Source organism: Amblyomma americanum, chromosome 8 (assembly GCF_052857255.1).
Source record: "Amblyomma americanum isolate KBUSLIRL-KWMA chromosome 8, ASM5285725v1, whole genome shotgun sequence".
In the NCBI taxonomy this organism is placed as follows: Eukaryota; Metazoa; Arthropoda; class Arachnida; order Ixodida; family Ixodidae; genus Amblyomma; species Amblyomma americanum.
In genome coordinates this window covers 90,568,330-90,640,418 of record NC_135504.1, presented here as the reverse complement: position 1 = coordinate 90,640,418, position 72,089 = coordinate 90,568,330, and the positions used below count along the sequence as shown (strand labels likewise).

Genomic DNA, 72,089 nt, shown 5'->3' with positions numbered 1-72,089 from the left:
AAAAACCACCAGGAGAAACATTAGCACAACTTCTTTCCGCCGTTCGAGCACTTGACCTTTGGGCCTAATGAGTGCAATGAGAGCTTTATAGAGCTTCATCTTCAATGTCATGTTTCTTCCATGGTGAAATTCCGCGGTATTCTCGAGGGCTTCGCACAAAGGATTATTCAGCTGCTGAAAAGCACAATGCAACAAACACAAACACGAGGAAGGTTTCAGTGCATGCAAGAATGAGCCAACTCACCCAAAAAATTCACTGAAGCTTTTCACCTAGCCTTGGTGAATCGCTGCTCCTTCTAAGATCGAGCAGGCACACAGTGAACGAGCACTCGGCATCTCTAGAGCTTGGTTTTGCAGATTGCTAAATTATCGTACAGACAGCAGACTGCAAAGAGATTTACGCATTATCAATTCTCTTTGAAACCATTCCCATGGTAACAGCGATGCGTCAAGGCATAGTCAAATGACCTGTGGAAAGCATTAAAACCATGACATGAGCTTGAACGTACCTGTTTGGCTGTATGAAAAAAAAATCACTCGGAGTTCATTACAGTGACAGATCCAAAATGCATTATCATTAATCCATCCCACTACTTTCTACCATATCTTTCTTCTTTTTCTCCCAACTTTCTCTCTTCACTCACGGCACGGTTGAGGTGTCCACCGAGAAGTGAGACAGTTACCGCGACATCTCCTTTTCTCAAAGCCGCTAGTACTAATTCTTTGTACTCCCCCCACACAGCTCACAAGCGCTTTATAATACGCAAAAGACTCCACAATTCCTTTGTACACGCACCCACCACATGATTACCGATTAAAGGCTATCTGAATTCTCTTTCATCTATAGTTGAGAGAAAACTGATTCCAACCAATATTTTTAACTTTGCCCAATGTTTCGGGACGAAGTCAGTCCCTTTTTCAGGGGTGACTAAAGTGTGTCAGCACCAGCAGCGGGTTGCTGCCTTCGCTCTCCCTTTGTTAGCATGTGGCGCAGTCCACTAACTTGCCCCCTGTCCGAGCTTGACGGCGACCAACGCGTTGAATAAAGCCACGTATGTAGCCACGTGTGTAGACACGCGACTTTATTCAACGCGTTGGTCGCCGTCAAGCTCGGAGGACAGCGGGACCAGCCAACAATGATACAACGAAACGCACGCCCGTTGTGCCAGTCATATGTGAAGGCAACCAGCGAGACACTCGTGCACATTCTCAGTAAACATGGAATCCACGCGGCTCACAAACCTGTTTCGACAATAAGCCGCTTATTGCCACGACTGAAAGACCGCGTCCCCAGAGAAAAACAACCGGATGTCGTCTAGAAAATCCCATGCTCAAAGCGCCCCGCCTTCATATATCGCCGGAGCAAAAATCTTCACCAAAGAATAAGGCAACCCAAAAATCACACCCGGCTAATGAATTCAGAATCCAACTCCTCGCTGAACACTGCGAGCACGCCTACAACTGGATAGCTTCGAGGAGGTGAGCGTCTTGGTCGTGGAACAAAACCTGTTCAAGAGGCGGCATGTGGAGTCATGGCACATCCAGCTCACAAAAGAGGCTATGAATAGGACTCCAGGAACGCTCCCCTCCGCGCACGTTCGTGGACAGCGCCACGTGCTAACAAATGTAGAGCCAAGGCAGATACCCGCTGCTGCTGCTGGCACACTTTAGTCACCACTGAAGAAGGAATCTAGTTGGTCCCGAAAAGTTGGGTAAAGTTAACAATATTGGTTGGCATCACTTTTTTCTCAACTATCTCAAGAACCCAACCAGAAGGACTTCCATCGAAGATGTTTTCGCTCAAACTCTTTCATCTATCTCCTAAATTCTGTTTTAGAAGAGGTCTTGTATATATGACGTAAACGCTGTCGCCGCTGTAACTTCTGTCTCGGCTGCACGCCAGCGTCGCACAGCGTCGGTTACTTCAGATAGGCGTCCTTCCTTCACGCCACCCGTAGAAGGAGCCGCATATATCGTTTAACTTATCGCAGTACCATGAAATACATTGTCCAAACCTCTACGGAGAGTGCCAAATCTTTTGCGATACGTTCAAACTTTGGCTTGTCGCTACAGGTCTCCGCGTGTTGTTGCCTTTGAACGCTGTGGCACAAAGCCGCCCACTCGTTCGAGCTTGGGCTAGTCGCGCGCTCTTCAGTTTTCATTATGCTGCGCATGAATGAAAGTTATTAGGATGATTTCTAAAGCACAGCGCGAGAGGCTGGCCGAGAGAGAGCGAAATAACATTAATGACCAACGGGTTTGGGACACGTAGGCCACTGATTTCCCGCACAACCCCACTGCACTATACGTTCATGACTTCAAGGAGTTTCAGGCCTTGGGCAGCCCGGTCAGTAGCGATCCGCGCGCGGCGCGAGAGGTAGCGACGCTACGAACGCCTCGGATGCTAAGGACATGTAACTGAAGCGTCAGCACGAATCTCATTTCTTAAGTGCCTTCACCTTCGTGAGCTTAAAAGTATTTAAAATGACCTGCATGAGTTAGAAATAATTATTCTAGGTGCTCCTGTTGCTGACATAAACAATATTAAAGCACCATTGGGACAGTTTACCGGAAGAAAATAACAGGGGTACTAATTAGACCTCAGACGCGTATGTTCCTTGAACAACCATCTCGCCAGGATTTGAGTGAGAAAAGCCAGGTGTTCTAGGAAAAGCGGTATTAGCGATTCAGTACGGTGTAAATGCCTATACTGACAGGCGGGGTATTCTCAGGGCTTTCCATCACTATTATGTTCATCTCTTTGGACAAGTTCTAGATGCGAAGGCAAGATAACAGATGGTCGTTAAGGATAACGCACTGGATGCCAAGAAAAGGTCAGCGTAGCAGGAGACAGCAGCGATTAAGTTCGGGGGATGAGATCAAGAAGTTTGCGGGGATTCAGATTGCCGCAGCTGGCATAGCACAGGGTTAAGTGGAGAGATATCGTAGGATCACTTATCCTTCAGTGGCCGTAGCTAGGCTGATGATGATGACAGTGATGTAGCCAGACTTGTGGGCAAGACTTCAGTTGTTTATATAATGCATATCCTCGACTTGGCGTAGAGCAGCGCGCTCTAATCGAGGGCCCTGTCTCCTTGCACGAAGTCAAATCGGCAATTTGCGCTCTTTAACCGCCGCGGTGGCTCAGTGGTTAGGGCGCTCGACTACTGATCCGCAGATCGCGGGTTCGAACCCGACCGCGGCGGCTGCGTTTTTATGGAGGAAAAACGCTAAGGCGCCCGTGTGTTGTGTGATGTCAGTGCACGTTAAAGATCCCCAGGTGGTCGAAATTATTCCGGAGCCCTCCACTACGGCACCTCCTTCTTCCCTTCTTCTTTCACTCCCTCCCTTGTCCCTTCCCTTACGGCGCGGTTCAGGCGCCCAACGATATATGAGACAGATACTGCGCCATTTCCTTTCCCCAAAAACCAATTATTATTATTATTAGTATTATTTGCGCTCTAGAGGGCAACAAATCGCATGGCTACGATGACTTGAGTTGTGAGTTTTACTAACATTGTCGCCTCGCCTGGCGCCTGTCTTGTAAGTTTTCAGAACTGCTTACGATGTTGGCTTTTTACATCTCACATTTTATGCCGTATATACCATACTCATTCCGAGAAGCACAGATAAGAATCTGTTGAGGAGTTTGAGGCATACCGGACAATATCACTGTGTAACGTTGACTATGAAATATTAAATAAAATCTTTTCTTCGTGTTTGCAGATTGTGGCAATGGACTTAAAAGGCTTGCACCAAGCACGTAATATTCGAGTGCGAACTCATATACAGTTTGTCGCAGAAGTAAACATACACTCGGCAAAATTTCTGAAAAAAGGAAACGACTTTTTGGGGAAACGCCGTGTTTCCTTTTTTCAGAAATTCGGGTGAGTGTAAGTTTATTTCTGCAATTTCCGCTCATCGCCAGACGGTATTTCGTCAAACTCTGGACTACATGTATATTTTGAAAATTCAGATTGGGAGTCCGCAACAGATGAGGCCGGGCAGGTTGCTCGCATTCAGATTGATCTTGCGTAGACTTTTGATAAGGTGTGTCATCATTTTTTGGTCGTCTAAAAATGTGGAAACATTGCGGATATAAGGCATAAGACTATGCTATGTATATTACAAGAATATGCTTAAAGGTACAAAAATATGCTACAAACAGTCGTGTACAAGGTTGATTGTAGATCATGTAGTTATAAAGCTGATTTCATTAAAAACATCTGTCCGGCAGGGTTGCCTACTGTCGGCTTTGTTATTCCCTTTACATCTCAAACCCTTATGGCTTAGTATTATCAAATCCGCAGATATTCGATTATTCCACTAGATCACTTGAAAATTAAGATTGCTGCGTATGCAAATGACCCCTCCTTCTGTTCAAATAAAAACTGTGCGCTGGAAGGTTTGAATTTAACTGCACAGTTCTGTGAAGCACCTGGAGGCACCCTATATTATGATCAATCTCAGAAGTTCTGCTTTCTTTCGAAATATACATGGAAAAGTACGAACAGGCTGTTAGTGCGAAAGGGCGAGGATATGCCGCGATAATTGAACAAATGTCATTATGGGTGTACAAATATGAAGTATTGAGAACTATTTGGGAAGTAAGATTGGTGCCAGCGTTTACTTCGGGAATGCGATTTTGTGCCTAGAGCAGTTCAATCGGAACTACAATTAAATGAGAGAGTTGTTGGAAGATTAGCACTAAGGCGCCCATCGCAAAACCACAGACGAGGCAGTACAGGGGGATATGGGCTGGGCAGCGTTCGAAGCAGGGGAAGCTCAGAGTAAAATATTATGTGAAAAAAGTCCGATGAAAGTGGACCATAACCGGTGGGCATCTAAGATATTCAAATTCTTACACGGAAGGTGCGTTGACTCACAGTGACGGAAAACGACTAGAAGACTAACCAGTTAGTTGCAGAACTCGAAGTATATAGCGTTAAACAACAGGCAAAGGCCGCCGAAGGTAATACAAGAAGGTAATAAGTCAATGAAAAATAGGCAGGCAGTAAACTACAGAGAAATTGGAAAAGGCACATCAGGAAGGAATCTTTTCGTTTGAAACAGGTCAGCGCTAAAAAAGACAAACACGGCGAGAGAACGACGACACAAGGGATGAGGAAGGAATCGTTCTATGACAGCTGAAGTGGCAAGGCCCTAGTCTTTGAAGCTAGATCAGTGTATCTTAGAATGCGCTGTTATAAAAAGAAATTTAACGAAGATGACACATGTGCTCTGTGTGATAAATTTCAAGAAACATTTCAACATCTTATACTAGAATGTGGCGGTATGCAACCGAATGTCGATGCAGGCACAGTCACTCTCCCTGAAGCTCTAGTGTTTAGAGGTAACAATGATCATGTGAATGATACTGCGGTAGAAGTTAGCAAAAAGCAATTTGAAGGTTAGGGGCTCAAAAGGGCAGACGTGCCGCAAATTTAGAAGTGCAGGAATAAAAAGTATTTAAAGTAAATGGCGCATTTACAGACCGATTCATTACGTCTTTCATGTAAACAAAGAAACGACTATCTGGTTGGGTAATTAGGCGAAATCCAGATATGTGCGCCAGCATGATTTGTTTCAGTGCGCGCTGCTCTACCAGGTTAAGATGATTTTTACGCTGTGTGTAATTACATGTAAAAGTTAAAGGAGGACATGGCAACACCTGCCATAGTACCTGCTTTGTGTAACTGCCAGACTGCGCACCTGCCCACCAGCTACATCTTGGCACGTAAACTACCCGTTGGGCAGGTGAGCAGTGGCACAGTGGCACAAGGCAGGTGCTATGGCAGGTGTTGCCATCGGCGGGATATGGGTTCTTGGTTTGGGTTACTACCCCAGGTTGGTCTTCCCGTAATGGGCTTCCCGCCTGTCACGGTGGGCAGATAGCCCACCACCCGGTTTTCAGGTGAGCAGCCTGCTGCAAAACCGGCTTCAGACAAACAGGCAGACAGACAAATACAGAACGCCCAAATGCATGGAGTGGCCACTGTAAGTGCTAGCGCACTAATACAACCGAGCATGGCAGCAGCTGCCATCACCCGGTTTCAAACGGCACGTTTCCGTCTCGAATCTCTCCATCGAGCCTAGGTCTATGAATGCCCCCAGATTTACGAACCGCGTGCATGGGCTCCCTGCGTGTTTACCGAGGCGGTCTGCGCATGCACGCGCCGTTGAACAGGAGCGGAGAGCCTCAGCAGCGAGAGATTCTTCGGCGGGCGCTCGAAGCGAGCGGACGTGTTTTTTAGCTCTCTGCTCCTTCGGACGCTCGGCCTAAGGCTTCGCGGCGCTGCGGAGTCTCCCCATGGAGGCCACAGACACCGTGAACAAGCGAAGGCCTGTGTTCGGCGGTGACAGTGAGCAACGCAGGGCAGGCCGCTCACGCTCACGATCACGGAGACGAACGCCATCAAGAGCGACGTCGTCCAGCACCATTCGGCGAATGCAGGCCGAGATCGCTGATCTGCGGGGCACGGTGAGGTGCCTGACGGCGGCGCACATCACCACCTCGGAGAACCTCGAGTATGTCATCGGCACCTTGGACGTGTTGCGGGCGGACTCACGCGTTCTAGCCTTGAGGGACGCCATGGCGCTCGCTCACCAGACGCAGAACACCATGGCGGCATCTCCCCGCCTCTGGCCACACCTGCGCTTCCTGCCGCCATTGCTACACATGGGGAACCGGCTGTGATGCCCTCTCCCCCTGATGCTGCTGCTGCGGGCTCTCCGCGGACACCTGCAGCCGAGGAGAGCATGGTCACCCCAATGGACGAGTCTGCTCTCCGGAAACGGCGACGCTCAATGGGGTCCGAGGAGGAGAGGGACTCGGAAACCAAAAGGGACATCGCGGTGGCCAAGCGGGACGCTCGAAGGCCCCCCACCGACACTGTTCCCTCTCCCTCCACACTCGAAGGAGCCAGGCCTTCCCAGCACGAGCCCCATGGAGACCACCTCCAGCCTGCTGCTGATGCTGCTGCTGTTGCTGCTGGGGCGACGGCATCCGGAAGAAAACCGGGTGCGACCTCACCAAATCCCGCCGCACGAGACCAGGCTGCGGCTGGGGCTTCGTCTGCTGGCAGCGAGCGCGCCCAACTCGGCGGCGCTCCGTAGCAATGCGCCGCAGACCGCGGCGACGCTGATGCTGGGGCCAGCCTAGTCCAGTAGCGCATTATCACTACCAAGGCGCAGCGGCGTCGGAGAGCTGCCCTGGAGCGAGCCGCAGCTGCCGTGGAGGTCCCGTCCAGCCTGGTGGGGACGGTGCTGTTTCGGCCGGCGGACCGGGGAACCGCCTTCACCAGATAACAGGCCTGGGAGTTGGCCGAGGAGATCGGATCCCGCCCGGGCGTCCTCGCCGTCCGGGTAAACATGCGGCGGAATGTGGTGGCAGTGGACGCGGGGAGCAGCGATGCTCTCCAGGCCCTGCTAGCCACAGCCGTCATCCGCGGCGTGCCGGTCTGCGCCAAGGAGCCTCCTCCTCGGAACCAAAGATCCGGCCTGGTCTTCGGTGTGGACGGGCGCAGGACGGCGGAGGAGCTACTAGCGGCGGTGGAGTCAACGGTACCGATGGTGTCAGCGTCTTTGTCGGGCAGCACACTCGCTCTCCGTTTTGCGGCGCCGACAGCCCCGGCGTTCATCACCATTTTCAAGCCCAGGCTCGCGGTCCGCCCCTGCCGTCCCCGGCCGCTCCAGTGTTCCAAGTGTGCCAGCCAGGGGCATGCCACTGAGGTGTGTCGTGCTCCTGCCTGATGCACGCGCTGCGGCGGGCCACACGAGCCAGGTACCTGCGCGAGCAAGCCCCGCTGCATTAACTGCGGGGGGCGGCACGCAGCCTTTGACCCAGCGTGCCCGCACTGGCAGCGAGAGCGTCACGTGGCCACTTTAATGGCCACATCCATGGCCCCGATGTCCAGGCGGGTTGTCCGAGCCATCGTCCAGGCTGAGACAGCGGCCCCAGCCCAGCAACATCAGCAGACGCCGCGCGCGCTTTCTTATGTGCAGGCCGTCAGGGGAACACCCCAGCAGCAGCACTCACCGAAGCAACGGCAGCGCCAGCAGCGGCAGCGGCGATCCGGTTTCCCGGCGTCCCGTACAGCGCGGCCCGAGCCTGCGACCGCTTCTCATGGCCAGCCCCCTGACGCACGGGACGCCGAGATCGCGCGCCTAAAGCTGGCGTTGCGCGCCCTCGGCGCACAGCCAGCAACACGCAGCCTTCCTGGGCTCCACCACGGCGGAGTTGATGGGGATCCGGCTCGGGCTGGACCTGCTGCTCACCCTCGGCCCTCCGCCGCCCAGGAGTGCTCTGCTGTGTGACTCCCGCGCCGCCCTCAGCCGCCTGCAATCTAACGGCCGCGGTACCCCACTAGTGCGGGTAATTCGCTCGCGCATCGAGTGTCTCGCGAAGAGAGGTTGTGCCCTGCGTGCACAGTGGATGCCCGGTCACTGCGGCATCGCAGGCAACGAAGAAGCTGACGACCTCGCGACCGCTGCACACCAACTACCTACCAGCGATCTGCCCCTTGCACTGGAGGACGTGCGCGCGGCCATCCACGACCATCTCCAGAAAGCAGCACTCCAACCCACGCATCGCGGGAGGTGAGCGCATCGACAGTGTCACCGGCTGTCGCGCACTTACACGGTCACAACGTGCAATGATCCTTCGCGCGCGCATTGGCTGCGTGTGGCCCGGGGAACGAAGGGTGCGTCACGGAATCGCGACGAGTGATGTGTGTGACGGATGCGGTGCAGTGGAAACACTAGAACATCTGCTCCTTTACTGTACCGCGTTCTCCGATGCTCGTCGCGATATGCTCGCGGCCTATAGGGCGCAGGGCATCCTACCAGACTCCATCAAGACGCTATTGTGGCCGCACGGCAGTGTGCGCACTCGTGAGCGAACTTTGGTGAGCCTCTGTGCATTCCTCGAACACACGGGCTTGACGTCCCGTCTGTTCTGCGTCAGGTAGTTACACGCAGTGACCGAACGCTCCGCGAGTTCTACCTTGAACTATTAATAACTGGACGCCCCTCTCCAGTTGTAACTAACACAGTGCAGTGCGCGTGTGTGATTTAATTCCTCTAAAACGAACTAATCACGCGCACAACCTGGACACATTTCTTATTGTGTAAATAGTTTGTACTTATTACTTCTCCCCCTATCCTCTATCCTCTCTTCCTGTCCCCTCACCTCTTTCATTTCATTTCCACATTCTGCCTACTATCCTTTATTTCCGCTGCCCAAGCTCAGGTGCTTCAGTATCAATGGCAGATGCCGGGGCTAGCAAAAATCTTTTCCTTCCTTTTACTATTATTTTTAATAAAACCACTACCACTACCTACCACCAGCCTCAGCAGCGATATGATTGCGACATGAGTGCTCGCTATGTAGAGAATATTGACGCCAGCGCTCGGAAAGACGAGCGCGCCGATGAAGAAGAGAACGAAGTGTTGAGGAAGCGCTCTCGTCCAGGGCTACGCCGCTACTGACTCTCGGTCGCTTAACGCCGTTGCTGACTCTACGCCAACGCCAACGTGACATCTGGTGGAGGTGTTGGGTGCGTTGTTCATGTACCGTACGCCCCCTTCAAGCCGCAGTTCAATTCCCGGAAAAAGGTGGGTAATAGTAGCCACTGATTATCTCACACGTTATGCGGAGACAGCATCTCTTCAAAGTAGCACCGCCACCGAAGTAGCCCAGTAGCCCACTACTGACTCTCGGTGGCTTAACGCCGTTGCTGACTCTACGCCAACGCCAGCGTGACAATATGAGATAACGACGGTTCTAGGATTGTGAAGTGCGTACCGGCGAAGATACAGCTCCCAGACGCGACAAATAGGCAAACCACGAGAATATCACTAAGCCTTTTTTATCAAAAATAAGCTTTATTTCATAACCCAAGGAAAATTTGTACAAAATATTTGGACCGATAGCCTACATGGCTTGTGTCCGGTCCAATACAAAACAAGACATTTAGGCAACCGCATAAATATTTAAAGTAAAAAAAAACATAAATTAGACAGCAAAAGCATCCAGTGTCAGATCGGATGCAAAACAAGGCATTTGGTCAAAGGTATAAGGAAGCTGCACACCAACATTTCAGCAAACTATACGCGGGGAATCCAGACAAAATTCAAACACAGAAACACAAAAGAGAAATCACATCATTTCTTGATTATGCAAGAAATATAATTTCGTAGACAGTTTAAAATTTCGGGCAAGCTTTATTTCCAGTGGCAATGTATTCCAGACTTTCATCCCAATGAACTCAATTATTCTCTTACCGTATGTGTTGCGATGGATCGGAAGATTAAAATTACCGTTGGCAGCGTGTCTTGTGTTGCGAACAGACAAAGTGAATAAGCTCATCGGGAGTGGAGAGTTAGTTGTTAACATGCAATTTACTAGAAGGGAGATTTTGTAGTCGCGTAGAGCGGAAAATTTAAGTACTCGAATTTCTTCAAACGGATTGTTGCTTGGATAATGCAATGAAGAAAATGTTATAATCCTTAGTGCTCGTTTCTGTAAGCGTAGCAGAGGTGTGAGATAAGTTGAATATGATTCCCATGATATATATCCCCCATGATTCGCTGCAATTACCCAGGTGACAATGAACAAATGAAAAGTACAAGCTGCGTAATATGTTGCGTGGAAAGTATTGTCTAACCTTAATAAGGACGTAGCAGCCAAAGACAGCTTTATTACAAACGCTGCTCACTTGATTCTTCCAGCTAAGGTTGTTGTCAAATATAACACCAAGATATTTAAATGAAGGAACTTATTCAATTACACAACCGTTCAAAGAAATCTTAATCTGATTAAAGTCAATGTTTCTTCTTCTTGTATGGAAGACGACATATTTAGTTTTTGCAATGTTTAACGTTAATCTATTGTTACTGAACCAGTTGGAAACGGCAATTAAATCTTGCTTCATGTCGGTTTGCATCGCAGAAACCGAATTACCTGTGAATATTAGGGCCGTGTCGTCTGCATACATGAGAATCCGCGAAAGTGAGACTAGACATGGAAGATCATTTATATAAATGGAAAACAGTAGAGGCCCCAGGACAGATCCTTGGGGTACTCCGTATTTTAGATAGTTATATGTAGAGTTAAGGTTGTTAATTACCACTTTCTGTTGCCGATCTGATAAGTAAGTCTTGAAAAATTGCAGTGTGTCATTAACAGTCTCATAGGCGGCTAGTTTGTTCAGTAAAAATGGATGTGATACAGTGTTGAACGCCTTTCCAGGTCTAAAAATATACCAATTGCGATTTCGTTTTTATTAAGAGCTGAATTTATCAACTGGGAAAGCGTTAGAACGGCAGTAGAGGCTGACCTGTTTGGGGCGAAACCATGCTGCTGATGACAGATTACATTATACTGACTAAGGAATATTTCTAGTTGGATGGCAATTAGTTTCTCAAAAACAGTATTTAGAATGCTTAGTACAGATATTGGACGATAACTACTTGGATCGTTTTCGTCTCGAGGTCTGTAAATAGGAACAACTTTAGAGATTTTTAGAATTTGTGGATAGCAACTAGTCTCTATCGCATGGTTAAATATATGGCATAGTGGGCTAGACAGAATATCGATATTATGCTTTAAAACTGAAGTCTGAATACTGTCGTGCCCAACCGCTTTATTAACTGGCAATGTGCTACTACAGATGTTATTTCCTCGTCAGTGATTGCATTTAGATTAAAATCGGTGTGGACAACTCTGGGTAGGTTAGTAGAGCCGGACTGAAAGGAGAACTGATTTGCAAGGGATTCACCAATATTGGTGAAGTAGTTATTAAAGTCATTGACAACCTGTATGGAAAAGTCGTTAGGGGTAACGCGTTTCATCGGTCCAAGTCCTGTGACGTCCCTAACAATTTTCCAAACTTGTTTCGAGTCAAGGCCAGGTTTTGTAACTAGATTACTGTAATAAATTTTTTTCGCTCTCCTCATCATCGCAACAGACTTATTCCTATAAAGCTTGAATTGACCATGATAATAATTGTTTGTTTTGTTTTGCTTCCATTTGGGATAGAAGGAGTCTTTTTTCTTTATAACCGCAAGTATATTATCAGTTATCCATGGACACACAGCTTTTTCATAGTGCTGACGTGTGCATTCGCACGTGGATTTCATTACGGCATTTGATACGGAACGGATAAAGTTTTCGCACTCTATATTCACATTACTGTCGTACAATTTCACAGAATCAATGCTCTGCAAGACGTTTCGAAATCAGGCGTAATTTACTCGAGTTCTTATGTCTCTAGAATACGTATTGCAATACGGATATAAGTAAATGCGTGGTAAACACATGAAAGTCGGACAGTGATCAGCAATAGTCATATCACAAACGCTAGCGCGTACAGTCATTTCATTGTTGCAGAACATGTGATCAATAAGGGATGAAGATCTCTGTGTTATTCGAGTAGGTGAAAAAAATAACATTTTTAAGGTTAAATGACTGCATGAGAAGCAGGTAGTTGCACTCGGAACATTCATCTTTTAAAAGGTCGATATTGAAATCTCCGCATATAACAAGTGGAGTATTAGAAGTCATTAGCGGGGTGATGATAGTTTCCATATCCTAGAGAAAGTCATTACGCTCGCGTTGGGAGGCCGGTATACCACACCAATAATAAGACCACAACCGAGGTGCACAAAAAGAGATTCGACAGACTGCTTACTACTTGAACTATCCGTGACAACCTGGTAGTTAACATTGTCCTTCATGAAAAGCGATACACCCCCACCGCGTGATGTGCGGCACCTTGGTAAAGATACCATGGCATATCGGTGTATTTAAGCGGTTTCATTTTCCTTTAACCATGTTTTTGTAATTGCAATACCGTCATAATGGAAGGAGAATTGTGATACATAGGAAAGAAGATGGTCGAAGTTTTTATGTATGCTGCGTATATTGCAATGCAAAGCAGATATGTTTTCCCTTTCTATCCAGGTTTGCTCGATTTGCTTTATACTGACAGGCATTGTGTTAGAGAACTGGCTGCAGGTCTTCTACACTTGTCACATGAAGAACATGTGAACTTTCTACCTTGCGCATCAGGATTTTTCCTTCTGACACCCACGTGAACTTCCATTTTTTGTCTTTCTTTGCTTTCAGTGCCATTCCTAGCAATACTTTGTTAGCAGGACACAAGTGCTCATTCACATAAATCGGCGTGTCGCCCTCAAAACCCAACAGAGAAACATTCAGTCTTTGCCTCTTTGCAACTTTCAGAAATTTATCCCACACTGCATGCGAAAATAATTTGACAATTGTGTTTTGTTCATCTCTTTTTTTTGTGGGCACACGATGAATGACCTCAATGTCAGACTCGACAACTTCAGTGTTCAGGCATTCAGAAATTGTTTTTACAGTGGAGATGAGGTTCTCGTCCACAACTACAGGAGCTCCAGCTGAGATTCAACTCGTTCGGTTTGCATGTTTGGCCAGCGGTACAAAACAAATGGCATTGCCAGTACTAGTACAAGCAGTAATAAACGATTAAATTTGAAAGAATTCTTCATTAGACATGCCCCAGCGGGAGGAGCCCTTAGTCCCGGGCTCCTGTGGGCATCGCTGCCGAGCGGACCCGGTTGACCAGCTTTCGCTTGTCGTCCAGGCGAGAGAAATTAGCGGGAGCATTACTACGCTTCGACACTTCCCAACTTAAATTTCCATATCTCAGCACAGAACTGGGATTAAATGCTGAGTATCCTTCCCTCCTTCCTCTTCTGCCTTAAGCAGCAACATCCCAAGCACAGGAAGGATGAATACTGAGGTGGGGCTGAAATTTTCACCATAAAAACGCAGCCGCCGCAGTCGAGTTCGAACCCGGCGGATGCGTTTTTATGGAGGCAAAACGCTAAGGCGCTCGTGTGATGTGCGATGTCAGTGCACGTTAAAGATCTCCAGGTGGTCGAAATTATTCCGGAGCCCCCACTACGGCAGCTCTCTCTTCCTTTCTTCTTTCATTCCCTCCTTTATCCCTTCCTTTACGGCGTGGTTCAGGTGTCCAACGTTATATGAGACAGATACTGCGCCATTTCCTTTCCTCCAAAGCCAATTATTATTATCACCATTTTTCAAACTCGCATGGCAAGCTTCTTTCATGAGTTCACTTCTCGCGTAGTAGATGTTTTCCATATTTCCCGCTAATAGTCAGCTAACCTTCCGATTGTTTTGGTACTTCGAGCAAGGTCCACGTTGGACGCTCGCTGCTCAGACAAACGACGACGAAGTCTGCGAAGAGCGCGTGCAGGGAACGTGCGCTCAGCGTTCGAAAGAAGCACTGTTCTATTGCTGGGAAAAGACTCCGTGGTAGCCAAGCTGATTGCTTCGGCTCATCTCGTAGATGATGCAGAGGACTGCACAACCGCCGAGCCTCCTTCTACGGTCTTGTGTGTTGTTCCTGTCTCTTCGCAGACGCACGTCCGATCAGCGCGCAGTTCCTCCTGCTTCAGTTGCCGCTATCCGAACCACTGCGGTGATCCAGCTCTATGCCACTGTGCGGTTCGCTCGACATCGAGGGCCCCTCACCAGAGAGGTACGTACGGTCACACTTCATAGCAGTCTCTCGCGCTGAACTTCTGTTCATTACGTACGGTCGTACACTCAGCGTTGAAGCCAGCTGCAAGATCTCATCGATCCCAGGGATTTAAGAGAGCATATAGCTATCTGCCGCTTCTCGCTTCTGCTTAAAGGTGCAAGCTGTCCCTCTGCTCTTCAACCAGGTTAACTTCACTGTACGGTTACACGAAAGTGACGCAAAACTGCCACAGACTTGCGCTATCATATCCCATGAATACCGCAACCTGAATGGTGAACATGAACGCCCTTTCCTCTTTCGCGGAAAATGCCTCATACAGTCAGGGGCATAGCGGTTGTTTATGTTTAAGAGAAGTAACAGCAGCATCTATGAACAGATATTTCCAGGAGAATAGATATTTCCTTTTCAACGGTCGTTCAGGTATATGTCTCTTTAAAATGAGTCTGCCTTAGCACCAGTCACGAATTCGAGCGCCAAAACGCTATAGTGACGCGTGGAGTATAACCCGCCGCGGTGGCTCAGTGGTTAGAGCGCTCGGCTACTGAGCCGGTGTACCCGCGCTCAAACCCGACCGCGGCGGCCGCGTTTCGGTGGAGGCGAAAGGCAATAGGCGCCCGTGTGCTCTGCGATGTCAGTTCACGTTAAAGATCCCCAGGTGGTCTAAATTATTCCGGAGCCCTCCACTACGGCACCTCTTTCTTCCTTACTTCTTTCAGTCCATCCTTTATATTTCCTTATGGCGCGGTTCAGGTGTCCAACGATATATGAGACAGATACTGCGCCATTTACTTTCCCCAAAAAACCAATTATTAATATTATTTTCATTTTTATTGAGTGAAAAAATACTAAAACATCGATTCTACTTATTATACCAGGAATCGCCAATTTTAAGTAATGATCAACCTCGAAAACAGCTACGCTCGACATATAAATTGCTGTAAATCGGCTCTCCGCGTTTGAATTTTCCTAATCTCGTTTCATTTTCCTCAAGGATACAGAGATTTTCTCAGGAGCGGCAGCCGCTTCTTTCCATATGCTCGTTCAATCTAAGTCCACCGCGGCGGCTGCGTTTTTAAGGAGGAAAAACGCTAAGGCGCCCGTGTGCTGTGCGATGTCAGTGCACGTTAAAGATCCCCAGGTGGTCGAAATTATTCCGGAGCCCTCCACTACGGCACCTCTTCTTCCTTTCTTCTTTCACTCCATCCTTTATCCCTTCCCTTACGGCGCGGTTCAGGTGTCCAACGATATATGAGACAAATACTGCGCCATTTCCTTTCCCCAAAATCCAATTATTAAGTCCACTGCCGCGTATATGCCGAAGTACCTGCGTTCGCAAGTGCGCCAGTGAGCTCAGTCACCTGGAAAATCGGAAATTTTTTAGTGCCTTAGTCTCGATGGGGCGCTATGTGCAACTGCTATGTTGAGCAGCTGTTCTAGTGCTGCAGGACTTTGGGGAAAGAAGGTTTTGTGATGGAGGATTTCATAGATGAAATATGACTCGTACCAACCACACGTTTAAAAAGGAAGCAATACCAGCTTTGTGGGACGACTCGATCCCATTTTTAGAGCAGTCCGTGTTCGCTTAACGAAGGCCATTTAGCTGCCGGGAACCTCTTATGCGCTTTTTGCACTAAATATGCCGTGATTCGAGGCGAAGCCAGTAGTTACCGGGCTGTTGGTCGCAATCGTTTGTATTTCTATTTTTCAGCCCTTGGTTCAATGCTGGCTTTCTTATACATTACAAAGCTAACCTGATGATGACACGTTGAAGATATTTACTTGCATATTTGGGAGAGCATTGCCGTGTTTTTATTTTTTGTTTCTAGACAATGGCCACCTTCACGTCGACGGATAGTGCTTGAAGCTATTCAAATTAGCATTGATCAGTAGTTCCGCTTTTTTATTTGTTGTCTACTGGAATTTACTGCGTGTGCTCCAACCTTTTCTAGCTTTCCTCTATAAACAGGTGATGTTTTCATATCTCGCGCAGTGGCCACATTGCATACTAGGCGCTCAGAGCAGCGATGTCAAATACTGCATCTCCGGAGCTCGCTCTTGTGCTTCCATCCAGCTCACGTGCACTCAGCGCTATCCTTTGGAACAACTCTCATATGAATGGAACTTAATATGGGCTGCATACAATTTATAAGTGATACTATCGTGTCTCGTAGGCCTTCTCAAAATCTTTCAACACTGTCTTGCATTCAACTTCGGTCCAGTGGATAGAAAAGATGTATGTCCCCGGATTCAGATTGCACGTCGCAATTTGTAGCTAGAGCTCTTCGGTTCGATTGCTTAAACTGGACGGAAACTTTCACACATGCATTCTACGTAGAAAGTCAATACCTTCGTCGTCCTCAGTATTTCGATCTGCAGCTCATGTCCACCAAAGAACAAGAGACACTGCTCCCAAGCAGCCACTGCCCTTTGTTGTTGCACACCACCGATTCCACAATTCGAACACTCCACGTCAACCGCTTCCACAACAACTGCAACCTTCTTCCATTTGGAGCCTGCTATACCGTCGGTGTCGTAGACACTTCGTTATTCTTATCTGCACGCGCACTAAAGGGCCTATATGCAGCCGCAGCTCTGCTCCGAGCTGTCTCAAATATTTTTTTTTTCTGCGACTGCTTTAGTTGCTCCCCGCTTTAATCGCAGCGGTAGTACATGCCCCAAGTCTCGTCGCTAAAGTGTTTTCTGACACTTGTACTATCCAGGTTATAGAAAATTTTAACAGTAGGAACTGAAAAACAAATAAGAAAAGGTAAAACTTCGTGAGAACGTAATGATATGTATGGCGGCCAATTTAAAAGAGCGGCCATCGCCTTATTAAAGCAACCATTGATCTCAAAATCAATCTGTCTTGGTCAAGTAAAATGCTCTAGCTTTATTGTTATCGTTCTTATTATTCATTTTCTGTATTTTTTACGGAAGTATAGAGGACGCACGTATGTCATCAACATTTAGATATATGGTTACAGAAACATTAATATTTGCATGTTTAGCCTCTATTGACACATGTTTTTTGGTCCACCTGTAGAAATAGTATTTTAAATACATTTTTCGACGATGCGATTGTGTGACGACGTTCGGTTAAATCATTCGAGTGCTCCTTTCGTTTCAGTTAGTTTTGTGTTTGATTCATTAGAAGGAGCATCTTTGAGAGAACTGCAGTAGCACGGTGGCCTGGGCTAGTTGGTTGCTATCCATAATGCAGACAAGATTCGCAGCACTGTTGACGGATGTGTAGAAGTGTGCCTCACAAAGTTAGCGGTTTGATGCGGCTTTGATATTTGGTTTTATATTGGCGCGCTGCTTGAATGAAAGTCAGTCTTCTGTCAATCTACCATATTGGTTCCATTAGCGGCCCTTCAGCTGGCGAAATTCACCGACTGAAGGCGTTAAATGTAATTCCAGCTTCCAGCGCATTCAACGGCAACATTTTCATGTCATTCAGGACGGCGGCTACCGCAAGCAAGCAGCCGAGGCATCTTGGTCCATGCCGTTCCGAAAGAACTGCCCCGCGCGAGGGGAGCGGGACGTGTGGCGGCCAAGCACTGGGACCGAGCCGGCTGCCGAAAGCTGCACCCCAGCCGACTACGGCGCCACCGGACGCCACGCTCGGCCAGAAGTAAGTAGCGAAAGCCTACACCTCCGGGAGTTCAGTTCAGTTCAGAAAAACTTTATTTCCGGCAGATGGTGGTCTCCCTACCCCCCCTCAGGCTCGGCCGAAGCCTAAGCCCGATTAGGAGAAGAGGCCGTCGGCTGAGGACGGTGTAGCTGATGCTTCACGGCCTCAGCCGCCACGCGGGTGGCTTTGCGCTGCGCGTTGGGGTCCTCGCTCCGCAGCAGCGCCTCCCAGGCTTCAAAACTATTTATTTCTTCCTTAGCCCCTGGTGAGCTAAGACATTCCCAAGTAACGTGGTTTAGTGTACCCCTTTCCCCACAGTCGATACATTTTTCGTCACCTGGGTTCTTAGCAATTTTGACTGGCGATATGTATACCCCTACTTGGATCCTCCTCCAGATATATGCCTCTTTGTGAATAAGGGATACGTCTGGAGGAGGGTATATTCTTTTTCCTAATTTGTAACCATCCGTAATTTCCTTGTACGTGATTGGGGCATCCTTAAGATTTGTGCAGACCGGTTGCTCCGCTGCTGCCCGGATGTAGGTTACTCGGGCTAGCAGGTTAGCAGCCTCGTTACCAGCTATTTCTTCATGTGCTGGTATCCAGAATAGTGCAGCAGCCCTATGTTTAGTAAGGGCTTGGTCTCTTGGGAAGCCAAACGTATTCTCGAAAGCATACACCTCCGGGAGTCTTTCGTTTAGATGTGCAAATTTTGCCCGAACCTATTAACGTCCGTCGTTATTGTCGACAGAATTCTCTGTCTTACAGAGAATTCTTAAAACCTACACTAAAGAAGTGTTAAGACCAGAAAAACTTTTATACCTACTCGTAGTACTGACTTATGACATATTCCGAATTTCTTCACAATCTACAAATTTCAGTCATTACAGCACAACCTTGCACAAATACTGAACCTCAATATGTCGAGCCCATTTCACCCAAACAAAACAGCTTCAAGAATTCGTTTCCAACTTATGAATAGTAATGTTTTGATATATGCTTGATTGACTGACATATTATTTCTCTTAACTTACCTTATTTTAGGTTCAGTTATGATTGTATAGAATTACAGGCTTATACAAATATATACGTAGGCTATAATGCATTGTGGCATTATTTGTGATATTGACAACTAAGGAGGTTTGTATTTTCGAAAACTACGTAAAGTTATTACTGTAGTGTGTCTGCTTTGTTTCTGTTGGTTGTTAGTACCTATGTCGGCTCTACCTCGTAGACGTTTTCTGGGCCATTTCCGGCAGTGGTTTGCAGCTTTTAGCTAAGATATTCTTGCAAACTTCCGGTAAAAGAAATTGTACTGAATTGACAAGTTCCGAAAACTGAGCTTTCATCGTTAGGCTTAGGGAAAAAAAAGAAAATATAGATAAAACAGCCTCCGAGGCGCCCAAAGTGCACGCCGCCCCCGCCGCGCCAGGCACGATTTGAGCAGGGTGCTCAAAGTAGCCGTCGCGCCTTCTTGGGGGCGCCAAGTGTTTAGTCCTCGTCGTTTGAAAGAAATAAAATAAAAGCACAGATTACGCACTGGCAGGTGTCCACCGTGCGCGTAACCTCTTCTATCCCGATCAGTAACATAGGCTTAGCGATTTTCTGTACGCCGCTAAGGAAACGTTGTTTTGAAACTGAGCATTATACTGGGGTGTAATCCGCCCATTCCGCTTCTGTTCTTCCTGCCCCGACAGGAGTAACATCAATTACACAATCTGTATTCAGGGAGTTGGTAGTCGCGGACACCAAACATTTAGGGGTTCACAGGCAGTGAAACTATCATGCATGTTATTCTTGTTCAGTTCACAATACAATACGCATCGTTGGGAGAGTTGAAATACCCTTTCAGATGTTTTTTTTCCTTGAGTGTAGATTACGTAACACTCAGTAAGATAACTTCTGCTACATGCTTTCTATACATGGCTAAGAATAAATTGCGCGCCCTCATTACACTGTTCGTAAAAGCCGGTCTCTACACATGAGCGGTGGACACAGGGTATCAGGTCGCGTTTGTGAAGAGTTACATGATCTTCGAATTACATTGCTAAGAACGCAAAGTCCGCTTACCTTCGAATGCAACGGTGGTGATGAAAACTTTAATAGACACAGAAGAGTTTTGGACAACCGGGTCCTTTAGCCCCCGCACGGCCCCACTGCGCTCAAACCTTCATGTCCCGGAGGCTCATGACGCTGGCAGTTCGGCCTGTGGCGATGACTTGCTTGGCCGGGTCCTCGGAGCGCAGTACGGTCTCCCAAGCCTCCCAAGTGGTAAGGTGCTCCAGGCCCCGCGGGGGAGGATCCGCCGGGCAGAGGAAAAAGATATGATCGAGGGTGGCTTTGGCGTGGCGGCAGAGGGTACAGGAGGGGTTTGTAGGGACTTGGTGATAGCGCGAGCGTATATAATGGGAGGGTAAGGTGCGTGTTTGGAGCCGCCTCCAAAGTGTCTGGTGATAATTGTCGAGGGAGGGATCGGGCGGTGGTAGAGCCGACGCTCGGCTTTGAAGGCTTGCGTCAGTTCGCTGAATCAATGCATGCGCTTCCGTGAGAATCCTAGATCGGAGGCCGCCGGTGCCCGGTTAAGAGAACCTTGGGCTAAAGCATTGGCAGCCTCGTTTCCGGGATTTCCGGAGTGGGCAGGCACCCATATGAGCTCCATGTGGCGGGGCGGGTGTGCGGCGAGGGAGTTCAATATGCGAAATGCAGGGACGTGAACTCTCCCGCGGGCGAAATTTAGTATGGCAGTTTGAGAGCCCGATAGTATATACCGGGCCTCCGTGCACGTGATGGCTAGGGCAATAGCGGCCTCCTCAGCCTCCTCCGAAGTGGCAGTGGGGGATATGTGAAGCGTAGCAATCGGTTGTAGGGAGGGGTTCGTGATGGCTACAACCGCGTCCTCGCCCGTGCATGCGGCATCCACCGGCACGACATCCGGTTCCATGCCATAGTGTTTGTGGAGCGCCCGTGCGCGAGCTCTGCGACGGGGTTCGTGGTAGGTGGGGTGTATGTTTTCACCGTCCTTTGATGAGCGTCTTTTTTACCGCAGCAGTCATTTTCAATGCAGGAGTCGCTTTCACCAACAAAGCATTTCGAGAAAAAGTAACATCATCTTTGTTTGTGTATTTATTTTTAAAACTTGGAACTCACTTCTTGCGATGTCAAGCACTGTTTATATACTCGCCGAGGCAGCTAAACGTAAAAACGCAGGGTTTCCTAACCGAAAGATAGCATAAAGATGTCTTTCCTTCTACTTTCTAATCAATAATCTTTCATTTAATTTCATTTATTTACCCTCAGAGGCGTTAGGCGTTACAGAGGGGAGTGGGAATAACATACAAGTACAAAAAACAAAAACAGCAGCTAGAAAATTTGAATATAGTTACCGCACACACTGGTTTAATCTCAATAACAGCACTAGCAAAAGGCAGCATTACACAAAACAAACCACAAAAGAAAACAGCAGCTAATCATTTCCTCTTTCACTCCCTCCCTTGTCCCTTCCCTTATGGCGCGGTTCAGGTGTCCAACGATATATGAGACAGATACTGCGCCATTTCTTTTCCTCCAAAAACCAATTATTATTATTATTATTATTATTATTATTATTATTATTATTATTATTATTATTATTATTATTAGCTAATAAAATAAAACATAGGTATAGACAGACATATAAAATTAGTAACAGCGTTACGAAAGGCAACAGTATCAGTGATTTCAGCAATATTGTTTGGAAGGTGATTCCAGCTGACACAAGTGCCGGGTATGAATGAATCGTGAAAACATCTCGTGCGACAAGGAGGGATCCAAACCTTGTGGCGGTGATGAATGCGTGCTGAAATATACGATGGTCTTTTTAACAACCTCTCTTTCACGTAAAAAAAATTTTGTGCAGCTGTGGGATCACTCCAAGTTTTTCTGAAAGCGCAAGTGATTTGTTTTTTGTTTTTTATTCAATACTACAGACCATGTTCATGTAGAAACAGGCCGATAAAAACAATAATAGAAATAAACAATTCATCAATCAATAGAAACAGGCAACAGCGAGCCATTACAGTCTCTTATAGTCGGGGTAAAGAATGAAAACTTGAATACATCCACCTGCGCAAAATAAGGGGCTAGTGAATTCGGATGACGGTGAAGAGCAAGCCTGGACGTTGAACGAGACAGACAGGATGACGGGTTAATTGCTAATTGCATGAAAAGGAACCGCAATCGTAGATTTTTCCTTCTTTGCTGAAGAAGCGCAATGCCATTCTCACTCATTATTTGTGAGGGAGAGTCACATCGAGAGAATTTTGAGCAAATAAATCGCACAGCTTTCCTCTGTATCCTTTCGAGACATTTTATAATTTGTTGAGTAAACGTATCCCAAACAACGCATGCATATTCATGTTTAGCTCTAATTAGTGAATAGTAAGCAAGCAATTTTACGCTACGTTGAGAGTTTTAAGCTGATGTCGCAAAAATATATTTTACGCGAGGCCGAAGAACAAATATGGTCAGTGTGTTATTTCCACAATAAATTGTTAGAAACTGACACCCAAATACATATATTTTGTTTGTTCTTGCAAAGCCGACGAACCGAACACCCATTTAACCATAACTAGAAGAAAACAAGAATATACACGTTGTCACGTAGTTGTGATGGCTGTCGAGCAGCCAGGAAGGTGAAGGAATTCTTTAAAAAAAAACTTTTTATTGGGCTGACTTGTGCCCACAAAGAACTGAAAAACTCGGTAGCCGCGGTAGCAACACAATTTCTCTATGGCAGCATACTCGACATTCGTCGAAGAATGGCATCACCCCTGCTCTCGGCCGGGCTCAATATACCGCGCACGAGGACGTTTCGATATAAGGAGCAGAAATCATCTATGATAATCTCGAATAGTGTCGAACCATTTGCGAGTGGCTTCATACATTCTATATAGCTATAGCCGCATCTTTCGCCAGCAACCAGCAATCGGTTTTGAGCAAGAACAAACAAACATTACAAAGCTTCGTGGCGTTCTTCGCAACCATCAATCGTCTGCTATAAAGGACGTCGTCATCGATGGCAGTACTTTTGCGAAAATTTCTGCACAAATTTCACGTGCGCCGTCTCCATCTTTCATCTCACTACAACCGTTTGGAAACAAATAATTTTTGTCTCTGGTTTATTCGTCGACATTATCGAAAGTCACGAACAAGTGTCAATACGAAACCATTGATACCCGCAAGAAACCGCCAGTTAAGTAGCGTGATTTAGGTTACGCTCCCCAAATGAGGAGCCCACTATTCTTCCGCCACAGACAATATAACGTTGCAAGGCGCAGCGGCGAAATGTAATACTACTCTTCCAGCGTATCAAAAGTTGGCGGCTATATGCAACTTACTCAGGGCAGCTGTGGACGTTGGGTGGTGCTCCTAAAAGGACGGCTGCAGTCGCTTGGTGCCGGATACACGCAGCCGCGAATTGCTCCGACTCGGGTGGCTGCCGCGAAGGAAGCCCCGGCCGGACTCCCTACGCTACCACCGCATGACGAGCTGCACAAATGGCAAGTTGCGCTCGGCTCCTGGTGTGGGAGGCCTTTTCTTCTTCGTGAAGGCAGCCAAGGGCCACCGCCATGTTGGACACACAACTTTGTGATATGTTTATTACTGCATCTGGAGTATGTCTAGATGCAGGTTTCAAATCAGCGGCTTCCAGTATGCGCGAATAGCGTGTCCACTGCGTATTTTGTAAAGAACAGAAGTGTGCGAAATGCACACGATTTCAAATGCTCGAAAATCAAAGCGCATGAAAACATCACGGCATAACTAAATATATACATAGTCGAGACAAGCACGAGCTTTCGGCTCTCAAGGATATGTATCGTCGCTACATATATCGTTATATGACACAACACACTATGGCTTCGTTTTCCAGTGGTCTTTGAAGGCGTTACCGAGTTCACGCTAGACCAACCGGCTCCGCTCCTGAACGACCCTGTTCACACCTTCGAGCGAAAATCAAATATGCTTAGGCATAGAACAAGGCAGATCTCCTCACATGCAACCGGCCTATGCTGCTTCCATCTGTGTCAAGAAAGGAGAAATCAGTGGCTTCCGCTAAGAAAGCTATACACAACACTGACGCTATCAGCCTCACTGCAATATTCTTGACGAAGGTTCGCGCTCGGCACGTAGGTATTTGATCACGCTGTGTTGTCTTCATACTTTACTTCAGATAATGCACCAGCTGCTGCCAGTGCGTAAGAGAAAAAGTGCAGATGCCAGCACCAGCACCTACAACGTGTGCAGAAGCCGGAGCAGCCGCGTCAAAGCGGCTGTCAGCAGAGCGCAGTGCAGAGGCGGTGGCTATTTGCCGGTGGGGCGGAGGGCAGGTATAGTGGGTAACCCCAAAAACGGTCTCTCACTTAACGGTCTCTCACTTAAAGTTGATTTCCTAAGCAGCGGAAGCGCTTAACTCTTCCTGTCGCATCATTTCTACGTGACGCGGTCTTCGCCACTTACATGGCTCCGCTTGGATCATTTTTCTTCCGTTTTCAATGGAAGTGGCCTGGAGCAATGCCGCTCTTATCGTTTCTCGTGTGCCGCCAGGGAGTTGCGCGTGCGCAGATCGGTCGCGCAAAAGGTGGATATAGGGTTGCAAATGTTTGTTTATGTGTAGTGGTCATAAACTTTCGGAAACAAAATTTTTTTCCCTGCGGTCGTCTATGCCTGTCCCCCATATCAGTGTCCAGCCCTGCCCACCACTTCGCCATGATGTGTACGTCATGCAGTATGAGTGAGAACCGTTTTAATTTGCTACACCTGGACTGCATGCAACTAGTGCAACGATAAATTTGATTTCATGGCTGCTTTCCTGCCGAATTCGGCTTGGCAAATCAGTACAAATCACCGCTTAAGCATCTCAAGGGCACCTTTGCCTGAAATAGTTTCGTGGTTTTTATATTCCACCTTGCAGGGTTGTTCATGAAGAATCAATGTAATCAAAATTCAAAAAATAATCGAAGTAGAAAAACCGCACAGTAGGCGTCTCTCTCTAAATTCTTCCCTGTCGTGCCGTTCATTACAGATAATGACAAACTGTTGTCCAATACAACAGCGTGCAGGACTAGTCACCTAAAAGCACTTATTCTTAACGATTGCTTGATTGCCCAGGCTCAGCATGTAGTGTCTCCTCGAACAAACTGATGAAATCCAGTGCGATTCCCTCGCAGGAGTCAAGTCGTGGAGCACAGGAGTTACATCACTGACTGCTGCATAGACGACCGACCACCGCGAAGCCCAGAAGTGAAGGAAGAGGACTACTTGCTGTGTAAAGTGTTTCGGCCACTCCAACACAGCCAATTTTATGATTGTGGCGTACTTCTCGGAACACAGGCCGGTTTTCGGCGTGTGTATGCCATCACTGACAGCTTTCGGTCATAGGCGACTCGCGTTTGAGTTATGAATTTCGTTTGATACAGTACCAAGGAAAATACATCAAGGTCTATGAAACAAAACCTGTTCCTTGTTACTTTATGGCTTACTGCACAATCCGCGAGTTACTACGAAACCTGGCAAGCTCTACAATACCATTTGTTGGCTGATATGGTGTTCACGCTGATCCGTAACAGCGCGACAGACGGGAATTGTTTTCCGCAGCGAAAAGCCATAAACCAGAGTGGCCGTCCCGCGTAATATACTCCGAAATTGGAACATGTCAGCAGCGTGTAGCAAAATTCCTGCAGGAGAAACTGAATGTTTTGTCATTTGATGATCTTTGTAGAATAATTCGCTCGGACGGTATGATGAATTTGTTTAAATATAACTACCATAACAAACTTCGTGTATTCTCAGTCGATGTAAAGAATCTGTATTACACCTTGCCTCAGGCAGATATTGTCATCTGTAACTGACCTGACTGACCAAAATGGTGCTATAGCGTTTCAAAATGAGTGTGCTATTTCCACTGGCGGCTTCCTCCAATTACTTTCACTTTATCTTGTCTCGACGTTTGCGAATGGGAAGGCGAGGTTTTCATTCAGTAAGTGGGAATCTGTATCAGTTCACGTTTAGTACCTTTTCTTAGCGATGTGTTCCTAGCTGCACGCGAAATAATTTAGATTTGTGGACTACTTCCTGTTTCTAGACTGACAACCCCGATTTCGAGCAGCAAATGCATGACGTTTTTTCGATATTCTCAGAGTGCTTTAATGCTTTGATTTTAGCACACGAAGCACCAGTGAATGACTTTACTAATTTTTTTTAGATTTTTCTCCTCAAATTACTTCATCTCGTGTTTGTTGGGCTTTTGAGCCCCGTGGTGCAAAGATAATCTTGCTTTTTTAATCAGCTCATTCAAAGCTGCTGAAGAGAGCAATTGCTTATTGTGTGCTTTACGACGCTCTAAAGAATCCTTGTGTGCAAAGGTTGGCGCACAGCTTCTGCAACCAACTAAACCGCCTGACAATGGCTGGCTATCATGCAGACGTTTTTGGTTCCGTTGCAGAAAAACGGAAGAAAAAGTTCAGATTCGATAGGAGAGGTGAAGCGAGACAAGAAGAAAAGAAAAAGAAAGATTGGTGTGGTACCGTACGCATCTGCATAAAGTCTCACACAACTTGAAAAGTACGAAACATGCTGGCGTCGAAGTTGTCTTCTCGGCGCCTAAGCGACTGTCTAGCGTGGTCAAAAAAGTAAATTCAGTAGAAAGAGAACCACGCAGCTGCTTGATAAGGCACGCGAGACTATTCGTGCCTTGCAAGGAAGGTGTAATTTATTCTCTGCCTTTGTCATGTGGCAAGTGTTACATGGCCGATGTGGTAACCTTCACAGGCCGCGTAGCAAAACACTGCAGATGCTGCAAAGGCGACGAAGATGACGAAGACGAGGAAGACTATGACGACACTAAAGTCTCTTTTCTACTCTATATGGAATTCTTTGTGATAGCACAGAACCGCGACTCGCTAGCAAGAGACAATAGAAGCCCCCCTGATAGCTAGGACCTCACACCAATGTATCAGTACTCCCTCCGTAGCGCTCACAGGTAAGGTAAACCGTTACCTTGATTGTAAATGCTAACTTGTGGCTGCTGCAACGGTGACATTATTTCCCACGTATGACACTTGCCTGTTGACACATGCCTGATGTGCTGGCAATTTTAAATGTCACGCAAGTCAAGCGCGCTTCTATCCTCTTCGGCCCCCAGGACAGTATTTATACTGGCTGGCGGCCAATAAACGTGTTAGTTGTGACTCAGCGCTCTGTGCTGTGTCCCTTCTCTCTCCCGTCTGTCGCGTTGTTTTGGGTCATCATCAATGGCAAGCTCTATTTGTGTCCTGTATGGTAATGCACTTTATTGCGCTGTAAACAAAAAAAAATCCTACTAGCGTGCTAGTGTCTTTATACGTGCTACTGCTCATTAAGCATCTGCTCGTTTGGCACCCATGGAGAACCAACCATTGCGAGAGGTGCGATCACCGACTAGTGTGTGGCATGCTGCAACTTCGCTGCGAATGAACCCTCTAAGATGTTGAGGAATTGCTGTAACAAAACATAACGTGAAGTAAACCACAGACAACGCCGCTTTATTTTTGGTAGCAGAAGTGATTACTTAATTAGACACAACGTCCAACCTTTCCGGGCGCTTTTTTTGCGCGTTTTACACGACCGTTATAGAAGCTTGTGCCCTCCTATCGAGGAGGCGCAGTCATTTTAAGCGGCGTAACAACCTCCTCTGTAGGTTATGCAAACTTTTCCTCACGAGTTGAAAAACATTACAGTAGCGTGGTAATGCTATTGGCCAGGTAGGCTGGCCAAAAAATTTGGAACAAATTCCAAAAGCAAGGCGAATAAAAGGCAAGACTCGCAGTCATCTTGCTGTACATTGGCACTTTACTTTATGCCGATATTCTCGTTTCATTTGCCTCCCCTCTCTACGCTGTCCTCAATTATCAGTCCTTGTCGTTAGCCTACAATTACTATAGAGGCGGTCGTCCGAAAAGCTATCTGTGCTCTTGTAGCATTACATTCGAGCCATAGATTAGTTCTGTTTCAATCTTTGCGCTGTGGCAACACTGCGGCCGCTCCCTAAGCAATTACACTTGCTGCCGTTTGTACGGCATATCCTGTACTATGTGCGAATAATGGAAAGCTTAGACGCGTCTTTGGTCGCGTGCTTTAATCGAAAAACCGGCAGCACATGTTCGGTTTGTTTGAACAAGTCTCTGCAGGTGCTTAGCCATACCGTCTGTGCAGCTAGGCCGTGTAATTTTACATAATCCTAGTGGCGAGCTTGATTTAGTGAACAGAATATGGATCATTCAGGGCAACCACAAAGTCTTCTCGCTGGATTCACTGCCTCCGATTGTTTTTCCTGCAATACGGATTTATCTCCGGAGAAACTGTCCTCCCAGCTAAGGCACGTAGTGACCACCGACCAAAAAAACATTGAGATCGCCTCTTCGCAGTTGAAGCTGGAAGAAAAGAACAGCCCACTGTCTTTACTCCCATAATGGACGAAATATTAAATTAAATCACCTAGTATTCACGACGAATTAAAAATATTTCCATGGTTCTCTGGCCAGAAACAGCATACACTGCAACATTTTTAAGCTTCTACCCCACATGTATTCAGGACAAGTGCTATGTTTACGCTTACTGTTTCTTAGCCTATTGCTTCTGCGGGCTCCTTTTGTATTGTAGTTTGTCCTGTATCTCTCCAATTAAAGACCTTTTTGTGACGCTCCACCTCACACAGTGTTATTACTGCAAACCACCCCGGTGATATCACAAGTAGATGTTCATTCGCGCCATCCTGCCGTCAGTAAATGTAAGAGCTGCATATAAGGTTGCAGTTTGTGCGTGTGCATTGTAAAGAAGGCATGCTTAGGTACGCACAACATGGTGACGTGGTGAAAGAGCTCGTTGGAATATCGAGTTTGCCCTCGAAAGCACTTTCTGACAACCTGTGGCTGAGCTGGGTGCTTAAAACAACTCAAAACTGGTTTTTGAGCACATCGGGGAGGAATCTCAGCATAGACCCGAAAATCCCAGATGAAATCGTCGTGGTGTTAGTCTTCCGACGGTACGGAGAATTTACCGAAAGAGAGAGATTTCGAGGCCAGCATGCAGCATATAGGCCACACAATATCGTTGCTTCCTGGCGAACAAAGTGGACCTAGAATGTGCATCGCCTTACGACTTGCTAATAAGGAGGTTTGTCCTTAGGAAAAAAAATAGCTAAATGAAAATGAATCAAAGTTTTCGCATTTAAAGCGCGTCAGTAGATTTAGGTGCTGTCCGTAATTTTATGACATTGAGAAAACATTCGGTCCATTGCCTGTGCATGAAAGGCTCGTCCATCAACCGGCTCTTGAACACACTCCATGCGTCGAAGTCTTTCGTAAGTAGCCTTTGACAGAGGTCACTGTCGGTAAGCGGAATCTGGAAAGAGGGGGCCCAAACAACCTTAAGCACGTTTTTAGTCTTCAACCTGGAGGAAAGCGAAACGTTCAAGGAAACCGCGCATGAGAAAAAAAATCCCGCGCTTTACTCGAGATGAAAAGCGAACTGAGCAAAGCATGCCAGCGTTCACTAAAACGCGGCATGTACCGTTTTCTGACCGCTATTAAAGAATAAGCATTGCTTAGAAAAACTCCCCAGTTTTCGTTTTCCAAATACAATTTACAAAAGAATTGAGAGTGGACCGACAGATAGACAGAAAAACTTTATTCCTGCAAGTCAGTTTTAGACCCCGCTGGGTCCCTGGGCTACTGCGTGGTCCCGCACTGCATCATGTAGGTCATGTCGGTACATGACGTCGGCAGCCCGAGTCACCGTAGTAAGCTGCGATGTCGGGTCTGCAGACGTGAGCAGGACCTCCCAGCTCGAAATGGCGGGCTGTGCCTGCGGAGGAGGGTCAGCAGGGCAGCCGAAAAGGATGTAGAAGAGTGTGGCGTAACGGTCACCGCATAGGAAGCATGCAGAGAACGTGCCACAATAGTGTAATAACAGCTGACGGGATGCACAGAGCGGGTCTGGAGGCGTCTGAAGAGGATCTGCTTTGAGTGTGTAAGAGACTGGAGGCTCCCAAGATCTTGGCAGTGCCCACCCGTTAATTGGTATCAAGAACCGGTCTGTTCTGGCTCTACTTAAAGGCGCAAAAACATTCGTGTCACTCAGTAATGTTCATCAAGGTTTGGGCAGTCAGTGTTGGTTGAGAACCGAGATTGCAATTTTTTCTATGAAATTAGAATAGGTGCCTTGAAAATTAGATTTTTAGATGAAGAGCATCAAACACCATGGAAATAAAAATTACCCTATATGGGTATATCTATTACAGCTAAACCAGAGTTAGCGTCACCTGAGTGAAAAGCCCTCATCCTTCGCCCGTCATCTCTAAACGTACCACCCAGCATTCGCCTCCCTACCGCACACCTTAGCGTGGAGGTAAGTGGGCCCGCCCACTTATCGCCACGTTGATTCACCACCCAACCCCCTTCCCGTACATTTACTCTCCATAGGAGCTACCCACCAGCAACTTGCAATAGGCCAGCGCCTACTAGAAGACCACGTAGAAGTAGAACGAAAAATTGTGAGGACGCTGATATTATTACGAGGTTAGTTCAGAAGCAGGAACGATAGGCCGTACACTCGTGAACTAGCGGCCGCGTCCTTGTCGTCGACTGCCCAGTGACACAACAACGTCTTCTTCGCTTTGCGACTGTGTACCGTAACACTACCCCCCCCCCCTTCCACCTCGCTGGAGAAGGCAGACATCCGGGGAGGCCTAGGTGCGTGGGTGCGAGTGGTAGGGCTTAAGGCGGGTGAAGTGCACAAGCCGTGCGGAGGGGCCACGGAAGGGGAATGGGGATGCAGCGGCGTGAGTTCATAGGTCACATCGCCCAGTTGCCTCAAGTCGCTGTAAGGGCTGACGTAACGAGGCAGGAGCTTCTCACACAGTCCCACACGGCGTGCAGGGAGCCAGAGGAGTACCATAGAGCCCGGAGGGTAATGAACGTTACAATGATGAAGGTCGTAACAACATTTTTGAGTGATCTGAGAAGCGTGGAGACGATCCCTAGCGATTTGGCGGGCGGCGTCAGCACGGGCAATGGCGTCACAAGCATAACTGCTTGTAGAAGGGTCAGAAGATAGTAAGCCCTCAAAGGGTAGCAACTGGTCGCGGCCAAAGAGCAGTTAGAAGGGGGAGTATCCAGTGGTATCATGGCGTGAGGAATTGTAGGCGAACGTCACGAAAGGTAAACTGACGTCCCAGTCAGGATGGGGGCCGGAGACACGCATAGACAGCACGGATTCAAAATCTGCCCTTCAAAGGTTAGAGTACGGGTTCCCCACTGATGCCTTGAGTCTTAGATCCCCACGTTTGGTGCAGAATCTACATAGCAAAGGCTTCTCTATACGTTTTCAATGGGTGCCCTCGCACATAGGTGTCTTAGGCAACGAGATAGCAGACAACCTCGCCCATACAGCTCTCTCCGGGATTCCAGTACATGGAGTCCCTCATGAAGTCAAGCAAAATGTTCAGAGATGTGGTGTTGTGCCACTTCAGTTCTTTGTGGAGCTCTCCTCATCAGCCATGTGTGACCAACGGTCTCAAAAGGTACCAAGCCACTTTGCTGCACCGCGTTCGCACGGATTCTGCTCGTACGCCGGCGTGGATGTATAAGACTGGCCTAGCGTTGTCACCATTGTGTTCAACGTGTGGTGTGTGTGGTGACATGGAACATTACCTCTTGTGCTGTACTTTGTACAACGCGGAACGGGCTGTGTTATTCGGATCCCTCAAGAAGGCAGGAGTTCCTCACAGTTCTCTTCAGGACATTGTTTTCCCGCGCAGGAGCCAGTCGAGCAGAAGGGATGCTTCTCGCCTTCTTCTACTTTACCTGCAGGACACGGATTCGGCCTCCACATGGTGACCTCAGGGGTGTCTATTTGGGTTTTTGCGGACAGTGTTTCTGTGATTTCTAATTAAGTGTCGCTACGGTGGAGCAATTGCCGGCAGCAACTGCAAGGCTAATCCCAGCGGTAGTTTACAACCACTCAACTCAAGCATGTCAGTCAGGGTGCGGTTAAGGCGCTCAGTAAGGCTATTAGTTTAAAAATGGTAGGCCGTGGTGAACTTTTGACGGGTGGAGCAGGAGCAGAGAATGTCGTGGACCACTTTAGAAAGAAAGCAGGGGCCTCGATCTGTAAGCAGAAGACGAGGAGCGCCATGAAGCAAGACGACGTCAGGGAGGAGAAAGTCGGCGACATCGGAGGCACAGCTGGTCGGGATAACGCGCGTGATAGCGTACCGGGTAGTGTAATCGATCGCAACTGCAATCCACTTGTTCCCGGAAATTGATGTGGAAAAAGGCCCGAGCAGATCGAGACCAACACAGAAAAATTGCTCAGTCGGAATGTCGATGGGCTGAAGCGGGCCATTAGACGGGAGCGGGGGGTTTTCCGGCGCTGACATTGATCGCGGGCAGCAACGTAACCGCGGACAGAGCGGTAAAAGCCAGGCCACAAGAACCGCCGGCACACGCTGTCGTACGTGCGGGACACGCCGAGGTGCCCTGCAGAAGGAGCGTCATGAACCTTGGCAAGGACTTTGGAGTGGAGATGCGTCGGGACGGAGAGCAAGATGTCGGCGCCATCACGGTGCATATTACAACAGTACAGAATATCGTGATGCAGCACAAACAGGCTCAGATCAGGATAGGAAGTGCGTTTTCGGAGGCGGATCACGACGCTGCTCGTCGTCGATGTGTAGAAAGTCCGAGATTGGCCAAACACAATCGTCGGTCTCATGGTTGTGGAAATCAGGAGGATCGACAGGATAACAGGGCAAACAGTCAGCGTCTTGGTGAAACTGGCCGGACTTGTAAAACACAGTAAATGTGTATTCCTGCAAGCGCAAGGCTCAGCGACCCAGTTGGCCTATGGGGTCTTAAGAGAGGAGAGCCAACACAAGGCATGGTGGTTCGTAACGACGCAGAAGGGCCGCCAAAGCAAATAAGGGCGAAATTTTGTTAACGCCCAAACAGGTGCAAGGCACTTCCGCTCAGTGATGGAAACTAGTTACGTTCAGAGGGAGACAGCAGGCGGCTGGCGTAAGCAATGACACGATAGTGGTCGTGCTGGCGCTACGCAAGGATGGCCCCAATACCATGGCCACTGGCGTCGGTGCGAAGTTCCGTAGGCGCAAAAGGGTGGAAACGGGCCAGCACAGGTGGCGCAGTGAAGGCTGCAACAAGTGCGGTGAACGCGCTAGCTTCGTCAAGGCCTCAGGAGAAAGGCACATCTTTCTTCAGGCGGGAGGTAAAAGAACGGGCCGTGTAGGTGAAGTTCGGGACAAACCGGAGGAAATACGAGCAGAGCCCGAAAAAACTGCGCACATCGCTCGAGGAACGAGGTGTGGGGAATTCGCGGACGGCATGAACTTTGTCAGCGTCGGGCTTTACACCAGAAGCATCGACTAAGTGGCCGAGGACCTTGATTTGGCGCTGGCCGAAGCTGCACTTCTTGGAGTTGAGTTGGAGGCCGGAGCGGCGGAAGACGGAAAAGATAGTAGAAAGACGGCGTAGGTGGCTTTCGAAAGTGGGGGAGAAAACGACAACGTCATCCAGGTAGCACACGCACGTCGGCTATTTGAATCCACGCAGGAGCGAGTCCATCATACGCTCAAAGGTGGCAAGAGCGTTGCAGAGGCCGAAAGGCATGACTTTTAATTGGCACAGGCCGTCGGGGGGGGGGGGGGGGGCGGGAGGAGGACAAAGGCTTTCTTCTCACGATCCCATTTGTCAACAGCGCTTTGCCAGTAGCCTGAACGGAGATCAATAGAAGAAAAATAGTTGGCCCCGTGTAGGCAGTCGAGGGCGTCATCCATTCTCGGAAAAGGAGAGAAGTCTTTCTTTGTTATTTGATGAAGATGGCGATAGTCGACACAGAAGCCCCAACTGCCATCTTTCTTTTTAACCAACACAACAGGGGATGCCCACGGACTGCTAGAAGGCTCGAAAATGTTCGCCAGCATCTTGTCCACCTCCATCTGGATGACATGGCGCTCAGGAAGGGAGACACGATAGGGCCTTCTGTGTATGGGGCTGGCATCGCCCGTATTTATGTGATGGGTCACGACAGTAGGTTGGCCGAGAGGACGAGTCTCAAAATCGAAGACGTCACTGTAGGAAGCTAACAGGGTGGAGAGCGCACTGGCATGGTCAAGTATCAAATCCGCCGCGATCATTGCAGAAATAAGGTTCGGACGTAAAGATTCCGAGCGGAGATTAGGGAGCCTAGACTGAGGCTCAGCTGCGAGAGCAGAAACTGTGCATTCGGCCAAAGGAAATAGTTCAGCGAGTGCGATTCCACAGGGTAAAACTTGAGTAGAGAGGCTGAAGTTGAGAATCGGAAGGTAGGTGCGGTTACCCGTGACGGTCAGGACAATATGTGGAAGGATGACGTTTCGCTTAAGGACAGCATCCTTGATTGGGGAAGTGACGTAGGCAGCATCAGGAACTGGGGGAATCGGGGACATTGGAACATAGACTGCATCATCGCACGGCAGGAGAGTAAATTCAGCGGCACGTAAGCGAGGCGGCTTTGAATCGGCGCTTTCAGAGCAGAGCGGCAGGTCCAAACGAAGAAGGCCAGTGGAGCAATCAATTAGCGCCGCGTGGGTTGTTAAAAATTCGATACCGAGGATCTCATCGGGGGTGGGGGGGCAGTGGTCGAGCGCCGTAAACAGGACGGCTGTAGTACGCCCGGCAATGCAAACACGCGCAGTGCACATTCCAACGAGGGCAGCAGCACCGCCCTCAGCGACACGAACGTCTGAGGAAACCGCGAGTGTCAAAACCTTCTTCAGACCACGGCGAAAGAAAGAGCTCAAGACAAATTTGAGCGCCAGTGTCAATCAGAGCCTTAACTGGTGCACCGTCCACGCAGATATCGAGAGCGTTGCGGCGAGGAGCGGGGGTCTGGAGAGGATTTTCGGGCCAGGTCTTCAATGCAGCGTCACCTTAGGGAGCTGCATTGGTTAGTTTTCTTAAAGAGAGCCAGGTAAGAACGGAGTGGATGCGCGTTGAAGTTGCGGCGAACGGGAGTGACGGATCTGAAGTGAAGGCGAGCGGCTGTACCTGAGCGGGGTCGGAGTGTCGTTGTCGTTGTCGGTTCGCAGTCCGCACGACGATCGTAATCAGAACGAGGTCCGTAGTCTATACGACGATCATAATTAGGGTTAGATTGAGGTGGGGAAAACCAAATTCTGCGGCAGCGGCGAGAAATGTGGCCGACACGCGAGCAGGTGAAGCAGATAGGCCGGTCGTCTGAGGTTCGCCAGTCCGCAGGATTCCGGTAGCGATAACGCGGCAGGATTGCCGGAGTCAGTGAAGCCGCAGCAATCAATGGAGCGGCGGTTTGTGTACAGGGCGACGCAGAGGGCAGGCCAGAATTGAGACCCACATTCGCGAACTCCTGCAGAACAAAGGTCTGGATCAGAGCAATCGCAGCGTCAGGCGGATGAGGGGCGAAGGCGATGGGAGCCACAGCCTCCAGTGCCCTCCGTACAATTCGATTTAAACTGGCAGGATGAAACGGCTGTTGCAGTTTTGGCAGGTCTTCGCAGGAGGATGTCGCTGCCGTGTTCGGAAGGCGGTCGAAATGGGGAGCAATGCGGCGGTATTTGGCTTGCTCAAACTGCCAGGATAACTGTAGGACTGAGTCGACCGTTGCGCAGTCATTGCAGAGGAGCAAGTTAAAAGCGTCGTCAGCAATCCCATTGAGTATGTGGCCCACCTTGTCGGTCTCTGACGTGGCGCTGTCTACCTTACGGCAAAAAGCAAGGACGTTCTAGATGTAAGGCATGTAAGACTCGGCGGACGACTGAGCTCGAGAAGCGAGGTCTTTTGTAGCGCCGAGCTTGCGTCTAATTGGCCTGCCAAATATGTCGCGGAGCTTCTGCTTGTAGGTGTCCCAAGAGGTAAGTTCTTCCGCATGCGTCTCAAACCAGACGCGCGCCGTGCCCGCCAAGTAGATCACGTTAGCCAGCATGAAGGTCGCGTCCCAGCGGTTTTGCTTACTCGTACGCTCATACATGGCTAGTCAGTCTTCAACATCGACATCACCGGTTGCACAAAAGGTGTCCTGGTCGTGAGGCTATGCCACGACTACGGTCGGCGCTGGGGTTGACGCTGTGGCCGGAGGTGCGTTGGACGGCATTGCTATGGATGCAATGTGACGACCGCTGCGGAGATCCAGGGCGTGGTGTAGTACCCAGCACAACCTCCAACAAATATTACGAGGTTAGTTCAGTCAACACCCTCCGCGTATTGGGCCTGCATATCCAGAACGATGGCAAAAACACCACCACCCTCAAGAAACTCAAGCAGGTTGCAGGCGCGATATCGCATCTCCTCCGCAGAGTTTCGGGCCATCATAGAGACATGAAGGAGCGCGACCTCTGTCGCCTCATTCATGCCTTTGTCCTCAGCCGTGTGCTCTACACTACCCCATACCTAGAACTATCCAAACACGACATAAATACTTTGGGTGCCTTGATCCGCAAGGCATTCAAAGTCGCACTTCATCTTCCCCTCAACACCCCCACATACAGATTACTAGGCCTGGGCCTCCACAACACGTTCGGGGAACTCGTGGAGACCCATCGACAGGCCCAATACATAAGGCTTACACAAACCTCCACAGGCCGGTATATCCTGGACTCCCTCGGAATCAGAATACCGGCCAACGACCCAACCCTCCTCCCCATTCCTCGATCCCTTCACCGAGAGCTGGTCATGAAGCCACTGCCAAAAAATATGCACCCCTCCCACCATGAGCAGCGCCGCAGAGCCCGTGCGACCTAGAGGGCCTCAAGACCTGGGCGGACTGGGAGACCGTGCTGCGCTCGGAGGACCCGGCAGTGCAGACAATCGCCACCGGCCGGGCTGCCAGTGTTATGAACCTTAAGGACATAAACACGAATGCAGTGGGGTCGTGCGGACACCAGGGGAGTGCCCCGACTTCCTCTCCAACTATAAAGTTTTTCTCTCCCTCTCTCCATGGCAGCGGCGGCGGCGCGGGTCACGTGATAGCATGACGTCATGAACACCCGCCCCCCCCGCGCTCTGAGCCGGCTCAAAATCATCCGGCGGCAGAGTAATATGACCTTGGGAGACATGACGTAGTAGAGCTTACGCTCTAAAAATAATTGGTTATCGGGAAGAAAGCAGCGGTACTGATTCATTTCTCGATGGACACCTCAACCGCTCCGGAACTAAAGTTGCTGTCACATGTTTATGCGTCTGTTGTACACTTGTAAAGTGTAAAGTGTACAACAGCATAATCTTACCGGTACTCACCTACGGGGCAGAAACGTGGAGGCTAACGAAAAGAGTTCAGCTTAAGTTAAGGACAACGCAGCGAGCCATGGAAAGAAAAATGATAGGTGTAACGTTAAGAGATCGGAAGCGGGCAGAGTGGGTGAGGGAACAAACACGGGTTAATGACATCCTGGTCGAAATCAAGAGAAAGAAATGGGCTTGGGCAGGGCATGTAATGCGAAGGCAAGATAACCGCTGGTCTTTAAGGGTAACGGAGTGGGTTCCAAGAGAAAGTAAGCGTAGCAGGGGGCGGCAGAAGGTTAGGTGGGCAGATGAGATTAAGAAGTTGCAGGCAAAGGGTGGATGCAGCTGGCAAAGGATAGGGTTAATTGGAGAGACATGGGAGAGGCCTTTGCCCTGCAGTGGGTGTAGTAAGGCTGATGATGATGATGATGATGATGATGATGATGTTTATGCGTCAGTTCCTTCACCCATACACAATGTCGCCACTCCCATTGTATGTTTATTTGCACACACATAATCATGCGCTGAGTGAGTACGCCAAAATCCTGCTCTAACCTCTTTGTCTCGCTCTTTGCCGGTATCGCGATTCGCCTTGTTTTTCCGTATTACAGCGAAGCTGTATACCTGTACCCTCCAACGTAATTTTCGCGTCGTCGTCAGCAAAAACGCCAGGAGCGAAGAAGTACAGAGATATGTTAGACAGGCGTCGTCTCCTTTCCTTAAAACCCATTTTTATTGATATTCCTTGCCCTACTGCGCGGTATGGGTGTCCACCAAGATATGTGCGACCGGCGTCACTTGCTTTCCTTAATAATAATAACAATAGTTGGTTTTAGGGAAAGGAAAGGGCGCAGTATCTATCTCATATATCGTTTGACACCTGAACCGCGCCGTAAGGAAAGGGATAAACGAGGTAGTGAAAGAGGAAAGGAAGAAAGAGGTGCCGTAGTGGAGGGCTCCAGAAGAGAGACAGATTAAACTTTGTTTTCCAACGGATAAGGACTATCTACCCTACACCCGACACGCAGGGTCAGGGGGCGGGTGCCGCCGCCTCAGATGTAGGCTGGGAGGCCTTGGGTCCCAGCAGCCTCTTCAGCCAGTTGTACGAGCGGGAGCTGAAGCTCAGGGTCCGAGCTGCCCAGCAGGGTAACCCAGGTGTCTCTACTGTATATATTGTGCGTCCCCCCGGGAGACTATGGTCATTCCCATATTATGTGGTCACGGGTCTCTCTCGCGCCACAAAGGTTACATTTATCGCTTCTGGCCTTGGGAACATGTGGTTCGCCATAACCGGGTGCGGTTACTTATGTTTGCTGTCGCCTCCACGGGACTGCATGTCTGTTGTCTAATTTCGGATCTGGCAGGGGTACCAGTCTACCCTCCAATCTCTAATGCTGCGTGATCTCCCCATAATTTAGCATGCACTCTCCGCTCCCTCGGTCATCGAGGGGCCCTGTAGCGGCCGCCTCGTTTCCGGGGACGGCTTCGCGCGCCGGAGTCCAAATTATTTAATAATAATAGTTGGTTTTGGGGAAAAAAAATGGCCCAGTATCTGTCTCATATATCGTTGGACCACTGAACCGCGCCGTAAGGGAAGGGATAAGGGCGGGATTGAAAGAAGAAAGGAAGAAAAATGTGGTGTCGTAGCGGAGGGCTCCGGGATAATTTAGACCTCCTGGGGATCTTTAACGTTCACTGACATCGCACAGCACACGGGTGCCTTAGCGATTTGAGTTTTCCTATCCAACTTTCTCTGGCCGAGGATTCTGGCCACTAAGGGTGAGATCCTTTCCTTGATAAATTTTGTATGACTGTTTTGCTGTTACTGGTGAGCAACTTCACTCCGGAATAATTTCAACCACCTGGGGATCATTAACGTGCACTGACATCGCACAGCACATGGGCGCCTTAGCGTTTTGCCCCCATAGACACGAAGCCGCCGCGGTCGGGTTCGAACCCGGCAATTCCGGATCAGTAGCCGAGCGCCCTAACTACTGAGCCACCGCGGCGCGTACATCCTTTCCTTGAAAATTGGTTTTTGGGGCGGCGAGCTGCAGGCGTCCGCCGATATGTGAGACAAATACTGCGCCATTTCCTCCCCCCCCCCTAAAAAAAAACAATTTTTCAAAGGGAACTGTACCCGCCGCGGTGGATCAGTGGTTATGGTGTTGCCTACTGATCCGGAGTTCCCGGTTTCGAAACCGACCGCGGCGGTTGCGTTTTTATGGGGGAAAAACGCTAAGGCGCCCGTGTGCTGTATGATGTCAGTGCACGTTAAAGATCCCCAGGTGCTCGAAATTATTCTGGAGCCCTCCACTACGGCACCTATTCCTTCATTTCTTCTTTCACTCCCTCCTTTATGTCTTTCTTTACGGCACGCTTCAGGCGTCCAACGATATATGATACAGATACTGCGCCATTTCTTTTCTCCCAAAACCAATTATTATTATTAAAGCAAACGGCGCAATACCTGTCGCACATATCAGCGTACACCCGAACCGGGCGGTAGGGGGAAGGAATAAAGGAGCGAATAAGATTAGAAAGGAAGAAAGAGGTGCCGTAGCTGAGGGCTTCGGAATAATTTCGACCACATGGGAATCTTTACCGAGCCACCGGCGGGTATTTTCTTTCCCTAGTGCCGCCGCGGTGGCTGAGTGGTTACGGCGCTCGGCTGCCGGCCCGAAAGACGCGGGTTCGATCCCGGCCGCGGCGGTCGAATTTCGATGGAGGCGAAATTCTAGAGGCCCGTGTACTGTGCGATGTCAGTGCACGTTAAAGAACCCCAGGTGGTCGAAATTTCCGGAGCCCTTCACTACGGCGTCTCTCATAGCCTGAGTCGCTTTGGGACGTTAAACTCCCATAAACCATAAACCATTTTCTTTCCCTAAATTGTTCAGCCGGCCAGGCATCCCGCCGAACAGACGATTGCGTTCCGTGGACTCCTTGGCAAGGCCGCATCATCCTGTCGCGTCCCGCTATTAAAGACTAATCATAAAAGAGTCGTAATGCAGAAGAATAAAAAGTGTAAAAAGTAAAAACGAATACAGTAAAAGTTAATAAAAATCAAATAAAAAACAGCTAAAAAACAGAAATTGGAAGTAGCTTAGCTCAGCTATGTCAGGATATATGCAGCGAGAGCTGCAGTTCCCCCCTGGTCTAATTGCGTGGTAAGTTATACGACGAGCTTTTACATCTTCCTCTTCAGTTTTTGATGATGTTGTTGCCATTGAATTATCTTGATTTTCTTGCGAAGGAACCATGCGAGCTGCTATGCGCCGTTGTTACGCTCCGCCTCTTGGCGCCTCCGCTTGGCAAGACGTTGTTCTCCTTGCTCAGGCGTCTCCGCCGCTCGTTTAGCCTTCTGATGTTCATTCTTTCTCTGCAGAGTGGCCAAGTGCCAGGCGACGACTTCTGGGTCCGAAGATCTCCTGACAACACCGGAGAGCTAGCTTTTGTAGTAAAGCTTTCGCTTTAAAACGCCAGGCAAAAATTGAATGAAAGCAGCATAGCTTCGCTGTCCAACCACCTTCACAGCGTGGATGTGAGCCAAATTTTTTTTTAATTTTCGCGCCGCGGTGGGCAGCTGGCAACTGAGCTGAATGAATGAGTATTGAATTAATTTAACTCTCATAAAATGCGGTGTATAGGTTGTACTGACGTCGCAAAGTCACGTGACCTTGTGATATCATCGCCCACTCTACGCAAGACGCGCAATTACATTTTTGCGGCGCAATAATTCGCACGTGGCAATTGCGTTGAATTTTTTTTCATTCGAGAAGCTTGCCACGGGGCATAATTTCCAAAAGGGACAAGGAATGCAGGAAATGCAGTATGCGGTTGATTTATCGTCTGCTGCCAAATGCCATCAGTAAGGGGGCAGTCGCTCCGTGAAGCTGCCCTCCGTAGCAGCTTTTTCGCGGCTGCTCCATTCCTTGTAACAGAGAATAAATGAAGTCATTATTATTATTATTATTATTATTATTATTATTATTATTATTATTATTATTATTATTATTATTATTATTATTATTATTATTATTATTATTATTATTATTATTATTATTATTATTGAACTTTTAAAAAAGACCGAAGACCAGTTTCGTGAGGTTGCCGCTGAGGGTGGGGAAGGAGTAATTGTTCATAGACCACATAATCAGGGACAGCCGGGAGCATCCGCCTCCAGCAGATCTAGTCACATCTCTCACGATTGAAAAAGGGAAACCTGTTCTCGCCAGCCCGGACCCGGACGTTCAGTATCGGGCCACGGCAGGAGCGCAGGAGGTCACCGACAGATTTAAGCTCCCGGCAACGTGGAGCGCCTGAAGCAACCCAAGAAGATCACAATCTTCTTCCTGACAATATAGTTTTATCTCCCTCTTTCTCATAGTCCACTTCACATAGTCACATTCGGGGTTCCACCACAGGCCACCTCTCTGAGGAGGTGTGCAGCGCCACAGTGAGGGCACCTGTCAGTTTCTGGCATATCTTTTGCACGCCACCGATGACGGACATGTGGTGTGAGAGCTGCGTCTGCCCCAATCCGGCGCACGGATACCTCCTCCCGCCGAGTAAAGCCCCAACTCGATGGGCACATCCTACGCGTACGCGCAGAGCGCCTGTGCGCCCAGCGTCGCGTGGCGACGGGCGTCGCAAGTGGTGTGCACCTCCATAGCCTGTCGCTGACTCGCGCTCGTGCGCGCACTAGCACGTTGTTGCTAGACCTCATAGATTGGAACTGGCCAAAACAGTTAGACTGCCACTTGAAATCTTTAGATTTTGAAAGTAGCAAGGCAAGTTATGTAATATATAAACTGAACTGTAGCTTTAATAGTAGCTTTTCATTCAAACTGGCACGTATTTCAGTGCAGTTTTCTCAGGTCTTTATTTTAACCAACAGCATCATCGAGCTTATTTTTGTGGTGCTTGTGGCTGGCAAGCCACAGCGAGCGGCGCCTCTCAACAGCAGCGATTAATTTTTCATTGCTTATTAGGTACGACATGTTTGCGCAGGGGGCGGTCGCAGCTCGTTGACAAAAAAAAAAAATCAGTCGGCGCGCCACGGAGGCTCATTCCGGATATTGCGGGAACTGTGCCCTCTCATTGGAAACAAACCAGCGAGCCACTTCCGGCGCGTGCGCCAGCGCGCCGCCAGGGCCGAAAATATCTGACATGAACAGATATCTAGCAACGCGCGCGCCTGCGCGCGCGTCTCGCTTTGCGCATGCGCAGACAGGATCCAGCGTACGCCCGTGCGCGTAGGCGCTCCGCCGGTACGCGTAGGATGCGTCCATCGAGTTGGGGCTTAAGACTACAAGGGAGAGGGTGCGAACACGGAGGAATTAGAGCGCGCGTTCGCTGACACAGAGCTTCGGAATCGGAAACATGTGAAAACCCGCCGCGGTGGCTCAGTGGTTAGGGCGCTCGACTACTGATCCGGAGTTCCCGGGTTCGAACCCGACCGCGGCGGCTGCGTTTTTATGGAGGAAAAACGCTAAGGCGCCCGTGTGCTGTGCGATGTCAGTGCACGTTAAAGATCCCCAGGTGGTCGAAATTATTCCGGAGCCCTCCACTACGGCACCTCTTCTTCCTTTCTTCCTTCGCTCCCTCCTTTATCCCTTCCTTTACGGCGCGGTTCAGGTGTCCAACGATATATGAGACAGATACTGCGCCATTTCCTTTCCCCAAAAACCAATTATTATTATTAAACATGTGAAAGGAACGGATATCGGGGAAAACATACCCAGCAATTCGGGACGAAAGCATTTTTGAGCGGGTAACCGTTTCTGACCGCAAATGTTTCTTATAATGAAAAATTTCGCTATGAAAATTCATATATGGCGGTGTTAGTGGTTTTATTTTATTTAAATAATAGTAAAAAGGAAGGAAAAGATTATTGCTAGCCCCGGCATCTGCCATTGATACTGAAGCACCTGAGCTGGGGCAGCGGAAATAAAGGATAGCAGGCAGAACGGAGAAATGAAATGAAAGAGGTGAGGGGACAGGAAGAGAGGATAGGGGGAGAAGTAATATATACTAACTATTTACACAATAAGAAATGCGTCCAGGTTGTGCGCGTGATTAGTTCATTTTAGAGGAATTAAAACACGCGCGCACAGCAAGCACTGTGTTGGCTACAACTAGAGTGGGGCGTCCAGTTATTAATCGTTCAAGGTAGAACTTGCGAAGCGTTTGGTCACTGCGTATAACTACCTACGGAGAACAGACGGGACGTCAAGCCCGTGTGTTCGAGGAATGCACAGAGGCTCACCAAAGTTCGCTCACGAGTGCGCGCACTGCCCTGCGGCCACAATAGCGTCTCGATGGAGTCTGGTAGTATGCCCTGCGTCCTATAGGCCGCGAGCATATCGCGACGAGCATCGGCGAACGCGGCACAGTGAAGGAGCGACGGAACACCTGTGGTTTGGTGCTACTAGTGACGCATGCGCAGTAATGACTCTCTAGTCACTACTGAGAAATATCCACGGCGAGTCGTGCGTTGTGACGTCATGTGCCTCCTCTGCGCACCGCCACGTCGAAATCGCAAAATCGCGGCCAATAAAGCTTGCTGTCAATTCTGGCAAGCATTGTTAGTTTCTCCACATGTATACCATTCGTTGCAAGTAATCTCTAACACAAGGAATTAGTTGCCGTTTTCGATTCCGATTAAAGCTTGTAACTCACGCCTTAATTTGTGCTGTTAAACTTTTAGGCAGAACCTTTGCCAAAAAAATCAAGTTCCTGGTTCATATACAGCTTTGTTCTGATGGGGATGTTAATCTGGTTGTAAGCCTCGTTTAAATTCTACGCTTTTTCTTCTCTCCAGCCAAGCCCAGCACTGTGGCCCTGTTTTGCGCGTTAAACCTATCCACAAAAGCTCCGAGGCTCGAGAGATGCCACAGAAAGGCGCTGGTTCTATGATATCACCCCGGCTATTCAACATCGAGATGCTCAACAAGCTCGCTCAGCAAATCCAAACACTACAAAGACATATATACGTTGTATGCTGATGATATAACGATATGGACCACAAAGGGCTGCTTAGGCCACAAACAAAAAACGCTACAGGAAGCAGCATAGGCAGTGGAAGATTTCGCCTCTGAAAGTGCTCTTCACTGCTCCCGGAGAAATCCGAAGTAATAAGTGTTCATAATCCACGATACAGATCACCGGAACTGATCAGCCTTACGATAGAAGGGCAGCCCATAAAGGTAGTGGAGCTTATCCGGATACTTGGACTTTGGATCCAGAAAAAACTGACGGCTACCCACACCATTCAAGCACTTAGAACCTGCGCTACTCAAATAACCAGCATGATTAGTCATATTGTCCGACAGCGCCAAGGCATGCGAGAAGAGGACACGATGCAGTTAGCCCAGGCGCTAGTCCTCAGCAGAACAACGTACGGACTTCCTTTCACAAGACTACGAAACAGGAAGAACGAGAGATAGATACCATCATAAGAGGGGCATACAAAACGGCGCTTAATCTTCCGCCAAGCAGCTCGACGGAAAAACTTTACGCTCTTGGCCTTTTCAACACATATTCTGAAGTCCAGGAATCATTCTTCACATCACAGACAGTCCGACTCCAACATACACATGCCCGCCACGCCCTTCTTAGGCGTGTAGGTAGGACATCGGACATACGAGCCCTGTATTCTCAATCCTCCCTATAGAAACTACAAATGAATAAAATCAATGTAGCTCCAATATCAAGACATATGATTAAAGATGTCCACACCGGCAGGCGCCAAGCAAGAATTTCCTACTACGCAAGCGACTTCCCATCTCAGCCGGCGCGGTGTATGTGGACGCCGGAGCATACCCGGAGCACAATAAATACGCGGTTGTAGACATAAATTCCGAATTCTCCCCGGTGCTCGCTGCCTCTGTCATAGCCGACTCTCCAGCGCCGGCGGAGGCTGCTGCTGTTGCGCTTGCCATACGTCATGCACTGCGAAGCGCAAGGACGCAGCGCTCATGTGATCACGGATTCACAGCAAGCTTGCCGAAACTTCCTGCGAGGGTGTGTCCCAAGACACGTCGCTCGACTCATGAGTACCTTACGCCTTTAATAAACCCCACCAGATTACGTGGACCCCTCGTCACGAGGGACTAGAGGAAAATGAAAGGCCGCAAGCTTAGGCTGGAGCAGCAATCAACCGAGCAGGGCCATCGATCGCATTCCAATTGATCCCCATTCCCTCCGCGTACAACGACCGCTTAGAGATCCAGCGTCTCCAGTGCCGAAAATACCCTCCTCCTCACGAAAAAAATTTGGAGGACGCTTAAGCTTCGTCTTTAAGAGCGAGACGCGACAGCGTGTCGCAGGTTATCGAGGAGTACACGGAGCACCATCACACGTTCGGCGCGACGCGTGCCCCGTTGGACAATTTCAGGAAAGGACGCCTGTCTCACGTATCTCGGCGGACACCCGAACCGGGCCGTAAGGGAAGGATATTGAAATGAACATTTGCTGTTAAGGAAAGGTTAGGACGCCTGTCTCACATTTCTCGCTGGACACCCGGATCGCGCCGTAAGGGAAAAAATTGTTCGATCGATCAATCAATCAATCGATCAATCAGTCACTCAATCAATCGATTGATCAACCAATCGATCAAACAATCAACGATCAATCAATCAATCAATCGGTCGATCAATCGATCAATCAATGATCAATCAATCGATAGATCAATCAAATTCATCAATCAATCAATGAATGAATCAATCAATCAATCCTTAACGTTCTCGCGTTAAAATCCGTTCTCTTATGACGCGGTTCAGGTGTCCACCAAGATGTGCCGTTTTTCGCCCAGGGCCAAAGACGCCGACGCCGACGACACTGGCTTTTCTGCAATCAGTCAATCAATCAATCAATAAATCAAACGATCGATCGATCAATCAATCAATGAATCGATCGATCAATCAATGACCAATCGGTCAATCGATCGATTGGATCGATCAATCAATCAATCCATCACTCAATCAATGAATCCATCAATGAATTCATCAATCAATCCATCAATAAATCTTTAACGCCATCGTGTTAAAATCTCTTCTCTTACGGCGCGGTTCACGTGCTGTCTACCGAGATGCGCCGTTTTTCGCCCACGGCCAAAGACGCCGACGACACCGGCTTTCCTGCGACACGAGCTCCTTAACGCTGTCGCGTTAAAATAGACACGCAGGACGCGGTCACCTGGCTTCGGATCCAAACGAACACTTTCCCTCATCTCCAACGATATATGAGACAGATACCGCGCCATTCCCTTTCCCCAAAAAACCAATTATTCCCTCATCTCCAAAAACTTCACCTTATGCACCCAACACCCTGACACATGCCCATGGTGCCAGGCCCGCCCAACACTTTTCCACATTTCGTGGGGACGCGGGGCGAACCCAACCACTTACATACGCTGTGCCCGTCAATTTAGCGGTAGGAGGCGATGCTGACCAGCGATCGCATCGAGGACCAAAGAGCCCTCATAAAACAGGTCCGTCTGACAGCTCCAGCCAGTGGAGCCATGGAATGAGGCCCCACCGACAAGCTTCAAGAAACATTCCTTTGAGTTTATTAAAGTGTACCTAAACCTGTCCAACGACGCTATGATCCCAAATTGACTGATGTTCGGACACCTGTGAAAAACTGTTAGCAGAATGTCTTGGCAATGACCGCATTACTAAAGGTATAGAAATTTATCACTAGACTTTTAAGCCCTATACCCACCGTGATGGCTCAGTGGTGAAGGAGCACGACCTCGGCGGCCGCGGTTCAATGGAGCCGAAACGCAAAACGCGCCCGTTTGCTGTGTGGTGTCAGTGCGCGATAAAGATTGCCAGGTGGTCGATATTATTCCGGAGCCCTCCACTACGGCACCTCTTTCTTCTTCGGCGACTTCCTTGAGAAAACGCCACGAAGGCCTCTCACTCCTATCACCAGTGAAAGCGAATAAAATAAGCAAATGAGCACTTAATCGTCTGTTGAACACAGCAAGGAGGAAGGAATGGTTTGCTGCTTCAAAACAGAAAAACCTTCAAACAAGCTGATGAACAGACAATTGCTGAAAACCCGTCTCACTAGCCTCCAGAGGGAGAAGCAAAACTAATGGGACGGCAAGCTTGTGCCCGCAAGCTTGCCGTGAAGCACACGTCGTATTGCGCGCATTTCCACTACTATTCTTGCTGAAGCTATCCCTGGGCTCCAAGTGTTTAACGAAGGCTGTATTATTCTTGTCCTCCTTCGGAGTGCAGAAGGAAAAAAATCGGATAGCCAATCCTGTTACCTGCACATTCACGTTTCGCAGTGTACGCTGCACGTGCATATACATACAGTGAAATCCAGAAAACAGCTCCCTTTTTACCGAGATGAGCATTTCATTTAAACGATTCAGAAAGAGCCTTCGTTTTGGTACCGTCGTTTTTTCTAAAACACTGCACGCAACAACGCAAGTTTAAAAAAGGAATTGTTTTGTGCACTCTATTTTTTGCTCGTTCACTCGTGCCAACTATATCTTCTACTTACAATGCATACCACTTAAAATAAACATATTTGTTGTTCTATGTAATCAAGATTTCGCCGAAACATCGTCTGGTCATGTGGTGGCATAAAGAAAAATATAGGGTCATTGACGAAGTCAAAGTTTAATGAAACGTGCTGATGTTTCGGAAGCCCTACGGCCCTACAGAGCTAAAACTTGTTTTCATATCATAAGCGGGAGGGCCACAGCGATCGCGCACACATTGTGATAATTGGCTTGTGGGCAGGCAAGCCTTGGGCTGCTTCCTTAAATGCATCCCTGCCTTAAAGAAGTTTTCTGTCTGTCTGTCTGTTGCTGATAGGAATAAACAAAGGAAAGTGCACAGGCCTGCTCACTGGCTCAAGCCGAGCCACAATCACTACCACGTGCAGATAGAAGGAAAGTTGAAAGATGGGATAGAACGACAGGATAGTAAAGACGCGCTAAAGACAAGGCCGATCCCGGAGGTAGTGCAATACCGGGCCAACCGGTGGCGGGAGTGAAGCATCCTTCAAACTCTCTGCCACATTTCCAAAAAGACGTCCAACTTGCACCCGTAACAGATACTCTACGGGTCTGGAAGTTTTAACGCATGAAACGGACCAACCGCCCTCCCCCCACCCACCTAAAACAGCTGTTCACCTGGTCTATGACAACTATTTGGCCAGGCAAGTTAACACATTTAACACTTAAAAAGGCGGGCCGTGAAGCGGTGGTGCCATGTCTCAGGGCTACTATGACTTCGTGGTTGAAATCAAGAATCATAATTGGGCATGGACAGAGAATTTATTGCGAAGACAAAATAAACGCTGGTCGCTAACGGTAACGGATTGGATTCCAAGAGAAGCAAGAGCGGCCGTGGGCAGCAGAAAGTTAGGTGGGCGGGTAGGATCAGGAAGTACGCGGGTAGACAGTGGCTGCACCTGCAGGTGAAAGGACGACGTCAAAATGGGAGAATCCTTTGTCTCGCAGCGGACGTCGTTAGGCTGAAGACACTCTCGCAACTGTCATCATCATCAGCTTCAGCCTGACTACGCCCCACTGCAGAAAAAGGCAGCTCCCACATCTCTCAACCATATATCGTCCTTATTTTCCAGTATTTACTGTCAAAATTCTACTCATTATCCGTACATTTGGCTCAGCGATTAATTCTCGTTTTATCTCTCACAATGGACACACGGGCTCTGGGCACTCGAGCCAAAGACGACGAAGATGGTTTCTTGGGAGATCGCTCTAGCGCGTGCCTTACAACGTGCCGTCTATGGGGTCTCCCCACTGAACCCTGGCCAATCCCCCGTAGTGGGTGTGTGCCATGTCACCAAGGCAACAACACCGCTCGAACGAAGTGCACCATTCATCTCAGGCTCCATGCTGGCCAGGCTGTCTGTTTTTTTGATCGTTCTAAAATTGTAGCAAGCGATGGGCCGTCGGCTAATCCTGGAGTCACTACCAATGACCCCGTGCGCTGCCCTGATCTCCTCGCACGTGCGCCTACACAGTGCGTGCAGCTCTTCCTGCTTCGGCCTTCGATTTCAACTCTCCGACCTCAGTAGTCACCGGGCTCCATGGCCTAAGTACAAATGGTGCAGCAGCGACGCTCCTTTATCAGACAGGTAGGTACACCTGCACTTTGTTTAACAAAAGGGCAAGAAGCGCCGCTATCTAGGAAGGAAAGGCACAAGGAGAGCGTCTTTACTGAGCACTTGAACGTAGCGACATCAGCGCATCAAATTACCTGTAAAAGGAGACGGTTCCATTGCTCGATAGTGTGTGTAAAGATCAATTTTTGCATTAGTTTGCTCTTTGAAAGGTATGGCAGCCCTGTTTCGGAATTCAACTTCGGAATTCACCGTGACGCAAAAGTTTCTCTCATTGAAAATAATAATATTAATAACAATAATTGGTTTTTGGGGAAAGGAAATGGCGCAGTATCTGTCTCATATATCGTCGGACACATGAGCCGCGCCGTAAGGAAAGGGATAAAGGAAGGAGTGAAAGAAGAAAGAAAGAATTATAGGTGCACTAGTGGAGGGCTCTGGAATAATTTCGACCACCTGGGGATCTTTAACGTGCACCGACATTGCACAGCACACAGGCTCCTTAGCCTCTTTCTTCCATAAAAACGCAGCCGAATTTGTTTTTAGGGAGAGGAAATAGCGCAGTACCAGTCTCACATATCGGCGGACACCTAAACCGCGCCGTACGGGAAGGGATAAAGGAGGAAGTGAAACAACAAAGAAGGAAGAGAGATTCCGTAGTGGAGGGCTCCGGAATAATTTCGACCAGCTGGGGCGTTTAACGTTCACTGACATTGCACAGCACACGTTTCGCCTTCATCGAAACGCGGCCGTCGCGGTCGTGTTCATCTTTTTTTAAACTTGTTTTCTGGAGGTAGATTCAATGAAGGGATTTTATTTTGAGAGATCTTGTCGTGTTTAGACCTGCCGCAGTCCGAGCTGCTTCACCATACCAAAAACCGACGAGGCAGGGCTACCATCTGCCAAGATATTCATGGCAAATACGATCCCTTTGCGTTGAGGGTTTTTAAATAACTTAAAGCACCCTTGTGCTTATACTGAGGGGCGGCTTCGAGCTGGTGTGAAGAACAAAACAATAGAAATTTTAATAATAAATATTGGTTTTGGGAAGAGAAAATGGCTCAGTATCTGTCTCATATATCGTTGGACACCTGAGCCGCGCCGTCAGGGAAGGGATAAAGGAGGGAGTGAAAGAAGAAAGGAAGAGAGAAGTGCCGTAGTGGAGGGCTCCGGAATAATTTCGACCACCTGGGGTTTAGCGTGCACTGACATCGCGCAGCACATGGGCGCCTTAGCGTTTTCCTCCATAAAGACGCAGCCGCCGCGGTCGGGATCGAACCCGGGTACTCCGGATCAGTAGCCGAGCGCTCTAACCACTGAGCCACCGCGGCGGGTACAATAGAACTTTTAAAATCGCTTTTGAGGAAAGAAAATGGCGCAGTAACTCTCACATCACAGTGGACACCTGAACCGCAGTTTAATAGAAGGGATAAAGGAGAGATTGAAGGAAGAATGGAAGAAAGAGCTGCGCACGGGAGCGCTCTGGGCTAATTTCGAGAACCTGCGAATCGTTTCACCCGACGAAGTGGCTCAGTGGTTAGGTTTCTCAGCAGCTGATCCGGCGATACCACGTTCGAACCCAATCACGGCGGCAGCGTTTCCATGGAGGAGAAACGCAAAGGCACCCGTGCGCTGTGCAATGTCAGTGTGCGATAAAGCAGTAGTCTTGGCCAAAATCCTTTGATATTCTCAAGTGAAGAACTCCCAACTTAGAGTAACGAGCATCACCTCCGTACTGCACAGGTGCCTCATTGCCATGATAAGTAACCTCCTTTGGTGTACCGGTAACTACGAAATCCCTTACAGCTACATTCACAAGCACTTTGTTCACTGCACCCTGAACTAATTCCAGGCCCGTTATTTCTTCTAGCACATATGTTTCGTTAATCAGCATCGCACAAAAATGAAAAAACATAGCAAAGAAACACTTAGATAACTAGATAAAAGCCCGCTAATCTTGCACACACTAGAAAAATTCAAAATTGTTTTTTGGGAAAGCAAATGGCGCAGTATCTATCTCACATATCGGCGGTCTACTGAGCCACGCCGTAAGGGAAGGGATAAAGGAGGGAGTGAAAGAAAAAAGAAAGAAAGAGGTGCCGTAGTGCAGGGCTCTCGAAGAATATTTTCGACCCGCCGCGGTGGCTCAGTGGTTAGGGCGCTCGACTACTGATCCGGAGTTCCCGGGTTCGAACCCGACCGCGGCGGCTGCGTTTTTATGGAAGAAAAATGCTAAGGCGCCCGTGTGCTGTGCGATGTCAGTGCACGTTCAAGATCCCCAGATGGTCGAAATCATTCCGGAGCCCTCCACTACGGCACCTCTTCTTCCTTCTTTCACTCCCTCCTTTATCCCTTCCCTTACGGCGCGGTTCGGGTGTCCAACGATATATGAGACAGATACTGCGCCATTTCCTTTCCCCCCAAAACCAATTATTATTATTATTATTTTTATATTTTCGACCAACCGGAGATCTTTAACGTGCACTGACATTGAACAGCAAGAAAAAAGGAAGAAAGAGGTGCCGTAGTGCAGAGCTCTTGAATATTTTCGCCAACGGGAGATCTTTAACGTGCACTGACGTTGAACAGCACACTGGCGCCGAAGCATTTCCCCACCATCAAAACGCAGCCGCCGCGGTCGGGTTCGAAGCCGGGAACTTGGGAGCAGTAGCCGAACGCTCTGACCACTCATCCACCGCGGCGGATACGCGCACTCTGGATGAACGCCTGGATAACGCCTCAACGGGGTCGTCTGAAACATACAGACAAGATAGAATTACGCATACAGAGAAATTGGCGGCGGGTACGCACACTCTGAACGCCAGGATAACGCCTCAACCGGGTCATCTCAAATAAGCAGAAAAGATAGAATTACACATAGAGAGAAATTGGTGTTCAGAAAACAACAAAGAAATGCGCGCAAGACTACGTGAAAATGAATGATGAGGCAAGGCGCAGTACTGTCTTCTATGCGGACATAAAAACGATTGGTTATCAGGAAATGTGCCCGCGGCGGCTAAGTAAGGATGTTCTCCTACTGAACGCAAAGGCACCCATCTGCTGTGCGATGCATCGGCGCTCTCCTCCACAGCACCTCTACGGCACCTCTTCCGCTCTTTCTTTCACTCCCACTTCCCTCCCTTTCCTTAAGGCGTGATTAGGTTGTCCCCCGATATGTGAGACAATTACTGCGCCATTTCCTTTCATCGAAAAAAATTAGCTGCGGTTTACTACTGCAAATATTTTTTACTACTGCCCGGTTTACTACTGCCAGTGTTCGAACCCGACCGCGGCGGCTGCATTTAGATGGAGGCGAAACGCTAAGGCGCCCGTGTTCTGTGCGATGTCAGTGCAGGATAAAGATCCCAAGGTGGTCCAAATTATTCCGGAGCCCTCCACTACGGCACCTCTTCCTTTCTTCTTTAACTCCCTCCTTTATCCCTTCCCTTACGGCACGGTTCAGGTGTCTGCCCATATATGAGGCAGGTACTGCGCCATTTCCTTTCCCCAAAAACCAATTTACTACTGCTCAACCTGCCGCGCCGCGTTGGCTCAGTGGTTAGCGCGCTCGGAAACTGATCCGGAGTTCCCGGGCTTGAACCCTACCGTGGCGGCTACGTTTCTATGGAGAAAAAAGGCTAAGGCGTCCGTGTGTTATGCGACATCAGTGCACAATAAAGATCCCCAGGTGGTCGAAATCATTCCGCAGCCCTCCACTACGGCACCTCTTTCTTTCTTCTTCACTCCCTCCTTTATTCCTTTCTTTACAGCGCGGTTCAGGTGTCCGCCGATATATGAGACAGATACTGCGCCATTTCCTTTCCCCCGAAACTAATTATTATTATGATCATGCTGAACATCGTTAGAGCGAATACTGTGGTGAATCGGGCAAGTAGACACGGCTTGGCATCGTAACGTTGAGTGCGTTCCGCACACTGGATAGTCGGCGCGCCTATCTTGCCACACTGGTAGGTGCTCTAGGAGCGTCGTGACGCAGGACAAAGTGATGAAGAAGGAAGAAGGCTACATCGCGAGCAGTAGCCGCAGGTAGGGCAGCGGTCTCAGCATACCGAGTGAGGTGGTCCACGGCGACTATGATTCAGCGATTCCCAGCGGTCGTGAAGGGAAGTGGCCCATATAGGTCGATGCCCACACGATCAAAAGGGCGAGCCGGACACGGTATTGGCTGTAACGGGGCAGTCGAAGGGCGAGGTGTCGACTTCCGCTGCTGACAGGCCGTGCAGGAGCGAACGTAGCGACGAACGAAGTTGTACATGCCCTGCCGATAGTACCTCTGGCGTAGTCGCTCGTACGTTTTCAGCGAGCCAGCGTGAGCGCTCTGAGGATCGGCATGGTGGTGTTCACAAACCTCAGTGCGGAGATGTCGGGGAATCACGAGAAGCCACTTGCGGCCATCTGGACGATAGTTGAAAAGACCGTCGCGAAGGGCAAAATGGGAAGCCTGGCGAGGGAAGGAGGCCGTAGAGGGTGCACAAAGTACGTCGAGCAACGATGAAGTCCATGGATCTTGGCGTTGTTGATGGGGCATGTCCATGCAAGTGAGCGCTGCGAGTAGGGATGCAGATATTGGCGAAGAGGGCGCAGGAGAGGGCAGTGGCGAGCGTGACAAGGCGTCTGCATTTGGAGTGCTTGCGGCCCGACCGGTAAACTACGGCAATATCGAATTCCTGAAGACGGTGGGCCCAGCGGCCAAGGCGCCCTGAGGGATCTTTGAGTGAGGCCAACCTGCACAAGGGGTGGTTGTCAGTGACGACGGTGAACGGGCGGCCATATAAGTAAGTATGGGCGGAATTTTGCGAGAGCCCACACTTCGGCGAGACACTCCTTTTTCGTCACGGTGTAGTTTGACTCAGCTGAGGTGTCAGCCGATACGCGAGACAGATACTGTGCCATTTTCTTTCCCCTAAATCCAGTTTTCATTTTTGCATGCGATGCCGGCAGACGCTTTCCAGCTTGACCGGCGGTCAAGGTGAAATGTCGGAAGTCAAGTTAAAAGGTCAGCATCAAGGTCAAAAGTTAAAGTTGAGATAGCTGGTGTAACAGCCGATGGTGTTGCTGCTGTAGCTGACGTCATATGTCGAACCTAACTACCACCAGTTATGCTCATGGTTTGACCTCTACCTACTTTCAAGGTGAAGCTTGCGGCCGCCGTGACGTCTATCTGCATTCAAGGTAAATTTTGCGGCACCGCTGACGGCTCGAAAAGATGGCGTAGTGAAACTTTTCGCTTCCAAAAACGATTGGTTATCACGAAATGTGCCCGCCGCGATGGCTCAGCGGCTATGATGCTGAGCTACTAAACCAGAGTTCCTTAGTTCGAACCCGGCCGCGGCGGCCGCGTTTGGGTGGAGGCGAAACGCAAAGGCACCCGTGTGCTGTGCAATGCATCGGTGCTCTCCTCTACGGCACCTCCACGGCACCTGTTCCACTCTTTCTTTTTTCTCTCCCACCTTCCTCCCTTACGTTAGGGCGTGGTTCGGGTGTCCACCGATATGTCACACAATTACTGCGCCATTTCCTTTATTCAAAAAAAAATATTAGCTGCGGTTTTACTGCTGAACCTGGTTAGATAGGATAGGATAGTATTGGATAGGAAAAGTTTTAATATCCAACAGAAAGAGGGTAGCCAAAGGGCCACCCGCCTAGACTTCAGCCTAAAGGTTTTGACTCTCGGCGGCGGCTTCGGCCAGTCGGACGAGCTATAGCTAAGTCGCCGGGTCGGAGCTCAGTAGTAAGATATCACATTGGTCTTTCGTCTTGATACCTCGTTCCTACGGATGGCATGAGGATATTTCCATAGTATGATTATTTTTTATTTTATTTTACAAGTACTGCCGACCTTATGCAAGATCTTCGCCAGGAGTGGGTGCCATGATCATACAGAATATATACATACAAGAAAGCGCACTTCAAGATAACAGATGGGGGAAAAACGCTAAGGCGCCCGTGTGCTGTGCGATGTCAGTGCACGTTAAAGATCCCCAGGTGGTCGATATTTTTCCGGAGCCCTCCACTACGGCACCTCCTCCTTCCATTATTTCACTCCTTCCCTTGTCCCTTCCCTTACGGCGCGGTTCAGGTGTCCAACGATATATGAGACAGATACTGCGCCATTTCCTTTCCCCAAAAACCAATTATATAAGATAACAGATGGTCTTCTGCGTCAAAATTCGCACGGTTCTTTATACAAAGTTCGATTATGACCGGGAAACAAATGGGTCAAGGGTGTAAAGAGTGAATACGGGGCACAAGAATAGGCTCAGAGCAGATTACAACGCATTTTGGTTTTTACTCAGGAGTGCGTCTGTGAACGCACTAAGGGCGGAGCATTAAACAGATTGGGCATCCGGTGCATTCCAGTTACGTGTCGTCCTGGGAAAAAAAAGAGTTCTAGAGCACGTTGGTTTTACATGTGAAGTCCTTAACATTTCTGCTATGGAATGAACGGGTCGTTCGCGCATTTGCGGGTTGAATGTATATGTTTTTGTCTATTCGTGTTTGTTCGTTGTAGAGTATGTAATACAATTTTAATCTTTAACAGTACCGGCGTGATTCCACTGTTTCTTGTGGCCACGGAAATTGCGAACCGGTCACCAAGCTTTCCGTGCAAATTAAGTTCAAGAACTGGCTAAATATTTTATTATAAAAACTAATACAAAATTTAAGTATTGATACAGTGGTACTGAAGAAAGGTAAAAGGATGATGTACGTAAAGTACGACAAAACAAATCCTTGCAATCAACAGGAAATGGTTACATTAGAGTAAGATTAAGCAACTAGTAACATTATGAAAGACTGCAGGTATTTATCTTTTCGAAAGTTTGCAACCCGACGTGCACAGTGCCTTATGACGACAGTGCCTTATGGTATGCTAAAAATGTACAGTGTAATAAAGACAAAGGCAGAGGCTTTAAATTTCGTCGACCGATCTACTGCTCTTTCGCGTCCTACTATAAACTATGGCAATATAGCGTCGAGAACCAAGCAACTTTGAACAGCTATCCGGTTTTAGTTAGCTACAATGAGAAAAAGATAAGAATTATGTCAAAGTTTCCACAACTGCTAACTTATCGGTGCGTTTACGTGAAAAACCAGCTGTTTCTTCAAACTATCCGCCAAGAAAATTAAGAACGCAGAGAGCAATAAAAGCTCAATTCAGAAATAGTATTTCATTCAAACGAAACACCATCAACGACCGACAAATCGCGGGATCTTTACGTGAAGAAACCAGCTACAAATATCGCAGGGTACGCAAAACGACGTAGGGTGGCTATTATTATTGATCAGGGAAGAGAGTATATGTACAAATCACAAAAACTGTTAAGCGAGAGGACACGAAATCTCCCTTGTTGTTGATCCAATTTCTACAAGCATTAGCAGCTTTAGACGAGAAGCATTAATAGTGAACAGCTCATACAGAGTACCATAAAAAGGCACAATTGTGTTTACTGAGTGGGGTTTCTAAGTATGTATTGGTGTGAATGTCCGCGAAGTACTTCAGGGCTACCTAACTTTAGATAGGCAACTTGTCCCAGGAGTTCAACAAATCAATACACTGGCGGGCTAAAAATGGCATACGCTATGAAAAGAAGCACGAAGTCCAGAAACAACCTGTTTCGGTGCACTTAACTGGCAGTTATAAGCCATGTATGCAGGCTACCCGATTTACTCGATGACTTTCAGCAAAAATTTTGATTGAGGAGCTTTTACGTTTCAGTAGTCTAAGCGGTGGATGACCTCACAAAGCAAGTCAGGTGTTATAACTAGCTAGGCAGCTAAAGTGGGGTAATTAAATAGTAATTATTATGATGGGATATGAATTTTTTCAAATGCTGAAAGCTCTCCTCTAGTGAATGGCACACTGCACACGTAAGCGTTTAGGCCATTCTGCAGAGTAAACAAAACATGCATAGCCAAAGTCTATGCGTCGCCTGAAGAACACATTTGCCACGACCCCCTTCGGTGTCGTTGACGTGCACGAGGCTTCAGTTACCCCGGCCTTGCTCGTTGCATACGGCCACTACACTTACTGTGACATCAGCGTCGACACTTGCGCCATCACGCCTCCCACCCGGTTATCGGCGGTCCCGTTACCGACTCCGTTCCGCGGGGACTATCCCTACGACCTGGTAAGTTCAAGTGTCTAATTTATGAAAAACACGAATCGCTTTCCTTTAAAGCAGCCACTAGTCCCAATAGAAAAGTTTGAAGAGAAAGCTGCTTGCGTAGGGTGTTTCTCGGCATGGCGTCTAGTACAACCTGCTTTACTACCAGCCAGTATGAGACTGACCGAAACTGTGTACGTGTGGTGACGCTCCTCCGGCATAGCGGTAACCATTACACACTTTTATTTGGCGCTGCCTCAAAGAGCGAGGTTAAATGTAGGAGCCCAGCCTATTAGAACCGATAGGTGTGTTGGTATAACCTGGAAAGGATGCTAGTTGCCATATCATAGTGAATAATAATAATAATAATTGGTTTTTGGGGAAAGGAAATGGCGCAGTATCTGTCTCATATATCTTTGGACACCTGAACCGCGCCGTAAGGGAAGGGATAAGGGAGGGAGTGAAAGAAGAAAGGAAGAATAGGTGCCGTAGTGGAGGGCTCCGGAATAATTTCGACCACCTGGGGATCTTTAACGTGCACTGACATCGCACAGAGCATGGGCGCCTTAGCGTTTTTCCTCCATAAAGACGCAGCCGCCGCGGTCGGGTTCGAACCCGGGAACTCCGGATCAGTAGTCGAGAGCCCTAACCACTGAGCCACCGCGGCGGGCCATATCATAGTGCTCTTTCCTTTTTAGTCACTACAACGCTAATTTAACGTCCAGAGATAGTGAAATGTTCACAAGCATGTCTAAAACAGCCTACAATGCGAATTTTACTGAAAACACTTCAGGAATAGAAGGTGGTAACGCCGGAGGGGAGGGTGAGGTGTTAAGTGGCAAACGGCCACAAAAGCTTTCCAATGCTAAAATAAAAATGTATCATCATATCAGTGGTGCCACAAGTAACAGTACCCAGAATTTTTTTTCCACAGCCATAACAACACGCTTTTTGACGTATCACCATACCTTTCCCAGCGGCGTAATACCTGTAATGGCTGAATTCACAAATGGCTAAAGTATGTTCACTGTCCAGCTCTTAGACCGCAGCGGTGGCCAAGTGGTTGCGGGAGGTGCGGGGTTCGATCCCCATTGCCGCCGGGTACCCACCGGTGATACAATGGGTACAAGCTTTCCCCTGATCTCGTGCTCGGCTTATTTAGGGTGAAATGCTTTGAAATGGGTCTTTGACCCCATCTTGAGAACTCGAAAATACCTTGTGCCGTGGCGCTCTTTGGCCATAGATGCCCTTGCGCCATAAAAATCCATATTCATCATCACTGTCCAGCTCGTTCACTACACCACTTTAGTAAAAATAGAACAATCATATTTGGCGCCTATTTGTAAATAGAAATCTGTGACCCAGAAAGCCACGTGTCACAGCCTCTAAGCCTTGGGTAGCTCCAGGGTCAAGCAACGGAGAATTGCAGCACTCGAGGGGACAGAAAACCACGTGACACGTGTGGCGCCGAGTGACGTTTGCTAGTACATGCGACTCCGCGTGCATGATTGCATCGTGATTTTCTACGGGCAAGCGGGAAAGCCATAATTTCTTGCCCCACAACGCCAGGCGTGATTACGTTTTTTAAATAGCAGAAACGCGTAAGGATGTTACTAATAGCCGGCAACCACAAATCTCTAATTACAACTAAGCACCAGAGTCTCATGCATATATATTTTCCCTTAGAATACTGTTAGTGAGCATAATTAACCTCTTTTCCAACACCCGACTTGCCACGCCACGCATCTATACTCCTCAAAACGGTTATTTAGAAAGAACTGATGGCAGGCTTCGTTACAGCTTCCAGTATGTACGCGTCGTACAAAAAGAGCAAAGGTACCCTTCAGACGGCATCACAAGAGTGTCCTTTCTCACCCAGTCGGTCGGCCCTCAAGGCGGCAGGTGGTAGTGGTTTTTTTTTAAATAATAGTAAAGAGGAAGGAAAAGATTTTTGCTAGCCCCGGCATCTGCCATCGATACTGAAGCACCTGAGCTGGGACAGCGGAAATAAAGGATAGCAGGCAGAATGGAGAAATGAAATTAAAGAGGTGAGGGGACAGGAAGAGAGGATAGGGGGAGAAGTATTATGTACAAACTATTTACACAAGAAGAAATGTGCCCAGGTTGTGCCCGTGATTAGTTCATTTTAGAGGAATTAATTCACACACGCGCACAGCACCATGATGGTTACAACTGGAGTGGGGCGTCCAGTTATTAATCGTTCAAGGTAGAACTCGCGGAGCGTTCGGTCACTGCGTGTAACTACCTGACGGAGAACAGACGGGACGTCAAGCCCGTGTGTTCGAGGAATGCACAGGGGCTCACCAAAGTTCCCTGACGAGTGCGCGCACTACCCTGCGGCCACAATAGCGTCTTGATGGAGTCTGGTAATATGCCCTGCGCCCTATAGGCCGCGAGCATATCGCGACGAGCATCGGCGAACGCGGTACAGTGAAGGAGCAGGTGTTCTAGTGTTTCCACTGCACCGCATCCGTCACACTCATCACTCGTCGCGATTCCGTGACGCACCCGTCGTTCCCCGGGCCACACGCAGCCAATGCGCGCGCGGAGGATCATTGCACGTTGTGACCGTGTAAGTGCGCGACAGCCGGTGACATTGTCGATGCGCTCACCTCCCGCGATGCGTGTGTCGGGGTGCTGCTTTCGGAGATGGTCGTGGATGGCCGCACGCACGTCCTCCAGCGCAATGGGCAGATCGCTGGCAGGTAGTTTGTGTGCAGCGGCCGCGAGGTCGTCAGCTTCTTCGTTGCCTGCGATGCCGCAGTGACCGGGCACCCACTGTGCACGCACTGCACAACCTCTCTGCGCGAGGCACTCGATGCGCGAGCGAATTTCCCGCACTAGTGGGGTACCGCGGCCGTTAGATTGCAGGCGGCTGAGGGCGGCGCGGGAATCACACAGCAGAGCACTCCTGGGCGGCGGAGGGCCGAGGGCGAGCAGCAGGTCCAGCCCGAGCCGGATCCCTCTCAACTCCGCCTAGGTGGAGGAGCCCAGGAAGGCTGCGTGTTGCTGGCTGTGCAGTCGCAGGGCGGGGATGGTGCCAGCCGCAGCAAGGGAGCAGCTGTCGCGGACCACTGAGCCGTCGGTGTACACGAGGAGATGGTCCCGGAGCTTCTCGTGTATGACGGCTCTGGCCAGCTGTTGCACAGCACAGAGGGGTGTGCTCCGCTTTCCCGCAATGCCGATGATCTCTCGCTGCTCCTCCGAGGCAGCAGGCTAGGGCACGCAGGAGCCGTATGGGGGTGGGCCTTGGGTCAATTGCTCATACTCGAGCAGCGCCGCGCCCATTCGTGAGCGCGGGTGCGAGCGCATACGCTGCAGCAGCGAGCCGCCGTCCGGTGCGCGGTGAAGCCGGTCGATGTGATTCAATGCCCTGCGCGCTGCTTGGAGCTCAAGTGGCCACGCTCTTGCCTCGGCCAACGTTGCGGCGCACTGCGAGTTTTTGGGCAGGTCTAGGCACACGCGCGGGGACTTGCGGTGCTGAAGCTCAAGTTTCTTCCAGCACGGCTTGCGCACCGTGACGAGCGGCAGCGCATAGAGCACCGCCTCCAAAGCTGCGGCATTGTATAGCCGCAGCGCGGCAGAGAACTGCAGATGCGACAAGTGGCCACCCATGCCCTGCTTTCTGTCACCATGAAGGGGAGCTGGACGAAGGCCCTTCAGGACCAACCACTAGAATATTTCTGGCGGTGTGGGTTCAACCTCACAGCGACGTCGTTTGGTAGCTACACCGACGTGAGAGAGCGCAGCGGCACGATGTGTAACCCCAGTGTTAGTTCCAAATATCTTAAGAAGATACTTTGCTTGCTTTAAGTTAGTGCCTTCAGGTGTTAACGAGGGTGGGTTTGGAGGCTTGCACTTAGCTGTGGCGTATGCCGCTCGTTTCACCTAAGATATTCCGCAGTTTTTAAAAATAAGATTTTCGAGCTAGAAGAGCGTTTTTTTGTTCAGCACAGCATTGCCAGTGCCGCAGCATATCAGAATATAGCTTACACACATTTTGCTAGCGCATATAAATAGACATGGACAAGAGAGTGAACAAGACGCACGCTAGACTTGCAACTGAACTTTAATCAGGAAAGGAAGTATTTATTCATTCACTGTCTTGCACCGCTCGTATACCACCTATCAGCTGCTATCGCATCGCATGAAGAAATATGCAACAAATTAACACAACAAAAATAATAGATGCCGATGACAAAAGGAACACTTTACCGGATACAACTACTCACTGAAAAGGCAGAGACATATAGCATGAGAGATGCCTACCGACATCAAGCAGGTAAAGGCATGAATTCACAGCAACCACCTGAGACCTAAAGGGCATAAATGGAATGCTAATCATCATCATTATTTATTTATTCTTAAAGGCCCTTGGCTTAGGGCATTACATAAGGGGGGGGGGGGGGAGTAGTCGTTACATATACAATGGTACAACAAAAATCAATACAAAGTGCAGGGTTCTTGTTTAACATTAACATCATTACAAGCATCAACACTAATAAAGACACAGCTGCTCAAGAACAACTTGGAAAAAACAAAAAACAGACGCATACACATTCAAAAACACGGCAAAATATCTCAGTCCTTAAAATGTGCTGTTAATAAGTGCCTGAATTTATTAGGTTCTACTTCAGTAACTATGGAATCGGGTAAGTCATTCCACAATGTAATGGAGCTAGGTAAAAAGGATTTATTAAATGAGTTTGTGGAGCCATGTATGCGCTGCAAACTTAAAGAATTGAAAAGTCGGCGTGAGGTGCGAAGCGGCAGGTGTAATACAGAATTTCTTAGCTGTGGGAAGGTGTGGTACAATTTGTGAAATAGGCGAAGCTGTGAAATTTTACGCCGAAGTGCCAGGGGTTGAAGATCAAGGGATGCCTTGATAAGAGTTATACTGTGTCGTCTGTCATACTGCGATGTGCTAAAACGGGCTGCGCGATTTTGGATGGCTTCAAGCTGATCAATTAGATATTTCTGATGGGGATTCCAGATCGCCGAGGCATATTCGAGTTTCGAACGGATGAATGTTACGTAGGCGAGTTGACGGATAGAACGGGGTGAAAAAGCGAGGGATCGTCTGATAAACCCAAGCAACTTGGAAGCATCTGTACAAAGTTTTGCAATGTGCTCAGACCATGTTAGTTTGTTGTTCACGATGATTCCAAGATACCTGTATGATTCTGTTTCAGAGAGTGGTGTAGAATTTAATGAATACGGATAGTTCAGGTTATTTCGCTTTCTTGATACATGCATGAACTTAAATTTGGAAATGTTCAGTTGCATAAGCCATGACGTACACCAGGTTTCTATGAGATTTAGGTCGCGTTGAAGCAGAGTGTGATCATCGGGAGTAGATATGCGGCGGTAAAGGACGCAATCGTCTGCGAAGAGGCGGATACAAGATGATATGGCATTATGAAGATCATTTATAAATATCAGAAAAAGGAGTGGTCCCAGCACCGATCCCTGGGGGACACCAGAGATGACTGTAGTATTTTGCGATCTGTGGTTCTCTATTACTGTATATTGTGAGCGTTCGCGGAGAAAGCAGTCAATCCATGACAAGATTAAAGGGTTAATGTGGAGGCAGGACAGTTTTGCCGTTAAACGCTGATGTGGAACGCGATCGAAGGCTTTGGAGAAGTCTAGGTAAATGACGTCAGTTTGGAAGGAAGAATCTAAGTTTAAGTGAAGGTCTGTGGTGAATTCAAAAAGCTGGGACTCGCAAGAATGGCCTGATCTAAAACCGTGCTGTTTTTCATCAAAGAAAGCGTTATTGTCGAGGTGTGATGCGATCTGCGAATATAAAATGTGCTCCAGTAGCTTGCATGGAATAGATGTTAATGAAATTGGGCGGTAATTAGAAGGATCGGATCGATTGCCTGCCTTAAATACTGGGGTTACTTTACTAGTTTTCCAATCATTTGGTATTTCGCCGTTTGAAACAGACTGCTGAAAAATAGTGTGCAAAATACGGCTAGAAATGCTCACGGTGCCCTTCAATATTTTGGCAGTTATGTTGTCTGGCCCAGCAGCGCTTGACAACTTAACGTTGTCGATGAGTTTAGCGATACCCTCATGGGTTATAAAAACTGGTGGCATTTGGGAAAAATTAGTGGCCGGTATTGGGGGAATACCAAGTGCAGGTTCGTGGGTGAACACGGAGGAGAAATATGAATTCATGATATCTGCGCGCTCAATATCAGGAACATGTAAGCCATCATGGTTAACCAAAGAAAGGTTTTGAGTACGGCTTTTGCACGGGGTGACCAGATTCCAGAACTTTTGGGGGTTAACGCGCACAATGCTTTCAAGATCTTCGTGAAAAAATTTCTTTTTAGAACGTCGTAGTATGCTAATGTATTCATGTAGGCATTCGCTGTACGTTTCCCATTTTTCTACAGAATTTGTGTGCTTGGCCGCGCGATAGAGGCGCTTCTTTCTGTTTGCTAACTGTCGCAAGGCGTTGTTATACCAGGGCTTGTTACAGTCACCACGTATGCAGACAAGGGGGACATAGGTTTCGACAAGAGATAAGATTTTATTTTTGTAGAGCAAACAGTTTTGTTCTACTGATCCAATGGGTGCGGCCTGCTGGAAAAGGTGGAAAAAAGTTTCTAACTCACGGTTAATAGTGTGAAAATCTGCTTTATTGTAGTCGCGGATGTACTTTGTGGAGCGTTGCTTTGTGAGGATGGGAACGGAAAAATTGAACACAAGCACCTCGTGATCACTTAGACCAGTGATGCTTGTTAATGACTCAATTAACCCCGGTTTGGAAGCGAGAACAAGATCTAGAATGTTGTCGCCACGAGTAGGCACTTTAACTGTCTGGGTGAAGTTAAACGTGAGGACTAAGTCAATAAAATTGGTCGACGGACCGGACCGTGCTGACAAGGTTTCCCAGTCGATATCGGGAAAGTTAAAGTCTCCACAAAGTAGGAAGTTCGCATGGACAAACCGAGAGTGCAGATCAAGTAGGACGGAGTGAAGGTCGGTAAGAAAGGAGGAGTCGCAATTAGGAGGCCGATAACAAGCAACAATAATGTTCGTACAGCTAGGAAGGGCCAGTTTAACGCAAAGTATCTCGTGAGAGGAACTAACATGGACGGATGATGTATGCAATTTTGATTTCGAGAGAACAAGAACGCCACCACCCCTTCTTCCCGCTTTGTCGCGCCTGTAAGCAATAAAAGGTTTCGTTTCGGAAAGAAGTTCTGTGTCCTCCATATCTGGAGTTAGCCAAGACTCGGTGAAAATAGCAATGTCCGCGGAACTATCTACAAGAAGGGACCCTACTGCTTCTTTCTTTGGGAGGTAACTGCGGATATTTGTCAATAATGAAGTCATGTTCTTAGAAGACCGCGCATTTCTGTCAGCAAATGATGATTGACGAGGATTGGCACGTAGTGAGCGGAAAACAGGTGGTGGTGATAGCTATGATGACGATAGCTCTGTTACAGTATCGGTTGTGTCATTGTAGACGTATTGCTTGCTACCAATAATAAGTTTGTTGAAACGTATCTTGAATGTAGCGCTCGATTGCTGAGCATACGCAAAAAGTTTTTTCCGGGCCAATCTGACACGGGCTGAATAATCTTCGCGAACGGTATACCCTGAATTTTTAAGCTGAGATGTTGCTGAAAGTATTAAGGATTTGGTTTTGAAATGCGCAACTTTTACAATAATGGGGCGTTTCTTTGCTTCCGTGTAACGACCCATTCGGTGCGCGCGCTCAATGTCAGCCGGATCAATTGTCACAGAAAGTTTGTCGCGGCAGAAGGAAACGACATGTTCTTCAGATTGCGCCCACGTTTCTTCTTTTACATCCGAAATTCCAAAAAAGATTAGGTTCGACCTGCGGAGGCGGTTCTCCGCGTCATCACATTTTTCGGCGAGCTGTTTGATTTCAAACGTAAGCTTAGTACTGTTCTGGCTTGTATTATTGTGCGGGCAGGGGCTACTCGATTGAACATTCCCAATATTTCTTTCCAAATCATCGACACGCAGCGACAGACGATTGACAGTTTCTTCTATGTTAGACTGCGCACCACGAATAGCTGACAACTCGGCAATTATTGTGGCATGAGATTGCTCGAGGCGAGCGAAAGCTTCAGAAATATCCTCTAATGACACAGGGGGCCCAGGGTTAAGTTAAATATCACCTTACTGAACAAGCATAAAAAAAACAAGGAATGCATTAAAGTAGTGGAAACATGACAGGCGAAGCATTCGGCGACAACAATCAAGCATTTCAGGGGGGCACGCCACCGCGAGCAAGAACGGGTCATTTGAACGGAACGATGCCGAGGACGGCAGGTAACTAACCTGCGTAAGAAGGGGCGAAATCATGACCAAGTTCCGAGCGGTGATGTGCCCCAAGTGGCTCCAGAGCAGATGCGTCTTTTGTAGTCGATGCGTATCTCCCGCGCTGATAGTTCCGCCAGGTTGCCAGGTGTCGTACTTGACAAGGGGCTGGAACGGCGGTGGAAGGCAGGTTTCAAGTTCTTCGTGGACGGTGACGGAAGGGTTCCAAGGTGAGTCGATGAAATCGAAGAATCCAAGGGGATAGTTGAAGCAGGAAGGCGGTGGGGTGGTGCAGAGCAGAATAAAAGCCTGCGTAAGAAGGGGCGAAATCATGACCAAGTTGCGAGCGGTGATGTGCCCCAAGTGGCTCCAGAGCAGATGCGTCTTTTGTAGTCGATGCGTATCTCCCGCGCTGATAGTTCCGCCAGGTTGCCAGGTGTCGTACTTGACAAGCGGCTGGAACGGCGGCGGAAGGCAGGTTTCAAGTTCTTCGTGGACGGTGACGGAAGGGTTCCAAGGTGAGTCGATGAAATCGAAGAATCCAAGGGGATAGTTGAAGCAGGAAGGCGGTGGGGTGGTGCAGAGCAGAATAAAAGCCTGCGTAAGAAGGGGCGAAATCATGACCAAGTTGCGAGCGGTGATGTGCCCCAAGTGGCTCCAGAGCAGATGCGTCTTTTGTAGTCGATGCGTATCTCCCGCGCTGATAGTTCCGCCAGGTTGCCAGGTGTCGTACTTGACAAGCGGCTGGAACGGCGGTGGAAGGCAGGTTTCAAGTTCTTCGTGGACGGTGACGGAAGGGTTCCAAGGTGAGTCGATGAAATCGAAGAATCCAAGGGGATAGTTGAAGCAGGAAGGCGGTGGGGTGGTGCAGAGCAGAATAAAAGCCTGCGTAAGAAGGGGCGAAATCATGACCAAGTTCCGAGCGGTGATGTGCCCCAAGTGGCTCCAGAGCAGATGCGTCTTTTGTAGTCGATGCGTATCTCCCGCGCTGATAGTTCCGCCAGGTTGCCAGGTGTCGTACTTGACAAGCGGCTGGAACGGCGGTGGAAGGCAGGTTTCAAGTTCTTCGTGGACGGTGACGGAAGGGTTCCAAGGTGAGTCGATGAAATCGAAGAATCCAAGGGGATAGTTGAAGCAGGAAGGCGGTGGGGTGGTGCAGAGCAGAATAAAAGCCTGCGTAAGAAGGGGCGAAATCATGACCAAGTTCCGAGCGGTGATGTATACCCAACGAAATACCCAACCTTCGAGTATGAACGAAAAATCTAAAACATTTTAGATGTGCTAACAAGTGGCTTGTTAATACTAACACTGAATAGTTCACTTTTCAACTTCTGCTGTAAGTATCCTTACTTATTGAGATGCGTGTCGCCATCGTAATATTCATCTGTTTTTACAGTTTACCTTCAGTTAACCTAAGCTTCGTTTCACAGCAAATTCTGGCTATTTCGAAGCGTTACATTGACTGGAGGGGCTGCTTTGCCTGCAAGCTTTTCGAAAGCCATTCATTTTGGCGCAATGTAGGCAAATAGCGTATGGAAACAGGGTGGTAGTGATTTCAAAATTATAAAAACTGATCTAGGTATTAGTTAGGGTGGGCTGCGCAGTTGTCAGTAAAGAAGGAGGCTGACAGCAATATGTAAAAAGTTAAAAATTCATTATTAGTTAACCAGCATACTTATTAGGACGTCTTGCTTCTATACGGATGCGCTCTACCACTGCCAATGCTATGCCAAAAAGCGTTCTTCTAAACCAAAAAACCTACTCTGAACAATTGCAGAACATCTTAGGTGAAACACGCTGTACTGAGCACATTTTTTTTTATTACAGCGAGAGATGTATCAAGGGCTTGTTCCAAAGTGGGAACCTCCACCGTTGACGCTTGCATCATGTTATGAACGACAGTGTTCCGTGCGCTTACTGAGCAAACACATTATTTCCAACATTCGCTTCTACCAATAGGCTCAAGTGAAACAATGCAGTATAGTAAGTGTAGTCAAACCGTCCAGATGCCCTGGGCAGTGTATCCAGCCATGATATGAGGGATTTTTGTGTGCTGTAGATATGGCTGTCGCTTGGTTCCAACTTTTGAGGGCGATGTTTTATTTGCGAAAAACAAATTATTGTATGACTATAACACTGCGTTTCTTCCAGAAAAGCGATGTGAATTTCTCTTGCGCTAAAAAGCACGAAATCAGTCATAGGATGCAATCCGTGATTTCTAAAAAAATGAGATGAGGTCTTATTCATTTTCAGCCTCTAAAGAAGTGGCTCTGATATTGTGTCCTTCGTAATTTTTTGTAAAATATGCTTGCGCTCCAGAGCCTGTTCAGAATTGCCGGTGTTTTCTGTGTAACTGTAACGAATATTGCACAGACGGAATACATAGACCGCAGTGATCATTAAACCAACCGCAACCTTAAGGCATGCGAAAAAAAGGTTTAAAGTAGACTGTGTTTAACAGAAAAGCGATATTTTCGCCAATGATTTGAACATTTGCCCCCCAGGGTGCAAAGCATCAGCTCAGGCATGCCCTCATCGTTCATAATATGCCAAGTGGAAGCAGTGTGAGCAACTCCACAAGAACTAATCATTGCGGCGGCGGATCTCGGCATGGCTCTCTGCTTCCTCCATCTTATCCTTAACACTGCCCACTATACGGCATGGAGGCAGTATTCTACTAAAAAGGAGGAAATTTCATGCTCTTGAGAAAGTAAGGAGCATCCGTGAGTACGTGCTCAGATATAGCCGCGTTTGTCAGCAAATCCAACAATTTCACGTTTTCTCCACTACTTGTTCAAGAAATAATGTGAAAATATGACGCCAGTTTCTCTGAAGTTTCCGCGACTCCCCCGTCACGAACGCTGCAGTTTGAATTTTTTTGTATTGCTACTCCAGATCTGCACGGCGATAAATTATGCCTCCAATCTGAGTTACAAGCCCCAACATTACTCCATGCTGACGTACGGAAACACGACCCGGAATGTATTTGCCTACGACAACGAAAAAGGACTGGCCACCAAAGTACATAGCTTTGTACACATCTTTCTTATAATCCATTGGCTTTCTGTGTGAACATGCTTTGCGTTGTACACATTGTTTACGGCATGCTTGTGCCACCATAGCGGAGTAACGGGAAAAGTTGCCCAAGCCTTATTGTTGGACTTTTTGAAAAATGCTGTTTCAAAGCATATTTTGGTTAGCAAGCTTCCAACGCCGTTTTAGTGACAGCTTACCGATTGACTCAGTAATTCACACTCTTATTTCATATTTATTTCTTCCGTTCTCGGAGCATATCACAGCCTCCAAGAACAGAGTATTGTGTGAGGGGGGATTACATAGAACGGGATAATGACAGGAGCATGTGTAGCACGTTTATACAAATCTTACTGACTGTTAGTACCGGTCAATGAAAAGTTGGAACATAATTATACTATATTTAGTGACATATTAGTAACTTGAAAAGCAGCCGTTATCTCGGCCCTGAAACGAGCTGGATCACAAATACTTACGATGTGTTCCGGAAGATCACTCCGGTGAATTATAGCCTGTGGCAGGGCAGATTAATTAAATGCAGCGGTTCTACCAGATATGGCTAAAAGAATCAACCAATAATACCAAATTTTTTTAAACGTAATCTTTACACCAATGCTTCATTTTTTTCTTTATATCATTCTTCGGTAACGCTGTCGTAGAGGGCCGTTAAAACAATCTATCTAGGCAGCGGCATGGGAACAGGGTATGCAGCACCAAATGAGCTTATATTGAGAATGAGAAAGTGCTTCACCTGAAATTTTTTGCCATTTCGATGGGGAATTCCTTTACTGCGACTTTTTTTATAAAAAATTTAGCCTCGTTGCGTAGTACTGCGCCGACCGTTCCTCGCTGGGGCACTATCAAACTGCCTCAAGTGGCTTCATAAAGGAGGAAATATTTGCTTCACGAGGTAAATGTCAACCGCAGACCCGGCTCTTGCATGTTTTCAGCGTTCCGAAATGCAAGCTATTCAACTGCCAGAGATTATGCAGATGTCACTCTCTACGAGGTTTCGATGATGGAGGCATTTCGCCTCCATCAATAAGTTGCCGCCCAATCACCTCTTTTCAAGCTGCAGGATCAACTTTTCGAATCGAAAGCTTCGTTGCGCTAGGTAAAGCCGAGTTTGCCGTGGGTTGACGGCTGACCTCCCAGTGAGCCAGAGGTCATGTGTTGCTTGAGGTCTTATCTTATGTGGTGCACCATGGTGTCGCACCTCTTGACCTTTGACCTTTCGGTCCGCCGGTAGAGAGCGGTAGAATAGGCCACAGCGTTCACCGGCTGACCAATCTCACGCGATGAACCATTAACCAGGGTGGCAGGGTGGGAGTACTGCCTATCCAGTGCGCGGAACGCACTCAACGTTACAGACGCCAAGCAGCGTCTACTTGCCCGATACCACCACAGCATTCGCTCTCTAACCACGTTCAGCAGTAGTTAAACCGCAGCTAATTTTTTGCCACGGTTCCTTGCTCTAAAAAAAATCTCGCTCGCACTTAGAATGCCATCGTTTCCCTGGAGGCACATTGCTCTGTTGCATACCTGTGCTTTGTTTAGAATAATGCGATATCAGTGCACGTTAATGAACCCCAGGCGGTTGAAATTTCCGGGGCACTTCAATGAGCCTGAGCCGATTTGTGACGTTAAACTCCCCATAAACAATAATTAATAATTGGTTTTTGGGGGGAATGGAAATGGCGCAGTATCTGTCTCATAAACAATCGAATAATCGTAACTGCTGAGAGGTTCCGAGTATACGAGATAAGAAAACCCGTGTCTATGTTTTATGCTTATTTTTCTTTACACCCAGATCTGGAAGGTAAAGAACGAGGCACGGGAAGTGACATACGGCATCATCGCCTACGATGTCGACTACGACGACCAGTGTGGGTCCTTGAACAAGTTCGGCAAGCACGGCCGCCTAAAGGCACTCTGCAAAATCGCCGACTATTACAAAAGTCCGATCGAAGATAAGTTAAACGAGGCGTCGTGCTCGAAGGTCGTGTACTAGGGCCGCGATGCTGGCCCCTTCCGGCCAAAGCAGGACAAAGAATTCCGGACGTGCCTCCCTCATCCTCCTATAATGGACCAATCATGGTACACTAAAAAAGCTGTCCAGCTCTCAAGCCTACAAGGATCCGGCACCTGATGGTCGCAGGTCTTTCACCAAGCAACCCTGCTTCATACATTGCCTGGATGCAGGGACCGCACCGTCGTTCTCTACTGGACTTCATCAAATCAGCAAACCTTTTTCCATTCGTTTAATCTCTACTACATCATTCATCACAACTTCACCCATCATTGAGGCCCTGGGGCAATAAATTTCGCTAAAAAAGCTGTAACAGTGGGTACTGAGTACGCAGCGGATGAAATAACGTAATGCAAATCAATTCATCGATTTGTCTTTCATCAGAATCCGTACCAGAACACGACACTTCGTTTTTCTTAACCTGACTTCCCAGTATGTATGATAGAGCAATCTTCGAATGCAAAAATGAAAAAGCAAAACAATGAATTTTGACTGGGCTGAAGTGAGTTCCCGTGCATAAATCGAAATTGCTACTCTTAATTACGGCACTCTGGACGGCCCACCGGCTGAACATCTAATCCGTGCCCACCAGCTAACCAGGAGTCGCGTGCGGCGACGCGGCCCGCTTGCGGCAACACACATGCCGCGGAGGAAGCTCTGTCCCGATACCGCGTTATAATTATTGCGCAGGACGTGATGACCTCGGTACCTATTTCTTTTACTTCATAAAAAAGCGGTTCACTTTTAGGACAATGCCCGTATTTTTTTACACGCCGCAGTGGGAAAAGTCTGGCAAATATATAATTGTTAGAGACCCCAAAAGTTCTAAGTTTTTCTCGCAAGCAACAAAAATTTCGTTTTGAATATTTGCACCTTTCGCACCAATATTGCTCCTTTTCAGAATAAAACTTTGTGTAAAACATGAACTACTTACTTTAC

General features: G+C 48.3%; 1 protein-coding gene and 1 long non-coding RNA gene across 2 annotated transcripts; both read left to right on the top strand.

The window, feature by feature from the left end:
• The first annotated feature begins 14,329 nt into the window (after window positions 1–14,329).
• On the top strand, window positions 14,330–25,576 carry LOC144100532 (uncharacterized). The gene is made up of 3 exons (XM_077633458.1): window positions 14,330–14,555; window positions 18,019–18,192; window positions 25,398–25,576. Exons 1-3 carry the CDS (start codon window positions 14,364–14,366, stop codon window positions 25,431–25,433), a joined length of 402 nt encoding a protein of 133 aa, XP_077489584.1. The 5' UTR covers window positions 14,330–14,363; the 3' UTR covers window positions 25,434–25,576.
• Window positions 25,577–49,319: 23,743 nt separating this feature from the next.
• LOC144100531 (uncharacterized) lies at window positions 49,320–71,255 on the top strand. The gene is made up of 2 exons (XR_013307709.1): window positions 49,320–49,646; window positions 70,932–71,255. It is a non-coding gene; the product is annotated as an uncharacterized LOC144100531 (long non-coding RNA).
• The last annotated feature ends 834 nt before the right edge of the window (window positions 71,256–72,089 follow it).

What these genes read in the sequence shown, in the direction of transcription:
- LOC144100532 (XM_077633458.1), top strand. Translation starts at nt 14,364, where the DNA reads ATGATGCAGAGGACTGCACAACCGCCGAGCCTCCTTCTACGGTCTTGT. An exon ending in GAGGGCCCCTCACCAGAGAG is followed by an intron (nt 14,556 to 18,018) that starts GTACGTACGGTC and finishes CATGTCATTCAG; the next exon opens with GACGGCGGCTACCGCAAGCA. An exon ending in GACGCCACGCTCGGCCAGAA is followed by an intron (nt 18,193 to 25,397) that starts GTAAGTAGCGAA and finishes ATTCCCTCGCAG; the next exon opens with GAGTCAAGTCGTGGAGCACA.